The 72,089-nt window shown below is 33.9% G+C and overlaps 1 protein-coding gene across 9 annotated transcripts; it reads right to left on the reverse strand.

Moving 5' to 3' along the window:
* Positions 1-36,109: 36,109 nt before the first annotated feature.
* LOC112276996 (1-deoxy-D-xylulose 5-phosphate reductoisomerase, chloroplastic) lies at positions 36,110-42,107 on the reverse strand. 9 transcript variants are annotated; one of them, XM_024508902.3, is made up of 14 exons: positions 42,035-42,107; positions 40,782-40,885; positions 40,175-40,229; positions 39,846-40,021; positions 39,474-39,560; positions 39,226-39,351; positions 38,928-38,990; positions 38,502-38,651; positions 38,094-38,161; positions 37,751-37,862; positions 37,466-37,570; positions 37,190-37,311; positions 36,823-36,969; positions 36,110-36,556 (listed from the first exon to the last, which is right to left on the reverse strand). In XM_024508902.3, exons 2-14 carry the CDS (start codon positions 40,851-40,853, stop codon positions 36,385-36,387), a joined length of 1,455 nt encoding a protein of 484 aa, XP_024364670.1. In that variant the 5' UTR covers positions 40,854-40,885; positions 42,035-42,107; the 3' UTR covers positions 36,110-36,384. The 9 variants fall into 9 exon arrangements, with proteins under 9 accessions (XP_024364670.1, XP_024364663.1, XP_024364667.1 ...); XM_024508895.3 differs by having other exon boundaries at positions 40,175-40,232; XM_024508899.3 differs by having other exon boundaries at positions 42,019-42,107.
* Positions 42,108-72,089: the final 29,982 nt, after the last annotated feature.

The raw sequence follows: 72,089 nt of genomic DNA on the forward strand, positions 1-72,089 counted from the left end.
CAAAATTTTTTATGCCCAATGATTTGGTACTGCTTTATGACAGTCGTTTTACAAATTTTCCAAGAAAATTTCATATTCGGTGGCATGGGCCGTACAGAGTCATTGAGGGTTTTCCCAATGGCTCTATCCAATTGGAAGACTTTATGGGTGCTAAATTTACCACGCGTATAAATGGGAATCGGCTATGTCTGTATACTACATAAGCCCGGGACAGGTTTTATATCAGTGGGGGGGGGGGGGGAGAAAGAAAGCCAATTTAGTATTGAAGTGACAGCGCAAGAGTTGTGATGGGAAGAGCGTGTGATGATGAGATTATGGACGGATTGAGTGAAGGTGAGCCGTCAGGAAGACACTAATAGGATAGGTTGTTATAGGCCTGTTAGGTTAAGTCATATCAGGAGGAGAACCAAGGTAGAAGTCTTGGCTGACATTGTTTATATTGCAATTTCTTGATTCACGTTGTTAAGCACAGATTTTAGAGGATTATCGTGAGTAGCAAAGATGGTGATTGAGCGTAAGAAGAGGACAACTACGAGAAAGGAGTAACAGCATAATGTCAAGACGAAGGGAGCATTGCCACCAATGGAGTGCGTGATAGTGACCAGTATGGAGCCGGTCGCTATGGACATTTTTTGGTCGCTAAGGAGACAGAGAGAGTTTCGCACGGCGCAGATGTATGGATTTCTGAAGTTTTCGCAGAGGCTACCACCAATAGATATAGCATTGTTAACGGAATATGTGACGAATTATGATCCGAAAGATGGGTCCAGTATGGTTCATGGGAGAATTATTGGTATAGATGAGGTGACGTTGAACAAGATTCTATATCTTCCCATGGGTGAGCTATCGGTATCGGAAGACTTGGAGTCTGATTTTGTTCCAAGCAAGTACTTCAAGTCGGGAAACGAAGCATTTGAGAAAAATCAAGGGTGGAAGACAGCGGATGCGCTTATGTCGGAGCTGGGAGAATGGATGCGGTTTGTGCAGAAGCGATTAGGGCTGAACCGACATTTGACGTATATGGCAAGGAGGTTATTGTTTTCAGCAATTGCGACGCTGGAAGGGATGGTCTTCAACTGGGCAGCGTATGTTGCGACCAGAATCCATGCGGAATTGGATGTGAAAAGAAGAATAGGGAAGGTTACCACAATATTATGTTCCAACTACGTGTGTGAAGCAATTAGATATCAACTGAAGCAACCTTCAATGGTGGAAAGACTAGACGCTGTAACAACAGAGACAAGAGTAGAGTCAACGCCATTGCCATCAAAACAAGTCGAGGAAGCGGCGATAGCAGAGTGCAGCCAAGCTAGAAATTACGAACAGACCAATGTCAGCTCGTCATCTAGAGAATTGGGTCGTCCCAGGTACAATATGGCCGTCACTCCACTAGTACTGGTAGAGTATTATCAACGGGTGGGTTTATCAGGAGCTGGCCAACAGGCAAGAGAACTCAAGGAGTTAATCTCGACACAAATTACTCAATTACAGATGGCCGTTGAGAAAATGGACAATGAGTTTAGCCTTAGACAGGTACTGGAGGAGAAGGACAAGATCATTGAGGATCAAAAGAAGAAGATTGGGGATTTACAACGTGCTTCAATAACGGACGCTCTCAAATATTCAAGATTAGAGCACCAATTCAAGGAGATCCAAGCGGAATGGGCCAACGAGAACAAGTTGGCAAAGAGTTTGATGGAGCTTACCAAGCAGGAGTGTATGGAGTTGCGGAACCAATACCAGGAGGAGAAGAATAGGGTGGCGGAATTGGAAGCCGGAAGTTCGAAATTGGAGGACGATTTTCGGAGACAATCGGAGAGCTCGAAGATGGAGAACGAGCAATTGAAGAGAAGGATTGCCGAATTGGAGGCAGAAATGATTACAATTACCACGCAGCAAGGAGAGGTCAATCCAGCAAGTACATCTTTACGGGAATTAGAGAAACAGGTGCATGCCCTAGAAGAGCATCTGAAAGAGCGAGACACCCAAATTGTGCTTTTGGAGTCTCAGGTTCGGGAATTGGGAGCACTTAACGAGGACTTGACAGCTTTATTGAACGGAGAGCAGGTGGGAGAGGGAGTTGGAGAAGAAACTCAAGAAGTCGAAACCAATCTCACTTATGGAAATGATGAAACGAACCAAGGCGGACCAGAGGTTCAGACATTGGAGGAAGCCAATGATGTGGTGATATTGTAAAACGTAGTACGAGGTGGTTTGCGAGGACTCTGCATAGTAAGGAGTGGGGCTATGTAGAATGTATAAATGACTTTTTTGGTTCGTTATCGGTTAAATAGTAGTAATATTGGGATTTAGATGAATAGTTAGTTCGATTAGTTATTAATAGTAGGAAGTTAGGAACATATGCGGTTAAGAAGCCAAAGTTTCACAACCTGTGGAATCTGCTGAATGACGATTCATATTTTGGTAGGATAAAGAGGTTGAAGAAGAAGGAATGGGGGCCAGACTGTGATAGTCGTGAGCTAGGGTAAAGCTTGGAGCTACCCTTTTGTTTTCTTTGCTTTTGTGTTTTTCTTTAGTATTGGATTTAAAAAAAAGATTGCTGAAACTGTGATTGAGATATTGAAAATTATGAATTCAAATTAATTAATTTGGAGAAAGAAAGTGTGATTGTGATAATAGAGATTATTGCATTGTGTTAGTAATACTGGAAGATTGAGTAAAAGTAAAGGAATTGAGAATTGAAGTACTGTGGAAAGAGATTAAGCATCCTGTAGATGTCAGGAATGTCAATGATATTTAGTAGTTGCAGGGCAATGAACGATTGTAGAGATTGTGAAGGGATTGAATTGAGATGAGGAAGAGAACTTTCGAAGTTTTAGATAATTAATACATAATCAATTGTGACATAACATATCCAATTCATACAACGAGTCTTTTCCCGAGATCGAACCCACCTATACTGATCAAATATCTTGGTGTTTTGAGTCTAAGTCAAATGACGATTACACTTCCGAAAATCCTATGAAGAAAAAAAATCCAATTCTCTGTCTTCTTTCTCCGTCCAAAGCATAAAGCTAGCTCTCTTGATCCTTCAAAAAAACCCCCCCTCCAAAACTTATTCTCCCCCCTAACCTTATCCTGATAATTTCTTCAATCTTTCGTCTTGGATCCAAAATTGGCTCCCACCGACAGAGCTTGGATCCAAAATTGGCTCTCGCCGTCAGAGCTTTCTCCCCCGTTTTTACCTTTAAGAGATCTTTTTACCGAAAATAACGTTCCCTGAAACGGCACAAAGAACAGGACAGCCTGAAATAGAATCGAAACCCCGTAATCGGGACCACATTGAGTCGCCCGACCAGTTCAGGTCTCATATTGGCTAAGAGTCCAGTAGTAAGACCCGGATGTTCCTGAAATTGGATTAAATTAGTCCTTCACGTCAGATTGGCTGAGGCCCGTAGTAAGACCTGGATTTTCTCGTAATTACACTACATTGGGTTGCCCGACCAATTCAGGTCTCATATTGGGTAAGAGAACCCGGATTGGATTCTTGAAATTGGATCCAATTGGCTCTTCGAACCAGGCTCACCCGTCGTGTGAATTGGTCCTTTCCTTTCCTGCTGACTCCCATTATTGGAATCGAACGAAGTATTTCAGTATGCCCCGGTTGACTGTAATGGGGTGACTGAACTTGACCACTCAGTATTTGCACTGGAGTTGGTCGTTGCTCCTAATATTCGAGGTAACTAAACATTAATAAAAGTCCCTTTTCTTTATATTTTCACGATATACTCGTGTTACAACATGGCATCCACCCCCTTTGAACGTGTGCATCTTCCGGTATGCACCAATTTACCCAATTGCTGTTTGATTCAGAATATATCCTCTACGTCTTTGTCCAGTTTGTCTTCGTCACCTTCATTATCCATATCACTTTCATCTTCTTGCTGCGGAATCTCTATACCTTCATTAAGGTCTTCCATATTCATCTCCGCATGTCTTCATTTAAATATTTTTACTTGCTTCCCTGAAATTGGTATTTTTAATTTTGTACCATCTAACTCCCGTAATGAGTAAGTCGCATTATCATGAACAATTATTACTACATATGGTCCAAACCAACGTTTTGAAAATTTCAGCAAAGTACTATGTTGATTATCCAGACTATTATCATAAACAAGTACCCAGTCACCTTCCTCAATTGCTTTTGGTCTCAATCGATGTTGCTTATCGAATCGCGCCTTGTTTTGTAACCTTGTTCTTTTTAACCTTCCCAATGCTATCTGGACATCTTCCGTTCTTTGCTCCAATTGTCGAATCCTAATAGCCAGAAGTTCTTCTCTTGTCAATCCATCTTCCCATGGTAGCATACTCCAAGTAAGTACCTTTTCTTCAATCGGCATAATTTGTTTTTGACCTGTCATAAGTTCTACTGGCATATATCCTGTCACCGAACTATGTGTTGTTCGATCAGCCCATAATGCAAATGACAAAAGCCGTGGCCACTCTTTAACTTTCCCATTACAAGCTTTAACTAATGCTTTTACAATCAGTGGGTGACCGCGTTCTCTTTTTGCATTCCCTTCCGGATTATAAGCAGTAGTCAGTGATAGTTTAACTCCACAACTTTCAAAGAACTTACGAGCTTCTTGTGCATTTAATTCTCCATGATCTGCAGTGATTTTCCTACGCATCCGTAGCGGCAAATGACATCATCAAACAAAAACCTACAAATCCCCTCTGTAGATTTTGTCCTCAATGCTCTTCCTTCTACTTGATTTGATAAATCTTCACGAGCTAAAACCAAATATCTCATCTGCCATAACCCAACCAGCATAATAACCAAATCAACAACCCATTTAAAATGAATAGCCAGAGGATACGTAGGATGAAGACCATCTCGATGTCAGATATTAGAATACGATTGACAGATTTCACATGACTCTACAAATGAGAGCACATCTCGATACATATTTTTCCACCAATATCGTTCCTTGAGTTTAGCAAAAGTAGCCCAGATTCCTCTATGCCCTGCCCAAAAACTATCATGAAACTCCTTTAATAATTTTAGTTTTTCTTCCCTTTTGCCTATCACTCGTCGTGGCATCCCAATTCCTTTCTTTGGTCTCTTCCATAAGAATCCATCTCGAAGTAAAAATCCATATGCTTTTTTTCTTATTTGTTTGAATTTTTCTGTAGACCAATTCCCTTGCTTAGACAAGGTATTCAAATAATGACCAATATCCAATAATTCTTCTTTATAAGATTCTTCAAGAAATAGCTTGTCTTCTCTGTTGAGATTTGATATTGAATAGAATTTTGATCCAACGTCATCAATGTCTTCAACCATTTCGTCCTCCCTCTCGTATCTTGCTCGAGATAGCATGTCTGCTACTAAATTGTCCTTTCCAGTGATATGCTTAAATTCGGGATTTAGTGACTTAATATAAGCAATCCATCTCAACATTGCAATATCTGGCGTTGAACAGTTAGTAATCATTCCAAGTAATGGCAAGCAATCTGTTTCAATTACTACTACTGCCCCAATCAAATAGTCCTTTTTAACTTTCACAGCCAAAACGACTCCCCAAAGTTCTCTTTTGACTTGCGAATATGCACAATGACGAATACTTAAAACTTTAGCCCTAAATCAAACTACAAATCTATTCCCATTTGAATCATCTTGACCCCCAGTCCATCCAATGGCAATTGGACTAGCGTCCAAAGTAAGAATCACTGGTCTATTACACTTATAATCAACCTTCCTCAATATTGGAGGTGACATCAATAATTTCTTCAATCCTTGCATTGTCTGAATATGCCTTTCTTCCCATTCAAATCGATAACTCTTACGTAACAGTTCATATAATGGATCCGCTATGTGAGCATAATGAGGGATCCAGATTCGATAAAATACACATGCACCCAAAAACCTGCGAACCTCTGTTAAAGAATCACAATCCTCTTTCATCCTTCCAATTGCATCAACTTTAGTCGGATCTGGTTTTCTTCCGTAAGATCCACATAAATGTCCAACAATCACAACCTCTCATACTCCAAATACGGACTTCATACCCGATAATGTAAGATGAACTTCTCGAAGCCGAATTAAAATCTTTTCACAGTCTTGTATATGATCAACAACATATCTGCGACACCCCCTCGTATCTAAAGTTTCATCCTTGTCTCCTTCTCTGCACCCTTTTATAGGAACATCATCCAGAAAAGGCATAGTCTGTTCCAGAATAAAATCTCTCAATACCTTATTCATCCCATTCATTATATGCGCAACTGAGTTGGTCGCGCCTTGAAGAAGTGTGCACATTCTAACGAATCCAAGTGGTGTCCTCATTGTTGTCATATCTCTACTTCCTTCGGCAAGTTGAAATTGATCATAACCTGAATATAAGTCATCCATTGAATAGATCGCCCTTCCAGCAAATGCCTCAGCAAATTCATCTACAATAGGTCCAATTCCTACATTTCTGACAGTTACTGCATTCATTGGTTGCATATCTTGAATAAACCGTAGTGATCCATTCTTCTTAGGTACCGTAAACCATCGACTAGAATACAGTGCAAACGAGGGTTCCAATATTTTCATCTTTTTCTTTTCTTTTAATAGTTCAACTAATTTAGGTAAATGTGCCTTCGACCCAAGAATCGGTCTTAGATTCCAAGGTACATGCGGTACAGTGAAGATAACCATAGGTGTTATAATATTTGGATCCACACACCCAATTTCATGAGATTCGAAAACAAACGATCTACCTTGTTTAGCCAACATTTTTTTGAAGCAAGTAATTTCCTCCGGTAATAAAGAACCATCAGAACTAATCTTCAATTCTTTAAAAGTCTCTTTTGTAAACTGATGTCCAATACTCATTGGATCTCTTAAACTTGCTTCTTTTGATGCTTCTCTCATTTGTTCTTTAGAATCTTCTGGTAATGGTCCGGCAACAGGCTTTACCTTCTTATCTGCCGTTTTATATCTCGTCTCTATAGTGACTTCTGGTGCTTGAAAAGATTCAAGTATGGTATAAACCTCTCTTAAATGAATCTCAACAATCTTATCATTATCCCCTAACCCAATAAAGGTAATCAATTCCAATGAATCTTCCAGTCCATTTTCTTCATAAACACCTAAAATCCTCTCATCATCTTGCAATGTACCTAACTTGCGTAATTGTCCTTCAATATCATATAATCTTTTTCTTTCTTTTCTTTTAAAATCATCAACTTTCTTATACATAATATTTCCATTTTCTAATATACCAATAAAACTCGCATCAAAGGCACCTTCATCTCGCGAGAGTACCTCTTCTTTTGTACCTCCATAATCTCGCTTTACAGTGGTACCTCCCCAAAATCCTTAAATCCTTCAACAATCTTTGGCAATGGTTTCTCCTTCAACCTATCTTGGTTCCGTTCATGGTTAGGAGGTACTGTTAGAAATTATACAGCTTTCTTCCCATCTTCGCTCCGTACCTTTGCATAAGCAGAACCATCGCCAAGTACTTTTATTTCCATCCGTGTTGTCGTGATATAAGGTTGTCCTAAAATCAACGGATAAGACGTTGTATCTTGAACAAAGAAATGTTGCTCCGTCGCTACATCCCCAATCCGAATTTTGACATCTGGACAAGCTCCATATAATTCGCCCTGTGTGTTATTAGCTGCTCGAATTGCCCATCCATGTTCCCTATCAATTGGCCATTTTTGCTTCTTATAAAGATCTTTAGACATGAGATTTATTTCAGAACCATGATCGACTAAAGCAACTATTGGTTCTTCTATATCTCCTACTTTCACCAATACCTCAGTAGTTGCCCTTGCCCAATGCTTTCGAGTATAATGGCTCAAAGTTTCCATTTTCTTGTCACTAAAATCTTCGAAACGTACTCGTTGATTATACCCATTCTTTTCATTTGTTGGTTGCTTGTAACCAATATCAACCTCTTCTTCATCTCTATATATTCTTGCATCAATAGCATGACTCATTCCAATTTCGTCCATTAATTGCCTCTTTCACTTAATGTTGTCAATGATAACATCATGAAACTCCTTCTTTGCAATTCCCAAGACTTCTTTCAATGTGAATTCCACCTTAGCGTTTAATATACGTTCTTCCAACACCCCTTTCAAATTTGTTGCTGCTTCAATGTCAGAAAGTAGCTTATAAGCAATTGATTTGCCTTTATCTTTTGTCTCCTTTGCTTTTTCTTCCAATGATGCTGAGATATCCTTTACAAGTAATTCTTGTGAAGCTGCCTCCCGAGCCTTGTCTCCTCGAGTTTGCCTCTTAAAAGAATTTTCTTCTCTAGTATCATCAAAATTTCCTCGTCTCTTTTCTTCCATCAAAGCTTCATGTTGGCTCTTAGCAATATATGCATGAACTGAAAGAGACTCAACAGGATCCTCCCAACCTGTTCTACCTTGTATTGTAGCTGCAGTCCTCAATAATGCTTCGCGAGGTAATTTCCCTTCTTGCATTGTAGAAATGGCAGAAGCCCAAAACTCACTAGTTTCTGTACTTCCACCAATTTCATCATCTACTCTAGCACCATAACTTGCACTTTCTCGTGCTCTTGTTTCATGCTCTTTTAGGTAATCTTGAACCAATGCTTTCATTCCTCCCTTGCCAAAATTGGTTTGAAGAAGATCATTCCTATCTTTTAATGCTATCTTTCCATCTTTCCAGCAAATAATTCCCTGCCGTATCATATTATTAAATTCATTGCAATCTTTTCTAGTGTGTGAAGCGTCATCACAGCAAATGCATCTTTGTACATATCCTTGTTTTGAAACATTCTTCGAATTGTTTATAGAAGTATTCTCTTCAAGTCTTTCCAATTTGATTTGAAGATCTTGCATTCCTCGTATAATTTCTTCCATCTCCATATCTGCTTTCTTTGATAAGGATGTCGAAGGTTGAACTGTAGGCATTGTTGGTGGTGTTGTACATACTGGAGCTTTGGATGCTTGTACTATTTTCAGAATATTACTCCTATTCTTTCTCCTTTCTTTTTTTGTAAGCAACCCCACTGCATCTTTAACGTTCTTCCACTTCATTGTCATTCCTTCATCTTCTTCTTTGTCTTCAAGAAGGAGTTCTAATTTTTCTTGCAATTCTCCATCAGCAGCTTGAAAAAATAGATCAACTTTGTTCGGCTCCAATGTCAATTTTTCTACCTTCGACAATTGGGAGTACTGCCTCTCAAATTTCCTTAGTAGCTCTGTTGCTTACAAATTCTTATTGGGCCGTTCAATCCATTCCAGAAATAGCTTATTAGTAACGCGATCAGCATCTTCCAAGAAATATTCGTCTTTCAATGCATGTGAAAAAACCTCTCATGAATTCCCATAACGATCCGTAATCGATGTAATGTGGTTTCTTTTCTTCGATATCGTGGCAAGTCCAAATAATTCAACCATTTTCTTCTCAGAAACCCAATTTAATTCCATTTCACGAACATAACATCTTAAATACCTTCAAATATTCCTTCTATCAAATTGGTCAATTTTATTGACCATTGCTTGCAATGCTTTGGTTGCCAAAGCTTCCTTTCGATCATTGCTTTGCTGTTGCTGCATTGACAATGAGAAGGCTTGAAACAAACTAGTAATAGACGGATCCATATGCATACCTTGTCCTTTAGAAGACTCCTCACCAGAAACTCCTCCCAAAAATCCTTCAAAATTTTTATTTTTGTTTTCCATAAAAATAAAGATAAAATCAAACGAAATCCAATACCTTCCACCTCAAGCTTTCATGTCTGGTTTACCACTTTTGTCATCTTACGTGCTTTTCTGCTCGAGAATGCGCCGGGTGTCTGGCTGTAGAAGGTAGTATGGAGATTCGCCAATATTCAAGCAGTTTATCGGTTTTTGACTGCTGGAATACAAACAACTACAAGAATACACCGTAAATCTATACGGATGCCCTTCGACTGCTTGTCGAAGTCCTTTTTGTCCCAGCCAATAAGTCTCTAGATGTTACAGAGAACCCCGAACAACCCAAACTACTAATCTTCGATACAGTTTTATACTCACGATCTTGTATCCATTGAGTGTCTTGTTAGATTAACCCAATAAATTTCATTCACGCTGCATACTCAATCCTATAGACACCCTTTTAACTCTTTATCATAGATGTTACTCGATTTCACAAAACAGTCAAGAGTAATCAAACCCACTTCATTAAAAATCTCGATTCACCAGTACAACACTGACTTCAGCAACGATTGCCTCAGTCTTTCCAAAACCCTATGAAGAAAAAAAATCCAATTCTCTGTCTTCTTTCCCTGGCCGAAGCATGAAGCTAGCTCTCTCGATCCTTCAAAAAATCCCCCCCCCCTCCAAAACTTATTCTCCCCCTTAACCTTATCCTCTGAATTTCTTCAATCTTCCGTCTTGGATCCGGAATTGGCTCCCACCGTCAGAGCTTTCTCCCCTGTTTTTACGTTTAAGAGATCTTTTTATCGAAAACAACGTTCCCTGAAATGGCACAGAGAAAAGGATAGCCTGAAATAGAATCGAAACCCCATAATTGGGACCACATTGAGTCGCTCGACCAATTCAGGTCTCATATTGGCTAAGAGTCCAATAGTAAGACCCGGATGTTCTCGAAATTGGATCAAATTAGTCCTTCACGTCAGATTGGCTGAGGCCCGTAGTAAGACCTAGATTTTCCCGTAATTAGAGTGCATTGGGTTGCCCGACCAATTGAGGTCTCATATTGGGTAAGAGGACCCGGATTGGATTCTTGAAATTGGATCCAATTGGCTCTTCGAACCAGGCTCACTCGTCGTGGGAATTGGTCCTTTCCCTTCCTGCTGACTCCCATTATTGGAATCGAATGAAGCATTTCAGTATGCTCCGGTTGACTGTAACGAGATGACTGAACTGTCACGGACATACATATAATTACCTATATGAATAGATAAAAGTATGTAAAAGTAGGTTAATTGTGTAATATCTTCTAGAGAAGCTTCTTAGAAGCTTCATAGACGCTGCTTTGACTTTATAGGAGTCTATAGTTGACTTTTAGGTTAGAAACTTGGTCAACAAGTTAGCCATGTGCCACGCATGTTGGAAGCTTAAAGAACAAGCTAACTACGTGGTCTATCCATAGAAAACTTGCCTTGCAAGCAAAGGCATGTGGCCTAGAAAGTCAACATATATTGGAGGTCTTATAGAACATCGCCACGTGGCTTCTAGTTAGATAGTATATATAGAGGCAAGAGTGAAGCCCTCTTCACTCTTGTCAACTCCTTTCTTGCTTCTAGTCTAGTTTCAAGGGTCTCTAGTTTTCTTGTATAGTGGAACTTATTACCTACTTCTATTTGTGATAAAATACCATCTATAGTAAAGTTTGATGCATCTGTTTCCATAAAGAATGCCTTAAAAAAATCATTATTGTTATGATATAATACAACTATATAGTAAAAATATAATTTAATTTATAGATTTTTAACTTAATAACACAAATTTATAGAGTTTATCAGTAATTGAATATATATAAACTGCAAAGAGAGCAAGTGGGAGATGAATTAATAAGAATATGGAAGTATTATTGAATTGATAGTCATAGAATGGATTATGTATTGAATTAAGATAGAAGTAATAAGCCTTGGTGTTTTATAGTTTGATAATTGATTTCAAATAGCTAGAGTACAGTCAATTGTGATACTAATAGATCCAATTCATGTAACCAGTCTTTCTCCGTATTCGAACTCATCTCTATTAGTTCAATTACTTTGGTATATTGAAGCTTAAACACAACGAGAACAATATTTTGGCACTGCTGCTAGGAAAATGATAACAATATGAAATGTTAGAAATTGATTGTATGGAAGATGGAATTATATGTTGAATGAGAACACAAAAAGAATTAGTTTCAGGATTACAAATATGTGAGTTATAATTCAAGATAATATTGATTCTATAAAGAAGAATAAAAGATTATGAATAATAATCATAAAGGAGATGATTATCAAAGAATTAATCGACAAGCAAAAGAAAGACAAGAGCAATTACGCATAAGAAATCTCCTACGGAAACGACAAAAAGGAATTATAGGTCCAAGTAAAACCAAAGGAAGAAAAATTCAAATTCAAATAGCAAGGAGACCAGTGATAACACCAATGGCCGCGGAAGTGTCAGAAGTACCAATTGCGATACGAATGGGAGCAGTAGGAGACTGTACTACAAGTGTAGCACCATTACCTAATTTTAGTGGTTGGCCAGGCTCTGATCTCGATTACCATATATCTCAATTCTTTATAGCATGTATGGCTAATAATGGTAGAATTGAAGACATTTGGTTGAGATGGTTGCTAATAACTTTAAAAGATACGGCTTTTGAATAGTATAATCAGCAACCAGTGGATAGATTTTTCAATTAGAAGGCCTTGAAGAATGCCTTCCTAACCCATTTTAGACCAATTTGATTTGAAGATCGGCTTAGAGTAAGTTTTATGAATAGCAGGATGTTTACGGGGGAATCAATAGAGTCCTATTATGGCCGGGTCATGGATATACTTCATAAATGGCCAAATAATCAAATACCAAATGTATTTATATTGTCAATATTAATCAATGGTTTGTATCCACCAGAATTAAAAATGTTTGTAAAAGAGGCTCGACCAACTACGATAGAGGCATGGTTGGCACGAGCAAAGGTATAGGAAGAATGTCATTATGATCAATTGTTAATAGTAGGGGCAACAATGATTCCAAGTTCAAGAAGCCAAGAAATATAATCGGAAAATGTGTCGATGGGTAATTATCGACAAATGGCTGATTCCAACATGAAGAATGTTATATTACAAAAATCAATTAATGTTATCCCACTTCAAGTAATAGCGTTAATAATAATAATACCTTATTTTATATTACCAACCTATCAACAACTAGAATTGTTCACAAATGTGACTGTTAAAGATCCAAATGAAGCCTTGTTATTAAATCTAACAAAGAAGATGGAAGAATTGGCCGTGAATTTGGCTAAAGATAAGGAGAAAAAGCCTTAAGCCTTCTAATGTGAGACCTAATTTATGGTGTAATAATTGTAAGAAATAAGGTTATTTTGATACGGAATGTCCATCATCCAGACAAACGAATGTTCAATGTATATTTTATAGAGGAAAGCACCCTATCCAAAATTATTGGCATTTACAAAGGCAATAAGAGTTCAATAACCAGACGTTAATATGGCCAACTATTGAGATGTTAATCAAGTACAAACTGGAAATATGGGTGGTTGGAATAGTAATCGCCTAAATTGACCTAATCGTGGCTTTGGAAATTTTTAAAATACTAATTATAATCCAGTTTATGGAATAAATATGCAAAATGGTGGAAATAATCAAGGGAGTAATCTCCAAACTATATCAATTTAATAGTCTAATTCTCGACCAGTAGCAACTGATCAACCAAGACCATTTACTATGTCTACTTAGAATCGGCCTAGTAGATATATTTTAGTAGAGACTCCAAGTGTACTTGATGGTATGGGCAAAAAACCACTACATTGCTATCAATGTCGATAAATTGGTCATTATGTCAGTGAATGCCGTAATCCAAGGTTTATAGACAAATATGCTCTAATATGTGGAAATTACAATCAATCGGGTCATTTTCATTATCAATACAATATTCTATTTAATCCTAATAATCATGATCAAAAGATACAATCAATTGTACAAATTATAGAGGAAAAAAATAACAAGATACAAGAATCACCAGTTCATCGGATAGAAGTAGTCCAAGCTGTCCTTACAAGAAGTCAGCAAAAGGAGAAAGGACCAATTCAACATTTAAGTGATCTTGAAGCGAAGGGCCAATTGGACCCAATTAGGGGGCTATCCAATCCAAGTCCTAAGATGGGCCCCTTACTTAATATAAGCCCTCAATCGGTTGTGCATCCTAATGAGGTACCAATTACGGAGGCTTCGGTTCTATTTCAAGTTGTTTTGTTCTCTACACAATTTTGAGAAACGTCCTTTCCATTGAAAGATCCTCTCAAAGGCGTGAATTCCAAGGAACCAATATCAGCCCAATTGGGAGAATAATCTTATTCATTGAAAGAACCAATTTTATAGGCTCCGTCAAATTTAGTTCTAGTAGCTTTACCAATTTCTAATATAGAAAAAACTAATTTACATGCGTCAGTGTCTAGGACTGGGAAGAAGAAACGGACTTTGTGAATTACCACTAATACAGAACTATATGATATTCTAAAAGATTTGGGTACCATACAGCCCACAATCTCTATGAAGCAACTATTGGTGGTAGCACCTGAGTGCCGAACTATCTTCAATTCTTCATTAATTCGTCGCAAATCTTGAAATAAAGAAATCTGAGAAGTAAGTTTGAATCCCAATCTGGGTGCACCAACGATTGATATTTCAATTGATGGAGTATTAATATTAGGAGTGCAAGTAGTCAAAGGATCTAGTGTAAATCTTATGAATGCCACTACAATAGAGGAGTTGGATTTGGATCACTTATTGCCTACTACAGTAGTTGTGAGAATGGTTGATTTCAGTCGAGTTAAATCTATGGATATTTTATGAAGTATTGATACAATAATTGTAGAAATTACCTACAAAATTGATTATATTGTTTTTCAATTGCGAAGCTCTATATTGTCATATCTAATTTTATTGGGAGAACCGTGGTTGTTTCAAGCTAAAGCTCAAAATGACTGGAGCCATGGTACATTGACAATTGAAAAAGGTAATGATAAAATTGTGCTTCAAATATACCCTGTCCAAAATTATGGAGAAACTCAATTTGTCAATTCAGAATTCACATCGGATTATGAAGATGAGTCTACAGATGAAGAAATTGGTACACCTGACCCAATTTATGCTGATACACGGCAAGTTATCGAGCACACTAGAATGAACTACTAGTGTAGGGGACTAGAAGAGTACTTAGTTCCTCCAGATGTTATTGACAATTTTGATCATATGATTGCATATTGGATGAATAGACAGGATGTTAATCACGTTAGTACTATGGAACTAAAGTTAGAAAGTTTTAATTTGTCAGATTTTATGAAAGATTCTAAAATTGAGCAGAGTATTATTCCAAAGACTCTTGAAATTCTATGATGTCAATCAATTAATTTAGGTACAGAAGAGGCTTCCTAAATCATTCAAATTTATGATGGTATAAAAGGCAAAGAGAAAGAAATTTAGGTGGATTACTTCTTAATGCATAAAACTACTTTTGCATAGTCGTATGCGGATTTGAAAGGAATTTTAGCTTAAATTTGTGAACATTGAATTATATTGGAGGAAAACGCTACACTAGTATGCCAAAGACAACATCGACTTAATCCAAAATACTTACTTATGGTAAAAGAAAGACTAGATAAACTCTTGGAGGTTGGATTTATCTATCGAGTTCCTTTCAGCAAATGGATTTCACGAATTGTTATCATATCAAAAAAGAATGGAAAACTTTGCATCTGTCAAGATTTTTGCAAATTAAATGCGGCTACCAAGAAGGATTATTTTCCTTTACCATTTACAGATAGTATATTGGATGCTGTCGCTTGACATGAATATTATTCATTTCTTGATGGATTCTCCAGTTATAATTAAGTTAAAATTACAAAAGAAGACTAGTTAAAAACTACTTTTATTATGGATTAGGGGACCTTTGCCTATAAGGTTATGCCATTTGGGCTTTGTAATGCACCAGCTACATTTCAAAGGGTAATGATGCAAGCGTTCTAAGATTATCTATAAATTTCAATGGAAATATTTCTAGATGATTTCTATACATTTCGTATGAGAGTCAGGTATTTTGAATGTCTAGGTCAATGTTTGAATCAATGTGCCAAATATAGAATTTCTTTAAATTTAAAAAAGTACCAATTTGATGTGCCTTCTAGTAAATTATTGCATCATATAGTTTTGATGGCAAGCATTGCTACAAATTTGGATAAAATAAAGATTATAGTGTCACGGCCATAATCATGTAAGCTAATAATTACATATAGAAATAGGTAGAAGTAAATAAAAGTAGATAAAAGTAAGTTAATTCTATAATATTTAATATAGAAGCTTCCTAGAAACTTCCTAGACACTGCTTTGACTTCATAGGTGTCTTTAATTGACTTTTTGGATTAGAAACGTGGTCAACAAGTTGGCCATGTGCCACACATGTTGTTAGCTTGAAGATCAAGCTAACTATGTGGCCCTTACGTAGAAAAACTTGCCTTGTAAGTCAAGGCATGTGTCCTACAAAGTCAACACATATTGGAGGTCCTATAGAATGTTGCCACGTAGCCCCTAGTTAGATAGTATATATAGAGACAAGAGTGAAGGCTTCTTCACTCTTGTCAACTCCTTTCTTACTTCTAGTCTAGTTTCAAGGGTCTCTAGTTTTCTTGTCTTTTGGCAATAGCCATTCTAGTTTCTCTTTTCAATATGCATACTTATTATTCATATTTTGTTACTTTTCTTTCAGTGAAGGCTTACTTGTCTGAACTATTTTTTCATCGAGTTCTTGTCCTTGACAGATTGACAAGAGTACATTTACAATATCAGAGCTTTGTTTTTTCTTGAGTAAGAGTGGATTACCCCTTTCTCTTGACAAAGCATAAGCGTATTAGAAGTTTGCGGATTACCCACTTCTAAACTGATATTGTTCTTAGTATCTTCTTTGTTATCAAGTCTTTCTTTTCTTTTGTCTTGAGCAGTATCAAACAAATTTTTCTTTTTAGTGTCATTATGACAGAGCTTATTGAAATGAAGAGTGCAATGGCACAAATGCAAGAGTAAATGAGGGAGTTAATGCTTGCGATGCATCAACTCAATTCACCAACTCAGGAAAGAACAAGAATAGCAGAAAGTGGGGATATAGAGATGATCGGAGCTGCTTCAACATCTACAACAAATTACATTCCTTCTCCAATTGTACATCACCCTATAAGCACTAGAGAACCAAGAATTGCCTTACCCGAGAAATTTGATGGTACGAGATCAAAGTTTCGAGGGTTCATCAATCAAGTACAATTGGCAATTGAACTTCAACCGCAAAGCTATCCAACTCCAGGATCACAAGTCAGGTTTATTGGCACTCTACTTTTTGGTTCTGCATTATCGTGGTTTTCGTCTTTTCTTGAACAACGAAATCCAATATTGGACAATTTGGAAGCTTTTTTGGTGGAGTTTCGATCTATGTATGGTGAACACAATGTAACTCGTGTTGCAACAAATAAGATCTGAATTCTGCGACAAGAAAATCGCTCAGTAACAGTGTATGCTTCACAATTTCGACAACTTGCAATTGACATCAAGTGGGATGATGCTGCACTCATTAGTCAATTTCTTTATGGATTGCAATATGAAGTAAAGAAATTGATGCTCAACTTACCTGATCCTCAAACTTTGAATCAAGCAATCGATTTTGCGGTAAAATGTGATAATCGACTTTTTGAATTTCGATCTGAGAATCATTCACGGGAACCTCAACGTTATTACTCAATGGCAACATCAACATCTTTGCCAAACGTACATTCGGAAGTAGAAGACATGCAAATTGACGCGGTACGTTTTAAACCCCTAACTGAGCAAGAAAAGATTCGTCGTCGTCAAGAAGGATTATGTTTATATTGCGGAGAACCTAAGCACACTGCTCAACATTGTCCAAAGAAACGACGCAACTATAAAATGAAGGGTACGACGGTCAAAGAAGACAACATGTCGGAAAACGGATTCGTCCAGCTACAATAGGGACCGTGCAGCTGGAACCTTGTACAATTCCTAATGAAGGTCCTATCCTCTCCTCAGAACCCTTTCTTTATTTTATAATAGACTTATATTTAGGACCTAAGAATTACAAAGCCTCTGCTTTATTAGATTCGGGAGCCTCAGCATGTTTTTTAGATGAACAATTTGTTAAAAGTCGTAAAATACCCTTTGTACAGAAACCTAAACCAGTACATGTAGAAGTCATAGATGGTCGTCCCTTGTCTTCTGGAGATGTCACTCATGAAACTCATCCTATAAAAGTAACAATAGACGGTCATGATAGCTACATAGCTTTTAACATAATTAAATCCCCGTCCAATCCAGTTATTTTAGGTTTATCCTGGCTAGAAAAATATAACCCTCGAATAGATTGGAATTTGCGTAAATTTGACTTTTTCCAGAGCGTTATTAATAGTTCTACCAACCAAATAAAAAATTATAAGTCTAGTATAGTAAAACCCGTACTTATAGGTACAAAAGCATTTATACACGCAGCAAAAGAAGGATCAACTTTTGCTATTTATGTTGCACCTATTTCTGAAAACGTAAAGACTTCAAGTGGCATTCCAAGTCAATATCAGGAGTATCAAGACGTTTTTGAGAAAAAGAATGCAGATATTCTTCCTGAGCATCGCCCATATGATTGTTCAATCGACCTCAAGGAAGGAACTCAGCCACCATTTGGACCAATTTACAGTTTATCGTAAGATGAGATGGTTGAACTCAAGACATATATTGACGAGAATTTAGCGAAGAATTTCATACGCCATTCAAAATCTCCAGCAGGAGCTCCAATTCTATTCGTAAAGAAAAAAGATGGATCTTTATGAATGTGTGTTGATTATCGAGGACTCAAGAAGATCACAATCAAGAACAAGTATCCATTACCTTTGATATCAGGACTCCTTGACCAGTTGAATCAAGCTAAGATCTATACAAAAATAGATCTAAGAGGAGCATATAATCTAGTACGGATCAAAGAAGGAGTTGAATGGAAGACTGCGTTTCGAACCAGGTATGGACATTTCGAATATAATGTCATGCCTTTTGGACTCACGAATGCACAAGCTGCTTTTCAACATCTCATGAATGATGTATTTCATGAATTCTTAGACAATTTTGTCGTCTGCTATCTAGACGATATCTTGATCTATTCTAAGAACGTCGAAGAACATGAAATACATGTTCGTCAAGTATTACAAAAACTTAGAGATGCAGGATTGTATGCCAAGATGGAAAAGTGTGTATTTCACACTACTCAAGTTGACTTTTTAGGATACATCATTTCAAATGATGGTCTCATGATGGATTCTAAGAAAGTCCAAACAATCATGGATTGGAAGATTCCAAGGACAGTAAGAGATGTCCAATGTTTCTTAGGATTTGCCAATTACTATCGGATCTTCATCAAAGATTTCTCACGAGTTGCAGCTCCACTTACGCGCTTGACTAGTAAAGATAAATTCCAATGGAATCAAGAAGCGGAAGCAACATTTGAAGCCTTGAAGACATCGTTTGTCTCTGCACCAGTCTTATGTCATGTTGACTTTTTCAAGGCATTTTTTATGGAAATAGATGCATCAGATTTTGCCTTAGGTGCAATTTTATCACAAATGGGAACAGATGACAAACTTCATCTGATAGCTTTTCATTCAAGAAAATTCTCAGCAGTCCAGATCAATTATGACATCCACGATAAAGAACTTCTTGCGATCGTGGATTCCTTTCAAGAATGGCGTCATTATCTAGAAGGCGCTTCTAGTCCAGTCACTGTGTATACAGATCACAAGAACCTCGAGTATTTCATGTCAGTACGCGTGTTGAATCGTCGTCAAGCTCGTTGGAGTATGTCTTTGTCAAGATTCGAGTTCATTATCACTTATCGACCAGGAAAACAACAAGGTTTGTCTGATGCCCTATCTAGACGTTCTTATTTTGCACCAAAAGAAGGAGATGCAGCTTTTGAGCAATAAAGAACGGTCCTCTTGAAACCGGAGCAATTTCATCTTCGAGCAATGAAATCAACATTGACTGTTGATTCAACTTTTCTCAAGCAAATCCAGTCCAGTATGTCCTCAGACCCTCTTGTTTATGATATCGAGAATAATTCTTCCAAGTCTCATGATTCTTCTAAGTTCGAGTTCAAGAATAACCTATTATATTTTGAAGGACGCCTATATGTTCCAGAAGGAGAAGCACGTTTACGTATTCTTCAAGCACGTCATGACTTTCCAGCAGCAGGGCACTTTGGATATAATAAGACTTTGGAACTCATATCAAGAGATTTTTGGTGGCCACAAATGTGGAAGTCAGTCAAAGACTTTGTACAATCATGTGATATTTGTTCAAGATCAAAAATTCCTCGTCATCGACCTTATGGACTTCTTCAGCCATTACCTATACCAGAACAACCATGGTCTTCTGTTTCTATGGATTTCATCACAGATCTTCCAAGCTCAAGATCTTATGATTCTATATTTGTGATAGTAGATCGTTTCACCAAGATGGCACATTTTGTGCCATGTACAAAATCTATCACAAGTGAAGAAACAGCTAAGCTTTTCATTGATAATATCTATCGCTATCATGGATTACCTAAAGATATCATATCAGATAGGGGAACTCAATTTGTGTCAAGATTTTGGAGGACTCTTTTCAAGATTTTAAAAGTGGACATAAAGCTATCTTCGGCTTTCCATCCTCAAACTGATGGACAAACAGAGCGCGTAAACCAAGTCTTGGAGCAATATTTAAGGTGTACTATCAACTACCAACAAGATGATTGGACAACCCTTCTGCCATTGGCAGAGTTTGCTTATAATAATACGGTACATTCTTCCACGCAACAAACACCTTTCTTTGCCAATTATGGCTATCATCCACGACTTGATACTTTTGATTTTTTAAAAGTTGATAATCCTGCAGCAGAAGATATGGCAAATCGGTTGTCAGAGTTACATGTAATAATGAAGACACAATTGAAGGAAGCTCAAGAACGACAAAAGATAAACGCAGATCTATATCGTAAGGAGCAACCACAACTCAATGTGGGTGATAAGATATGGCTACTTCGTCGCAATATCAAGACTACTCGACCTTGTGACAAGTTGGACTATCGTAGGCTTGGCCCCTTTTCTGTTTCTGAACAGATCAACCCAGTTGCATATCGGTTACATCTACCGGAGTCAATGAAGATCCATCCTGTATTCCACGTGTCTCTTCTTGAACCATATAAGATAGTGGATATACAAGGAAGAAGACAAATGCCACCGCCTCCTATAGAAGTAGATGATAATGAAGAATTTGAGGTGGAAGAGATATTAGACTGAAGGCGGCGCCGAAATAAGCTGGAATATCTTGTTCATTGGCACGGATATGATATTAGTGAACGCACATGGGAGCCATCCAGGAATCTAGCAAATGCATCAGCTAAAGTCAAAGTTTTTCATCAACAACATCTATCAAAACCAAGATGAAAATCTCTCTTATAAAAGAGACAAGATTGAGGCAAGATAACATTCAATTTCCTATCCTTGTTTGTAACTTCTTTGCATTTGTGACGCTAATTAGATGGAGAGCCAACAACTAGCGGATTCAACTCAAGAACCTTCGTTTGCTGACCTGCCTGTGTCGTATTACGTGCTTTCCTGCTCGAGAACGCGCCGGGCGTCTGACTGTAGAAGGTAGTATGGAGATTCACCGATAGTCAAGCAGTCTATCAGTTTTTGACTGCTGGAATATAAACGACTGCAACAATGTACCGTAAATCTATACAGATGCTCTTCGACTGCTTGTCGAAGTCTTTTTTTTTTGCCCCAGCCGGTAGGTCTCTAGACGTTACAGAGAACCCCAAATAATCCAAACTGTTAATCTTCAATACCCCTTTGTACTTACGATCTTGTATCCACTGACTGTCCTGTTAGATTAACCCAATAAATTTCATTCACTCCGCATACTCAATCCTATAGACACCCTTTTAATCCTTCAATCACAGACGTAACTCGATTTTACAAAACAGTCAAGAGTATTCAAACCCACTTCATTTAAAAATCCCGATTCACCATTACAACACTGACTTCAGCAGCGATTGTCTCAGTCTTCCCAAAACTCTACGAAGAAGAAAAATCCAAATTCTATGTCTTTCCTTCCTCGACCCGAAGCATGAAGCTCCTCTCTCTCATTCCCTTGATCTTCAAAAACCTCCTATAAAAACTGAACTAGTAACCTTGGAAAAGCTTGAAAATTCGCTCCCCCCCAATTCCACTAACCTTATCCTCTGAATTTCTTCAATCTTCCATCTTAGATCCAGAATTGGCTCCCGCCATCAGAGCTTAGATCCGAAATTGGCTCACGTCATCAAGGCCTTCTCCTCCGTTTTTACCTTTAAGAGATCCATTTACCGTAAACAACGTTCCCTGAAATAGCACAGAGAACAGGACAGCCCAAAACAGAATCGAAATCCCGTAATCAGGACCACATTGAGTCGCGCGACCAATTCAGGTCCCATATTGGGTAAGATGCCCATAGTAACCTGGATGCTCGCATAATTGGGTCAAATTGGTCTTCGTGTCAGACTGGCTGAGGCTCGTAGTAAGACCTGGATTTTCCCGTAACTAGACTGCATTGGGTTGCTCCACCAATTCAGGTGTCATATTGGGTAAGAGGATCCGGATTGGATTCTCGAAATTCGATCCAATTGGCTCTTCAAACCCATCTTGTGAATTGGTCCTTCTCATCTTGCTAACTCCCGTTATTAGAATCGAACGGAGCATTTCAGTATGCACCCGGCTGACTGTAAGGGGGTGACTGAACCTGACCACTCAGTATTTGCGTTGGAGTTGGTCGTTGCTCCCAATATTCGAGGTAACTCAATATTAATAAAATTCCCCTTTTTTTTTATTTTCACTATATACTCGTGTTACAACACGACATCCACCCCCTCTGAACCTGTGCATCCTCCGATATGCACCAATTTACCCAATTGCTGTTTGATTCAGAATATATCCCCTACGTCTTTGTTCAGTTCGTCTTCGTCACCTTCATTATCCAAATCACTTTCATCTTCTTGCTGCGGAATCTCTGTACCTTCATTAAGGTCTTCCATATTCATCTCTATGTGTCTTCGTTTAAATATTTTTACTAGCTTCCCTGCAATTGGTATTTTCAATTTTGTACCATCTAACTCCCGTAATGAGTAAGTCGCATTATCATGAACAGTTGTTACAACATATGGTCCAAACCAACGTTTTGAAAATTTCCGCAAAGTACTATGTTGATTATCCAGACTATTGTCATAAACAAGTACCTAATCACCTTTCTCGATTACTTTTGGTCTCAATCCATGTTGCTTATCGAATCGCGCCTTGTTTTGTAACCTAGCTCTTTTTAACCTTTCCAATGCTATCTGGACATCTTCCGTTCTTTGCTCCAATTGTCGAATCCTAATAGCCAGAAGTTCTTCTCATGTCAATCCATCTTCCCATGGTAGCATACTCCAAGTAAGTACCTTTTCTTCAATCGGCATAATTGGTTTTTGACCTGTCATAAGATCTACTGGCATATATCCTGTCACCGAACTATGTGTTGTTCGATCAGCCCATAATGCAAATGACAAAAGCCGTGGCCACTCTTTAACTTTTCCATTACAAGCTTTAACTAATGCTTTCACAATCGGCGGGTGACCGCGTTCGCTTTTTGCATTCCCTTCCGGATTATAAGCAATAGTCAGTGATAGTTTAACTCCACATTTTTCAAAGAACTTACGAGCTTCTTGTACATTTAATTCTCCACGATCTGCAGTGATTTTTCCTACGCACCAGTAATGGCAAATGACATCTTCAAGCAAAAACCTACAAATCCCCTCTGTAGATTTTGTCCTCAATGCTCTTCCTTCTACTTGATTTGATAAATCTTCACGAGCTAAAACCAAATATCTCATCTGCCATAACCCAACCGGCATAATAACCAAATCAACAACCCATTTAAAATGAATAGCCAAAGGATATGTAGGATGAAGACCATCTCGATGTCGGATATTAGAATACGATTGACAGATTTCACATGACTCTACAAATGAGAGCACATCTCGATACATATTTTTCTACCAATATCGTTCCTTGAGTTTAGCAAAAGTAGCTCAGATTCCTCTATGCCCTGCCCATAAACTATCATAAAACTACCCTTTAATAATTTTAGTTTTTCTTCCCTTTTGTCTATCACTCATCGTGGCATCCCAATTCCTTTCTTCGGTCTCTTCTATAAGAATCCATCTCGAAGTAAAAATCCATATGCTTTTTTTCTTATTTGTTTGAATTTTTCTGTAGACCAATTCCCCTGCTTAGACAAGATATTCAAATAATGACCAATATCCAATAATTCTCCTTCATAAGATTCTTCAAGAAATAGCTTATCTTCTCTGTTGAGATTTGATATTGAATAGAATTTCAATCCGACATCATCAATGTCTTCAACCATTTCGTCCTCCCTCTCGTATCTTGCTCGAGATAGCATGTCTGCTACTAAATTGTCCTTTCCAGTGATATGCTTAAATTCGGGATTTAGTGACTTAATATAAGCAATCCATCTCAACATTGCAATATCTGGCGTTGAACAGTTAATAATCATTCCAAGCAATGGCAAGCAATCTGTTTCAATTACTACTACTGCCCCAATCAAATAGTCCTTTTCAGCTTTCATAGCCGAAACGACTCCCCAAAGTTCTCTTTTGACTTGCGAATATGCACGCTGACGAATACTTAAAACTTTAGCCTCAAATCGAACTGCAAATCTACTCCCATTCGAATCATCTTGACCCACAGCCCATCCAACGGCAATTAGACTAGCGTCTACAGTAAGAATCATTGGTCTATTGCACTTATAATCAACCTTCCTCAATATTGGAGGTGACATCAATAATTTCTTCAATCTTTCCATTGCCTGAATATGCCTTTTTTCCCATTCAAATCGGTAACCCTTGCGTAACAATTCATATAATGGATCCGCTATGTGAGCAAAATGAGGGATCCAAATTCGATAAAATACACATGCACCCAAAAACCTGCGAACCTCTGTTAAAGAATCACAATCCTCTTTCATCCTTCCAATTGCATCAACTTTAGTCGGATCTGGTTTTCTTCCGTAAGATCCGCATAAATGTCCAACAATTACAACCTCTCGCACTCCAAATACGGACTTCATACCCGATAATGTAAGATGAACTTCTCCAAGCCGAGTTAAAATCTTTTCACAATCTTGTATATGATCAACAACATATCTGCGACACCCCCTCGTATCTAAAGTTTCATCCTTGTCTCCTTCTCTGCACCCTTTTATAGGAACATCATCCAGAAAAGGCATAGTCTTTTCCGGAATAAAATCTCTCAATACCTTATTCATCCCATTCATCATATGCGCAACTGAGTTGGTCGCGCCTTGAGAAAGAGTGCACATTCTAACCAATCCAAGCGGTGTCCTCATCGTTGTCATATCTCTACTTCCTTCGGCAAGTTGAAATTGATCATAACCTGAATACAAATCACCCATCGAATAGATCGCCCTTTCAGCAAACGCCTCAGTAAATTCATCCACAATAGGTCCAATTCCTGCATTCCTGACAGTTACTGCATTCACCGATTGCATATCTTGAATAAACCGTAGTGACCCATTCTTCTTAGGTACCGTAAACCATTGACTAGAATACGGTGCAAACGAGGGTTCTAATATTTTTATCTTTATTTTTTCTTTTAATAGTTCAATCAATTTAGGTAAATGTGCCTTCGACCCATGAATCGGTCTTAGATTCCAAGGTACATGCGGTACAGTGAAGATAACCATAGGTGTTATAATATTTGGATCCACACACCCAATTTCATGAGATTCGAAGGCATATAATCTACCTTGTTTAGCCAACATCTTTTTGAAGCAAGTAATTTCCTCCTGCAATAAAGAACCATCAGAACCAATCTTCAATTCTTCAAAAGTCTCTTTAGTAAACTGATGTGCAATACTCATTAGATCTCTTAAACTTGCTTCTTTTGATGCTTCTCCCATTTGTTCTTTAGAATCTTCTGGTAATGGTCTAGCAACAGGCTTTACCTTCTTATCTGCCGTTTTATATCTCGTCTCTATAGTGACTTCTGGTGCTTGAAAAGATTCAAGTATGGTATAAACCTCTCTTGAATGAATCTCAACAATCTTATCATTATCTTCTAACCCAAAAGATGTAATCAATTCCAATGAATCTTCCAATCCATTTTCTTCATAAACACCTAAAATTCTCTCATCATCTTGCAATATACCTAACTTGCGTAATTGTCCTTCAATATCATATAATCTTTTTCTTTCTTTTCTTTTACAATCATCAACTTTCTTATACATAATATTTCCATTCTCCAATATACCAATAAAACTCGCATCAAAGGCACCTTCATCTCGCGAGAGTACCTCCTCTTTTGTACCTCCATAATCTCGCTTTACAGTGGTATCTCCCCAAAATCCTTAAATCCTTCAACAATCTTTGGCAATGGTTTTTCCTTCAACCCATCTTGGTTCCGTTCATGGTTAGGAGGTACTGTTAGAAATTGTACAGCTTTCCTCCCATCTTCGCTCCGTACCCTTGCATAAGCTGAACCATCGTCAAGTACCTTTGTTTCCATCCGTGTTGCCGTGATATAAGGTTGTCCTAAAATCAACGGATAAGACGTTGTATCTTGGACGAAGAAATGTTGCTCCGTCGCAACATCCCCAATCCGAATTTTGACATGTAGACAAGCTCCATATAATTCGCCTCGTGTGTTATTAGCTGCTCGTATTACCCATCCATATTCCATATCAATTGGCCATTTTTGCTTCTTATAAAGATCTTTAGACATGAGTTTTATTTCAGAACCATGGTCCACCAAAGCAACTATTGGTTCTTCTATATCTCCTACTTTCACCAATACCTCAGTAGTTGTCCTTGCCCAATGCTTTCGAGTATAATGGCTCAAAGTTTCCATTTCCTTGTCACTAGAATCTTCGAAACGTACTCGCTAATTATACCCATTCTTTTCATTTGTTGGTTGCTTGTAACCAATATCAACCTCTTCTTCATCTCTATATATTCTTGCATCAATAGCATGACTCATTCCAGTTTCGCTCATTAATTGCCTCTTTCGCTTAATGGTGTCAATGATAACATCATGAAACTCCTTCTTTGTAATTCTCAAGACTTCTTTCAATGTGAATTCCACCTTAGTATTTAATATACGTTCTTCCAACACCCCTTTCAAATTTGTTGCCGCTTCAATGTCAGAAAGTAGCTTATAAGCAATTGATTTGCCCTTATCTTTTGTCTCCATTGTTTTTTCTCCCAATGATGCTGAGGTATCCTTTACAGGCAATTCTTGTGAAGCTGCCTCCCGAGCCTTGTCTCCTCGAGTTTGCCTCTTAAAAGAATTTCCTTCTCTAGTATCATCAAAATTTCCTCGTCTTTTTTCTTCCATCAAAGCTTCATGTTGGCTCTTAGCAATATATGCATGAACTGAAAGAGACTCAACAGGATCCTCCCAACCTGTTCTACCTCGTATTGTAGCTACAGTTGTCAATAACGCTTCTCGAGGTAATTTCCCTTCTTGCATTATAGAAACGGCAGAAGCCCAAAACTCACTAGTTTCTGTACTTCCACCAATTTCATCATCTACTCTAGCACCATAACTTGCACTTTCTCGTACTACTGTTTCATGCTCTTTTAAGTAATCTTGAACCAATGCTCTCATTCCTCCCTTGCCAAAATTGGTTTGAAGAAGATCCTCCCTATCTTTCAATGCTATCTTCCCATCTTTCCAACAAATAATTCCCTGCCGTATCATATTATTAAATTCATTGCAATCTTTTCTAGTGTGTGAAGCATGATCACACCAAATGCATCTTTGTACATATCCTTGTTTTGAAACATTCTTCGAATTATTTATAGAAGTATTCTCTTCAAGTCTTGCCAATTTGATTTGAAGATCTCGCATTCCTCGTATAATTTCTTCCATCTCCATATCTGCTTTCTTCGATAAGGATGTCGAAGGTTGAACTGTAGGCATTGTTGGTGGTGTTGTACGTATTGGAGCTTTGGGTGCTTGTACTGTTTTCGGAATATTGCTCCTATCCTTCCTACTTTCTTTTTTTGTAAGCAATCCCACCGCATCTTCAACGTTCTTTCACTTGGTTGTCCATCCTTCATCTTCTTCTTTGTCTTCAAGAAGGAGTTCTAATTTCCCTTGCAATTCTCCATCAACAGCTTGAAGAAATAGATCAACTTTGTTCAGCTCCAATGTCAATTTTTCTACCTTCGATAATTGAGAGTACTGCCTCTCAAATTCCCTTAGTAGCTCTGTTGCTTGCAAATTCTTATTAGGCCGTTCAATCCATTCCAGAAACAGCTTCTTAGTAAGGCAATCAGCATCTTCCAAGAAATATTCGTCTTTCAATGCATGTGAAAAAACCTCCCATGAATTCCCATAACGATCAGTAATCAATGTAATATGGTCTCTTATCTCTGGTATAGTGGCAAGTCCAAATAGTTCAACCATTTTCTTCTCAGAAACCCGATTTAATTCCATTTCACGAATATAACATCTTAAATACCTTGAAATATTCCTTCCATCAAATTGATCTATTTTATTGACCACTGCTTGCAATGCTTTGGTTGCCAAAGCTTCCTTTCGATCATTGCTTTGCTGTTGCTGCATTGACAATGAGAAGGCTTGAAACATACTAGCAATAGACGGATCCATGTGCATACCTTGTCCTTTAGAAGAATCTCCACCAGAAACTCCTCCCAAAAATCCTTCAAAATTTTTATTTTTGTTTTCCATAAAAATAAAGATAAAATCAACCAAAATCCAATACCTTCTACCTCAAGCTTTCACGTTGGGTTCACCACTTATGTCGTATTACGTGCTTTCCTGCTCGAGAACGTGCCGGGCGTCTGGCTGTAGAAGGTAGTATGGAGATTCGCCAATAGTCAAGCAATCTATCAGTTTTTGACTGCTGGAATATAAACGACTGTAAGAATATATCGTAAATCTATACAGATGCCCTTCGACTGCTTATCGAAGTCCTTTTTTGCCCCAGCCGGTAGGTCTGTAGACGTTACAGAGAACCCCGAACAACTCAAACTGTTAATCTCCAATACCGCTTTGTACTTACGATCTTGTATCCACTGACTGTCTTTTTAGATTAATCCAATAAATTTCATTCACTCCGCATACTCAATCCTATAGACACCCTTTTAACTCTTCATCACAGAGGTAACTCGATCTCACAAAACAGTCAAGAGTAATCAAACCCATTTCATTAAAAATCTCGATTCACCATTACAACACTGACTTCAGCAACGATTGCCTCAGTCTTCCCAAAACCATATGAAGAAGAAAAATCCAATTCTCTGTCTTTTCTTCCCTGACCTCGAAGCATGAAGCTAGCTCTCTCCTATCTTCAAAAAAAACCTCTCCAAAAACTTCTTCTCCCCCTAACCTTATCCTCTGAATTTCTTCAATCTTCCGTCTTGGATCCGAAATTAGCTCCCACCGTCAGAGCTTAGATCCGAAATTGGCTCCTGCCGTCAGAGCTTTCTCCTCCATTTTTACCTTTAAGAGATCCATTTACCCAAAACAACGTTCCTTGAAATGGCACAGAGAATAGGACAGCCTGAAACAGAATCGAAATCCCGTACTCGGGTCTACATTGAGTCGCCCGACTAATTCAAGTCTCATATTGGGTAAGATGCCCATAGTAACCTGGATGTTCACGTAATTGGATCCAATTGGTCTTCGCATCAGATTGGCTAAGGCCCGTAGTAAGACCTGGATTTTCCCGTAATTAGACTGCATTGGGTTGCCCGGCCAATTCAGGTCTCATATTGGATAAGATGCCCATAGTAATCTGGATTTCCCCGTAATTAGACTGCATTGGGTTGCCCGACCAATTCAGGTCTCATATTGGATAAGAGTCCTGTAGTAAGACCCGGATTTCCCCGTAATTAGACTGCATTGGGTTGCATGACCAATTCAGGTCTCATATTGAGTAAGAGGACCCGGATTGGATTCTCGAAATTGGATCCAATTGGCTCTTCAAACCAGGCTCACCCGTCGCGTGAATTGGTCCTTTCCCTTTCTGCTGACTCTCGTTATTGGAATCGAACGGAGCATTTCAGTATGCCCCGGCTGACTGTAACGGGGTGACTGAACCTGACCACTCAGTATTTGCACTGAAGTTGGTCGTTGCTTCCAATATTCGAGGTAATTGAACATTAATAAAAGTCCCCTTTCTTTATATTTTCACAGTATACTCGTGTTACAACACGACACCGTATGTGGTAACAACTATTCATGATAATGCAACTTACTCATTGCAGGAGTTAGATGGAACAAGGTTAAAAATACCAATTGCAAGGAAGCGAGTAAAAATATTTAAACAAAGATACACAAAAATAAATATAGAAGACCTTGGTGAAGAAATAGATATTCCTCAATATGAAGATGAATTTGACATGGATAGCAAAAATAATGAAGAAGATTTAGACGAAGACTTTGAGAACGTATTATGAATCAAACAACAACTAGATTATTTGGTGCATACCAGAAGATGCACAGGTTCAAAGAAGGTGGATGTTGTATTGTAACATGACTATATGATAAAAATATAAATAGAAAAAATATTATTAATATTTAGTCATCTTGGAGGTTAAAAACAGTGGCCAATTTTAGTGCCAATATTCACGATCAATTAATGTCACCCACCAGCGTCATTGAACCAAGTACCCTCCGTACCAACGGACAATTAGGATCATTTTCCAACCCTACATAGAACAAACCTAGTAGGTATATATCGGTGGAGACACCCAATATGTATGATGGAGGTGCAGGAAGACCACTTCGTCGTTTTCATTGCAAACAGGTTGGTCATTATGCTAGTGAATGTTCCAATCCCAAAGCCAGTGATGATTATGCGCCAATGTGTAGGAATTGCAAGTAGTCGAGGCATACTTATCAGCAATGTAATGCTCCATCTAATTTCAATAAACAGGATCAGCAGATCCAAAACCAAGGAAAAATTGAGGAGATAAATCAAGGTCCTCAAGATTTTTCGGTAAATCAAGTAGAATGAGTCCAAGCCGTTCTTACCAGGAATCGGAAAAAGAAGAAACGACCAATTCAATATTTGGGTGAGTTTGATGTGAAGGATCAATTTGACTCAATTACGGGGACATCCAATCCATGTCTTGATATGGGCCTCTTACCCAATATAAGACCTGACTTGGTTGGGCAACCCAATGAGGTCCCAAATACAAAGGCTTCGGTTCTATTTCAAGTTCTTCTATTCTCTATGCTATTTTGGAAGAAATGTCCTTTTCGTAGAAAGATCCTCTTAAAAATAGGAATTCTGGGGAGGCACCATCGGTTGTTCCAATTCAAAGTCCAAGGCAAGAGAAAATGGGGCCACACGGAGTTAAAAAGGAGGAGAGGATAAGAAAAAGGGCATTCAGAGATCAAGATTTTGGGATCAGAGAGCTAGCTTCAAGTTCCTCCGAAAGGTGTAGAATTGGATTTTCATAGGATTTGGAAAGACTTTTGCAATCATTGCTGAAAGTCAGTGTTTATATTGGTGATTTGGATTTTTTTTTTGCAATAAAGTTAAGGTTGATAGTCTTGATTGTTTTGTGAAATTGGAGAAACTTTTGCGGTTGAAATTTAGAGGTATCTAGAAGGTTGAGTATGTCGAGTACATACAAAAGTTTGTATTAATCTGACGGAACAAATAGAGGTTATTTGACCATTAGCATAAAAAAATATCGGAAGTTAATAGATTGGGATTGTTTAGGATTTCTGTAATATCTGAAGATCTACTAACTAGAATAAGGTGACTTTTGGCGTAGTAAGTCGAAGACTTCTAGGCGATAGTCAAGATATATCAATATGGATTTACGACATTTTCTTGCAATCTGTAAGTTAGATTGGATTGAAACTTCTTAAGCATTTAGAAGGCTTGCAAAGATATTAGTAGTAGAAGTTTACAACAATTGGACAATTAGATTGAGAATTACAGCTTGCCGAAGCTCGCTGTCTAGTGTTAGGATTTAAAAAAATAAAATAAAATAAAAATAAATAAAATAATAAAATAATAAAATAAAATAAAATAAAAAAATAAAACTAACAAATAACAAAAGACTTTGTGCTTATAATATCTTGAAGTTATTGAAAATAATATTTCTAAGCATTTTGTATTGGGATTAAGCTTTTACATTGAAATCCAAAATAGTTTGTATTTAGATGGTTGAAATCCTTTAGCCTATCTAGATACTTGCAAAACATTTTTTTATCTTCCACAGCCAAATGTCGCGTATGTTCTCAAGCAAGATAGTACATAATACGACAACATTGGGTGCTTTGTTACATTGACATGACTTGCAAGAGTATAAAAAGGCTCAAATATCACAATCCAACCTTATCCAAAATCATGTATTTGAGATCCATTCTAAAGTCTTCTATCATCATAAATGTCTAGATATTGGATTGTTGTATCTCTCTTAAAGTAAGCGCATGTAGAGTTTAATATTATTGGGTACATAAATTTGTTACTTGAAATAGAATAAGCCATTACTAAGAATATAATCCTAATATTGTATATCATCTATCTTTAGTTCATCGCTAACCATCTTGAAATAACTATCTTTTTATATAGCTTCTTTCTATTTTATCTCTTTGATTAGATCCAAAATAATACTATTAATAGTAGTGACTTCTTTCTTATCTTTTGATTTGACTTTTAAGTCTAGTCTTTATGATAAGTTGTTTGACACAATATGTTGTTACCCTTACTTGTACTTAAGCTGGATATCAAAAAGCTACAATTATTCTTCCTAACAATGATGCCACAATTTTATATTTTCTAAATCCAAATCATGTAGCAATAGTCGATGGTTAATCCAAATGACCACTAGCTTTCCTAATATATAGTATTGCTACACCTTTGTGGTATGTACAATCGCTAATTGTTCTTCATGATGTGCAAAATAATTGTGCTCTGCCCTTCTAAGCTTACGTGATTCATACACCACATCTTGAAGGTCTCTACGAAAGTCTTGTTGAAGAACCACTCCAATAGCAAAGTTGAAAGCATCAATATCAAGTGTACAAAAGAGATTAAGATCATACAATTGCAATATTAAAGCAATAATGAGTGCCTTTTTTTAACTTATCAAAGGCATTTTGTTGCTCGAGTTTTCATTCAAATGTGACACCTTTCTCCAATATGCTTATCAATGAGGCAACAATGTGAGCAAATCAACAAATAAAATGGCAATCGTATCTAACAAAGCTTTAAAATGAATAAACTTCAGAAGCATTATTAGAAGTTGGCCAATCTTTGACTGCTTTTATGTTATCTTGCTCCATATGCATGCCTTTGGATGACACCACATGTCCCAAAAAGATGACTTCTGACTTCCAAAGTTCACATTTTGATTGCTTGCAATAGAAGTGACTATCTTACATCTGATGTTGCATCTCTTATAGGTATTACTCATGTTCTTTAAAGGTTTTATTATATATGAGGATATCATCAATGAAGATAAATACATACTTATCCAAAAGGTCTCAAAATAATTTGTTCATTTGACACATGAAAGAAGTTGGAGCATTGGTGAGGCTAAAGGGTAAAACCAGCCATTCAAAATATCTATAGCGGGTACAAAATACCATCTTTTCTACATCTTCTCTTGTAATAGGTATTTGCCAATAACCGCTCCAAAGATCTAATTTATTAAAGATTGTTGCACCTTGAAGTTGATCAAAAAGATCATCCACATGTAAAAGTGGATATGTATTTTTAACAGTCTGCTTATTGAAACCTCAATAATCGATGCAAAGGCAAAGTCCACCATCCTTCTTAGGTGCAAAGAATATAGGTGCTCTCCATCGTGATGTGCTTTCTTGAATGAAGCCTTTCTCTAAGAGTTCATCTAATGTCTTCCGTAGCTCCTCAAGTTCTTTCAGTGTTAGGCAATAAATTAGTCGACTTCTTAGTTTGGCTATAAGTAATAGTTCTATTTGAAAGGAGGTACCTTGATCAAGATGTATGCTACTAGGTAGGTCAGTTGGAAAGACATTTTGATATTCTTATATGAATTGTTCTGCTCGTTCTATGCCTTTTATTGTCTTTCCCATCATTGACACAAGATTTGGAACCACCATACATATTGGTTGCTAATACTATATTTTTTTCTTTATAAAGGCTATTCCTATAAGTAAGTCTTTACTTACAGATTGTCTTTTTTCTTCACTTGATATAGACATGTGAAGAGTCACCTTGCGTCTTTCATCTTAAAAGAAAAATTCTTTGCTATCTAATCAACTTGATTATTTTCCATCTATAGCCATTACACACCAATCATAATATCATACCTTAACTTTGTCACCTTGAATGTCTTTCTTATGACGTAAGTATTCGTCAATCTCAAGGTTTCTTTTTCACACATCTCATTCAATACATTCTCTCAGTCATATGCAAGGTATATACTTCTTTCCTTGATTTCCTTGGTTTTAATTCTAAACTGATTGGTGATTTCAATTGAAATGTTATTTTCCATATAGCCACAATCTATAAGCACTTGACATGGTTGTCCTTTTAGTAATCCCATTAGATGCACCAATCGATTTTTTTTATAGTTGTCCAAGGCTATGCCATTTGTCTCTGAGAGACAATGGCTATCCCTAGTATTGGCTCCCGGTGCCTTTATTAGGGAGCCCTGTTTTCCTGCTTTGATTCATTATCAACTTTGTGAGTTTCAAGACTGTGAATTTGCCTTGTCTTGTTGGTACTTGTACTTTGATGTTTTGGACAACCTCCGATCTGATGGCCTAGCTCTTGACAATAGAAACATAATCCTTTTTGTACCAACATTTGTCATCTTTGTAGTGTTAATGATCTTTGTAAGGCATCAATCTCCATTAGCGTTGGTTGTTGTGCCGTAATATTAGATAGCGGTATAAGACTTTGTGCTATAGGTCATACTCCACGACTTTTGAAATCTATAGCATTGACCCTCTCTGTAATCTAAATTGCCTCTTCAAATGTTTGTGGATCCCTTAATTCACCTCTCCTTGGACTTCAGATTTCAAACCTTATAGGAATTGATCCATCATCTTTATCTCTAAAACATTGCCAATTTGGAGACATAGGGACTTGAATTCGAGGACATAATCTTGCATAGACCTAGTTTTTGTAAGATTTGCCAACTGATTGCGTGATATTTTCTTTGTATTAATGGGCCAAAATTGATTCCTAAACTCGGTCTCAAACTCCTCCTAGTTACAAAATCCACCTTAAGCTCCATAACTTTGAACTTGATATCACCACCAAATGGCTGCCATATCTCTCAAATAATTAGCTGCATATATGATTCCTTCAGTGGTATTTGCCCTAGATAATTGAACATATTGTCACATGTTGAAGAGCCATTGATATACATCTTCTTGTCTTAAAGTTCCAGAGTATGTATTAGACTTACTGAATTTCAACCTAGCAAATATTGACTTTCTTATCTTCGAAGCTTCTATTTGTCCTTGCAAAGTAGCTATCCACCCTAAGAGGTGACGTATTTGATCTTTTATCTGGACTTGCTCTGCTATATCTCCCATATTGTAATTTCTCTATTGGACTCTACTATTGTAGTATCTTTTCACCTCTCTATTGACTTTTTAAGAATAGCTTATGGTAGCCTCAACATAATATCCAATGTGATGACAACTAACCTTGGACTAAATGATGATTATTAATATGCTACCAAAGGTAAACAATATAACACTTGCTTTGATACCAATAAAACATGACTAGACTATCTCAAAAGTCGAAGATCCTTCTAATCCTTAATAACATAAGGTTTCATCACAAAATAGGACAAAACAGACTAGAACAAACTAAACGAAACTAAACAAAATAGGACATGAAAGACAAAACTAAGCAAATCCAAATAGAAGAGAACAAATCTAAACAAAAAGATGCAAAATCAAATTTTACTGAGAAAAAAGGTCTAAAGCCATACCTAGAGGTGCCCTTCGGATTATGCAATGTGCTTTCAGTATTAGCAACTTTCAAAAGTATATTTTTTCAGTACATAAGTACTAAAGAAATTGAATGGCTTTCAATTTACTTATATTATGTACTTAGATGACAACTTTGTGCTATAGAAGGCTGCAAAGGAACATGTGGGATACCTTAGAAAAGTGCTCAAGGAAAAGAAAGAATTTGCACAACTTGAGATTGAGTTTTTGGGCACTTAGTGAACTCGGATGAAATCAAGTAGGACATAAAAGGATGAAAGCAATCCTAGAGTGGAAGCAGCCATCTACACAAAAGGGTGTTAGGTCATTTATAAGTCTAGCGAATTACTATCGCCGCTTCATTCGTGATTTTGCCAAGATTGCCAGACCTTTGTCCGACTTGTTGAAAAACGGTCCCACTCAAGAATCTATGTGAATCTAACAATACATAATAACATTCTGGAATCTAAACTACAAAATACTGAACTGTTCTAGACCACTGTTCAGAGCAATGGTCATAACAGGTCATTGTCTACCAGGAGTTCAGTTTCTGAAAATCTAAGAATGTTGCAATCTACATACTACACAATGACTGCTGCCAGGAACGAGCCAGATTCTACCAACTCGGCTGTGTAGTCTCGTGCCCATCCATCGAAATGAAGAATTTCCTCCAATGAAGGACTTTCAACCAGTTCCTCTCTGTGCTTTGCACATGTTTTTTCGATCAATTTCACGATGTCCAAGTAGCCAATCCTACATTGGGAGAGATGGAACTGTTAGAGATAAATACATATCTACAGACTAGATCGTCAAGGTCAACTGCACCCATACCCGTTAAATGTGTTTCATGATGATATCAAAAAGATTCTAAAATGGTGATATCCAGAATTAAGCAACGTCAAATAATCTAAGTTTAGAATCCCTATGATAAGATCTGTTTTGTTAAGTTCTTTTTTAATTTAGTTTAAGTTTGCTTACGATTATAATTAGCAGAAAATTGAGTTTTTCTTTGTACGTACCTCTCCTCAAGGAAAAGCTCAACAGCCTTTTCATTTGCGGCACTTAGCACACCGGTCATCGTCCCACCAGCCCGACCGGCACTGTAAGAGAGTGCCATGGAGGGGTATTTGGCGTGGTCTGGCTTCATGAAAGTAAGATTTCCCATTCTGCTCACAATCACATCAAATTGTGAGTTGGGCTGAACCAACTAAACGACGCGGACACCTGACTCTGAGATTTAGTGTAACCTTGATGTTCAGGCATACAATTTCTGATAGTAATCAACATGAACACTTGGCAGGTGATTAAATAAGAGAGAAAGTCATGTGGTATTTAATCAATGGATATTGGACTATACGAATACAATATGAAACAAAAGTAACTCACTTGAAAAAGTCCAAACGAGGCCATGTCTTCTCTGAACAGGGAATACGCTCTGGCCACGACATGGTGTAAAGAATGGGTAGCCGCATGTCTGGCCAGCCTAATTGGGCAATGACTGAGGAGTCCTATCAGACAAGTCACATCCATCATCTCAAAAGTCAGAAACCATTTGACCAAATCGAAAAATGTTAAAGGTTACTCCAGTCTGTAATCAAATAACAACTCTTTCAAACATGGTTTGATTGGAAAGAATTTCTCTGCGGTGATTATGAGATAAACCTGCGTCTCCACCATGGAATGAATAATTGATTGGGGATGAACAACAATATCAATATCATCGTAATCAGCTCCGAAGAGATAATGGGCTTCAATCACTTCCAGACCCTGAATAGCAATCGATGCAATGTCATTCCGAAGCATCGAGTGATCCGACAGAAAAAACTTCCCTCATGAAAAATCCAACGAAGATACCACCAAGACTAGGTAGCTGAAACAAAATCCTGTTAACAAAATTGTTCATGTAAAGTCGTGCCAGCCATCAAAATGCAATTCAGGAAGACCCACCTTGTTCATGAGCGTAGCAGAATCAACCGTAATTTTGCGGCCCATGCTCCAGTTGGGATGCTTCAAAGCATCTGCTACTTTAACATCTTTTAACTTCTCCACTGGCCAATCTCTAAAAGGACAGTGCATATCAACTATTACAACTGCCATATCCTAATTTTAAATGTCCGAAACAAATGTTGCGTTCAGAAAACACGCATTCCTAAACTCCAAGTCGAAACCATCCATTCTTCAGAATTCTTTTGTGTGAACACTCTTGATCAACACTAAGGATTCTACAGATTACATCCATCTTTGAAATGAGGACTTGGAAATCACAGAATATATAACATTGTTCAAATACCTGAATGCACCTCCGGACGCCGTAAGTATAATACGCCTCAATCCACTTTCAGGAAGACCTTGGATACACTGCCACAAAAAACAGACGATGCTCAGCGGTCAAAACTCAACAACCCAGTACCGTTGTCTGGCCAAGTACAGAAATACTATGGATTGCGATTTCCCAGACTCTGTTACAAATGAATAACTACTCTAACAAGAAAAATGACGTAGTCTCATTTTCCAATGAACACTCAAGTCATTTGTCAAATGTCTGAAAAGCCAGACTCTTGAAGATCAAAGAAAATGTAACCAACCGCGGTTGAATAGTACGAACACTCCCTCAATGTTCGTATTGTTCAAGTTCCAAACTAAAAAACCTGTTAATGATACTACAGATCTTCTGTATACAAATGACACTGGGAAAAACCTGAAAGATGGCCGAGTGCTCAGAATCAGCTGGCAAGATTTTAATGCCATGCTTCTTAGCCAGAGGTAACACATATGGACCTCCAGCAATCAAAGTCTCTTTGTTGGCCAAGGCAATATCTTTACCAGCTTCAATAGCAGCAACTGTGGGCTGCAACAAACAAACCTTCAATTAAAAAACCTCGTCCAAACGTTATCACCTACTGATAATATTTGTCGATTTAGATGTAGACCTGTACTTAGAAATAGACCGAATAAATCAATTGAAACAATACGATACCCCTAGAAGGCACACAACGACGTGTAAGGTATTTGACGCAAGTTGGAGGTTACAAGGATTATAAGGACGATTAAGCTTCCAGCCTGCAGGAGACGGCTTCGAACCTTTGGTCACAGAACATCAGATGTATCTAGGACAGGAACGTACCTTCAATCCTGCGCAACCAACAATTCCTGTAACAACAGTAACGGCTTCTGGATGTCTCGCCACCTGATCGGAAGAAACAGACTTCGAATTATGAATCTTTAAAGAGGTTATGACCAGTGGCTTTGAAGAGGAATGTCGAAAGGCATTAAATTTTGCAGACCAAACAGATGAGATTTAGACAATTCATGATGATAATAGTTAAAGCACGAACACATAAATCAGAAACTATGTCAAGACAACGGGAACTAAAGAAGTTCCTTCGTGGGTGCAGTATAAATGCAGCAAGACAAAGACTAACCTCCACAATGCCTTCATCGCCAACCATGATCTCTGGAAGCTTTTCCAAGCCAGCAAGAGCTTCTCTTAGTGCAGGCACTGATGAGGCCTCCTTGACTGCCACAAGGCTGGGTTTGAACACCTTAATCTGAAATAGATTGCTCAAATATGCAAAGATTTAATAAACACCACAAAAAAATAAGAGTTCCACCATAGGAAAATGATAATATTGGATACTAAATGGTGTAAATTCGGTAGTGAGGCAATGACCTGTTCAGCCAAAAGAGTGATATTGGAGCCAGCAGCCAAAGCCACGACCTTGAATCTGTCCGGATTCTCGGCAACAATGTCCAGCGTCTACAATCCGAAATAAAAATTAAGCGATCAGATCCTACACCGATAAGTCAACACCATGATGAAGTTTGTATCTCAATCAGCAGCAAACTCTAAGTGGTTCCTCTTTCGAACTCATCATTCGCAAAATTTCATAATTAACAAAATTAAAAACCTGATAAAAGCTCAACAACGATGGCCAGATGCCATAACAATTGACTCCTAATGCACCCTCGTAGAATGATCTCATCCACGGATCGAGAATTCGGTTGGGTAAAAACTATTTTTTGCCAGGCGAACATATCCCACCTGTGTGCCAATAGAACCGGTCGATCCAATGAGGGAAATAGGTTTGGGGCCATTTCTGATCTTGACTTCCTCCGCGACAGCCCTCCCAGGCCAAGCTGGAGGCACTTCTGCTCCCATACACCTCACACCTGGAGTAGCCTTGACCGCCGGGAAAGATGATTTCTTGCTGCCCTTAACTGCAGACATGCGATGAAATCTTCAACATAAGGGAGCACTAAAAAATGGATGCAAGACTTCGGTACAATTTCTTTGCTTCAATTGTGGTTGAGGGTCAATCATGGTTGCCAATAGAAGCTGAATATTAGAAACAAATACAGGGCAAAATGAACCTTGAAGACTGCAGCCTGATAAGGAAGACATATCCATGGCAGACATTCTCGCGTCCTTCTGCACCAAAAGATACACAAGACGTTGCTCGTCAATCAATTGTCACCAAAGACGACTATTCGACAGTTAGATGGCAGCTCGCTAGAATAATAATCAGAATAACGATAGTACTAAGAAAAAGAAAAAAAATCAAGTAAAACTAAGAATAAATAATAAAAAGCCATTCTGGTCCGTACAAAACATGCGGCGCTGAAACTCTCACAGGAGTCCTTTTCAAGGATCCTCGAAAGAGGTCAAACCCATGTAAACTAATTCCAAAAGCTAATTACGAGAGATAAAGAAAAATCGCTAGGAAATATAGTTCGCATCCTGAAATGCTCTAATCACTAGCTGATAAAATCTGGAACTTGAATTATGTCACAATCAAAAAATGCTGAGGGATCAAGCAAGGAAACTATAAAAAACGACATGAATTTCAGCATTTTGAGTTACATGAATGTGATGTAATATGTCACAAAATGGAAACAATGGACTCAAATTGAACACCCATAATCATTCCTGGGTGTACACATATAAGCACTCTAGAATTTTGATGCAGCCCACACTTACTAAGGCTCTAGCACCGACTTCGAAAGACACGGCCCCAGAAAGTCCTGCCATGGATACCGCCATCAAAGCCATATATTTCAGGACGATGATGTTCTTCACTTACTCTGCATTAGAACAAATCTGTTAGAATATAATTTCTGTATCATCTGTAAACGCAGTCTCCACACCGATCCATCCAGAAGTTTCCAAAAACAACAGTCGTCCGGCAAAGTTTCGTTCTCCAACAATGGCTACACTGTCAACAAATCAGCGTTGAAAACAAATTGACGACTACGCAGAATAGAGGAAAAACCCCGACATCAGTCATGAGCACATTAACATGCGCGCTAATCACACTAATGCAAACTTGGTAGAAGATAGTCTATAAATGAAGACACAGAATACCTACCAGGCAATTCATTAATGCTCTCAAACTTTACTAGGACATATACAGCCACTTACATATATATAAATAAATAAATAAATAAATAAAACAGAAATGGAAGACACAATGAAAACTAACAATGCGAGTATGTTGCCTGCGAGTCATCAACACAAGAGTTGCTCTATATCTTTTCGCAGAAATTTATCTAACGTGCCAAACCTGGACAATCAAGAGTGTCCAGCACTGTCTCTCAATCACAACCAACTGGTATCCGTTCACATGTATTAATCACAAATCTACAAATGCAGAAAAGTCTGGAACTGAAAGATGACAAGAAAACTACAAACCCATACAATTAGCTCACCATCGCTGAGAGCAAAACGAATAGAATTCGCACACAATGAAAAGACAATACACAACCATCACAGAGAAGTCCATGACGGGAAACCCAAAGTCTTATAGTTTGCAAGTTCGTATTGCTGATGGATTGTACCCAATAAAACTGACATTCACATTCTAAAACGTACATAATCAAATTTTCCGTCAAATCTACATGCAGTAAGTAGAAGCCCAATTACAAAAACATCCAAAAACTACAAAAAGGATCATTCACGCAATGCGAAACCGAAACCGAGAAAGTGCGCGCGACCACCTCGACCGTATCCAAACAACGACAGTAAAAAAAATTCTTCGCAAAGGACGGAGACAAATTTAACCACAACCAAAACTTCGAGAGCGAACTAACGAGATTAATTCAGAGTTCCAAGCACCCCCACAATTACCAAACACCACTACCACAACAAATTCCACCCGTGGCAATCCGGCGATTCCAAACCCGGCGGGAAAAGTCCGAGCTTGATATGAATAACTCACTGCAACGCCGACTCACAGCGACAAGTTGTGCGCGACAGAGGTGAACATGAAAGCTCGTTGGGCAGCAAAAATGCGCAAAGTGGGGAGCTGGCGAAGAGGATAGTAGCGCGCAGGCTACACTTGGCTTATCACCACCACATGCTCCTCCTGGTGGTGCTGCTGCAACGCTGCCGAGACGCCGTGACGCAGCGACGCCCCACGGCAAGCGTGTCACGGGTTCATCACGGGCTGGGCCGGGGACGGGTTGGGTCGGGTCGGGGGAAGGGGGAGGTCATCGGGGGACGTGGCGTTCTTGCCATGTAAGCAGCCAGCTCGGATGAGGATTGGTTGTTGTGATTGAAAAGTACATACGTGGAATCAGCCCCTTGTGTTGTTTTGTGCATCGACTTGCTGTCGTTTTGTCCACGTCGGTATCTTGGGGGTCCGTCCCTCTGGCAATCTGCAGTCGCACATGCTTTTATATTAGAACTCATATATAGTTCCTAAAATTTCATTCATTATCTTAACCACATTTACTATGAAATTATGTCTTGGGATATATTTAATCATGTCATTCTCTAAATTAAAAAAACTTTAAGTTACATGTGTGTGTGTATGTATATTCATTCTGTTTCTCTTGAATTAGTTCGAGACTTTTTTGAAATACATCCAATAAGCTCCTAATGTATCTAGTTATTCTGTAACTATTCCTCTCCTCCCTTTCACTTTTCCTTCCTGTTTTATCATATCTGATTTAGTTTAATGTAATATATATATATGTATATATATATATATATATATATATATAGATAGTTTTATTTCTAAATAAAAAACGAACCACATTTCTATAATTTTTTTTGTTGACAATTTACTATTTTCTACATCTTTTATTTGGCTACTTTGAAAATAAATTTTTTTTACTGAAATTAAATTGATTTTTTGTTGAAAAAAAACCTTAGTACTTTTCTAACAGCTTCCAACCTATTTGTGATTACAGTAATTTTGTTGTACAATGCATTGGTAGTTAAGTTATTAAATGCTTAAAAATTAGATAATCTATCTTCATAAACCTAAGAAATAAATTTTGCAATAGTTAAATTTAAATTTGATTGTCTTTGCTTAAGGTTACAATAAATGTTTAAAGAGACTTAAAGAATTCAAGATGCAAACAAAGAATAGTACTAAGGTGCTTCATTTCATCACTGGTAGGGAATAGATATATACATTAATGCAATTCTAGGAATATTTAAAATACAAAGTAATATACATCAAATTTCACTTTTAAAGTTACTACAACAAAAAAAATTGGAAAAAAAAATAATGATACTATTTAAAAATATTAAAAAACTTAATATATATCCAAAAATTTAAGTTAAAATATTAAGCTAAAATAATATCTATTGTAATAAATATTTGTGATAAAATCCAAATGCACTTAATTCATTAAGCTTATAGTAATTTAGTAATAATTGTAAGATAATATGAACCATCAAAGACAATTTTTTTTAAATATATTTATTAATAACTTAAAGAGTTTGAATTTAAAAAATAAAAAATAATATTTTTAAAGCATATATATAATACTTTATTTTTTTATTATATACTTTTTAAATTTTATATTTTTTTATGATTATTTAGATTTGAATAAACATCCAATTATTTGATAATTGTTAATGCCTTCATAATTACCATCAAATAATATATTTTGTTAACCATAAAATGTTATCATGTTGTAACATGACTATATGGTGATAATATGGATCTTATTATAGAAGAGCCAAGTTAAAAGAAAAGGTAGAAAAATATGGATAAACGATAGGAAGGTAGTAAAACTTTTAGTAGTAATGCTGCCATATTAGAAAAAATAGCTTCTACTTACTTTGTAGGGCCAAAAACAAGGCAAAATAGGGTAGATTGGAAAAATAAATGATATAGACATCTTTAGGAGGAAGTTAAGAGTCAATTCTAGTAAAAATTACTTAAAAAAAAATACTAGATGTTGATACTCGGAGAGGGCCGGTTATGAACCAGGGTCGAAATTAGACTGTGAGGCACAAAACCGAGTCTCGACGACGACTCCGAGACTCTTTGGCAGATCGGAGAGTGGGATTTGATAGCAAATTGAATAAGGTTTCTATAGGTGTTGATTTTGGGTGATTTGGAGTTGTTATGACTTTGTAAGAGCTTTGCAAAGTCAAGGTTTGTTTCGGATGACTTGGGTTTTATGAAATAAAATAGGATTTACGTTTTGGATGATTTCAAGAGTTTTATAGCGGATCTATAGTTGAAATTCTGTGGATTTATGGTTATAGTTGTGTTCAACATGTGTTGTAAATTTGAGCTCGATCTAACAGTTGAATTAAAGTATATTGAGGTTTAAGTGGGTCAAGGTCTCATAAAGTAGAATTTTAGGTCCATTGAGGGTTTTAAGATTTCTTGCAATCTACTGCTTGGATTGGAGTGAAACTTATGTGAAAGGATATTAGACTTATTTTTCTATGTGCATGAAAATTTAGAGATCAATCGAACGGTGCAAAGGAGAGATATCGGCTTTGGAAGATTGGCATCAAGATTAGAGAAGGAGGCTGGCCAATACCCGAGCACATTTTTGAAGTTATTATCAATTTGGTAACTCCGATCCTTTTCAATTTTTTGATGCTTATTTTTAACTTATTTTTTAGAAGTGTGAAAAATTTGAATTAAGATCGACGATTTATTCATTAGTTATTGAGGTTTAAATCTGTTGCAAGAATTACTAGGATTTGGTTTAGGATTTGGTTAGGGTTTGATTTAGGGTTTAGGATTTTTTTAGGGTTTGGTTTAGGGTTTAGGGTTTAGATTTTGGATTAGAATTTAGTTTAGGGTTTGATTAGGGTTTTATTTAGGATTTAGGATTTGGTTAGGATTTGATTTAGGGTTTAGGATTTAGTTAGAGTTTGGTTTAGGATTTAGGATTTAGATTAGGATTTGATTTAGGATTTAGGATTTGAATTAGAATTTGATTAGGGTTTGATTTAGGATTTAGGATTTGGTTGTGATTTGGTTTAAGGTTTGTTTAGGGTTTGATTTAGGATTTAAGATTTTATTAGGATTTAAGATTCAATTAGTTTTGGCCTAAATTTTGAATGAAGTTTAATAGGATTTTAAGTAGAATTAAATTAAGATTGAATTGAAATGTATTTGAGTGATATTTGTGATTCTTCTAATATTTCTTTAAGAATTCTTATTGTTTGTTTGAAATTTCTCTAAGGTTTCTTTGAATTTGATTAAGCTTGCTTACCATTATTATGGTCTAATTAGAGTATTATTAGTATTCTATTAGAAATAAGATTTTATTATTACAATTTCCATTCTTTCTTCCATAGTCAGATGCCCGGAGTATTCTCAAGCGAGACTTCACGTATTACTACAACATAGTATTTATATCTAATTATATTATTAAGAATTAAAAATCACTTTTAATATAGTGTTACTATCTATAATGAATTTTCTACATATTTAAGAGGTAATCTTTTTTAAATTATGTTTCTTTTATAAGAAAGGTTTGCCATGCTTTATCTTAGTTTTAATAGATGTCATTGATGAAAAGTTTTGACCTTTTCTCCTACATTTGTACAAAAAATTACTAGCTTCCATATATATATGCTAATATTATATTTGTGCCAATAAATAAGATATTTCAATCTAAGTTGGCATTGCCTTAAATTTAAATCTTCTTCTACTTCGAATTCTTGATTGTTATCCACTTCTATAGGAGGTGGTGGTATTTTCTTTTTCTTGGAATATTTATTGTCTTATATGGCTTCAAAATAGACATAAAAAATATAGGATGGATTTTCATAGACTCTAGTAGATGTAATCAATAAGCAACTAGATTGACTTATTTATAAATAAAAAATTATATAAATCTATATTAATCCAACTTGTGACAAGTGCAAATAATTTTATTATTACAACAAAATAATTATATCTTATCACAAATGTAGAAATACGATTGGTGCTTGCAATATGCATCTGCATTTTTTTTTTTTTTTCTATTATTCTTGAGCTTCTTTTAGTTGCACCTTAATTGTTGTATGTAATTCGGATAAATGATTTGCCAAATCTTCTGCTATAGGATTATTAACTTTTAAAAAGTCAAAAGCATCAAGTTATAGATGATAACCATAATTAATAATAATAAAAAAATATTGCATAGAAGAATATATTGTGTTATTATAAATAAACTTTGCCAATGGCAAAAGAGTTGTCCAATTATTTTTATTGGTAGTTGATAGTACACTTCAAATATTGCTCTAAAACTTGATTTATATATTAACATGATATAATACAACTAATGAATGAAAGATAGAAGAAAATATTATATTATAGAAGATCTTACTTTAAAATATTATAGCAAATTAACTTAGAAATTAGGTAATAGTCAAAAAGATAGTAAAATTAAAAAATATTATTGTTTCTTTTTAAAAAATATGCTTCTATTTATTTTGTAGGACCATAAATAATGTAAAAAAAATAGATTAGAAAATAAAATGATATAGGCATGTTTAAGATGGAATTAAGAATAGATTTTAGTAAAATTTATCTCAAGAAGCGAAAAATTGATATCCAAAGAAGACTAATTATGAACTTAGATCAAAATTAGACCCCAAGGCACAAAATCATGTACCAATAGTGACTGAGGAGTTCTTTGATAGATTGAAAAGTGGAATTTGATAGCAGACTTTATAAGGTTTTTATAAGCATTAGTTTTGTATAATTTGGATTTGTAATGACATTATAATAGCTTTACAAAGTCAAGGTTGTTTTGGATGACTAGGGATTATATGAAATAAAACATGGTTGACAATTTGAGCAATTTCAAAAGTTTTGTAGGAGATCTACAAGTGAAATTTTGTAGATTAATGAATATAGTTGTGCATAATATATGTTATAAATTTAAGGTCAATCAAATAGTTAGATTAAAGTGTATAAATTTTTTATAGATTAAAATCTCAAAAATTATAGTTTGAGAGTTAATGAATATTTTTAATATCTATAGCAATTTATTAATTGGATTGAAGTGAATTTTTTTTATGGAGATTAGATTTGATTTACAAAAATTTAAATAAATTTTGTAAGAAATTCAATAATTCAAATGAAAGATATTGGTACTAGAAGTTCAACATTCAGATTGGAGTAGAAGGCTAGCTAATATTCGAGTGGATTTTAGGATTTTTCTTCTATTTGGTATGTAAAATTATCTTCAAATTTTTTATATTTATTTTTAACTAAGAGATTGAAAGATGAGTAAATTTTTAAGAAAGATCAAAAATTTAATTGATAGATATTGGAATTCTAATCTACTTTAGAATTGATCAAGTTTTTATTAGGATTTGATTTAGGATTTAGGATTTGTCTAGGATTTATTTAAGGTTTGATTTAGAATTTAGGATTTATCTAGAGTTTGATTTAAGATTTAGGATTTTATTAAGATTTGATTTAAGGTTTAAGATTTATTTAGGATTTAATTTAGGATTTAAGATTTGTTTAGGATTTTATTTATGATTTAAAATTTATCTAGGATTTGGTTTAGGATTTAGGATTTATTTAAGGTTTGATTTAGAATTTAAAATTTGTCTAAGATTTGGTTTAGGATTTAGGATTTGTCTTGGACTTGATTTAAGATTTAAAATTTATCTAGGATTTAATTTAGGATTTAATTAGGATTTAATCTAGAATTTAGTTAAGATTCATTAGAATTTTAATTAAGATTAAAATAGGATTTGATTAAGATTTATTTAAGATTTATTTAAGTTTTTTCTAATATTTTTTTAGAATTTCTTTTGAATTTGATTAAATCTTAATTAGTATTACTAAGTTTTAATTAGAATTTATTTAAGAATCTATTAGAATTGTTAAGATCTTGTTGTTGCAATTTTTTTTCTACCTTCCACAACTAGGTACTTGGTGCATTGTTGAGCAAGACTTCACATAATACAACAACGCTCTATTTATCCATCAATATGAAGATGGAAAGTCAAAGATAGTTTTATATCTACGTTTATAATCTTAAAAAATATTGTTATATTATAATTATTTATAATATATAAAAATTAACTAAAACCTTCCAATCCTTACGTCTAAGTCTTGAATACTCTTCTTGAAGTCACCAAAATCTTTGTTAAGATCGCAAACAACCTCTTAAAGGCCTATTGGACATGATTTTTGATCAATAGGATGAAAATCTTTGCTTCTTGCCTTCATCCATTTATACCTTGCTTTCATCCTTCTAAAAAAGTTTCTTAAAGGTTTGGATCTTTATCTTTGAGTCTCAATCTTTTCTTTAAATTTTGTACTAAATATCTAAATCCTATATAATTTAAATACTATAATAAAAATAAATAAATATAAAAATAAATTTTCTTATATCAATTGTCTTTAAATTAACCTACTAACCACTTTAATGCATATCAATATTTATAAATATATTGAAGATAGCACATGTAATTCAAAAGTAGTAAGTAAGTTGTTTTGTTAATAGTAATGATTGGAGCCATATCTTAAGTTTCTAAACAAAATTTTGGCTCCAAATTTTGAAAATTATATGTTATTAGATTAAAAAGCTATATATAAAAATTTTATAGTATTTAAATATCTAATTTATAAGATTTAAAGAAAATTATACATAAGTGTATGTAAGTAAGGATTTGAAGCTACTATTAGGATTTTAGAAATATCTCAAGATCTTTGATGAATTTGCAATTAAAATTTGTTGTAGTAGTTTTTAAAAATACATTAGTACTTTATGTAAAATTTTAATTTGTTTGAATAGCCTGATTGAGAGATATAACCTATTGAAATTCAAGAAGATTTCACCTTAAGGATATATAAGGTTTTAAAATATTTTTATCCTATTTTAGATGATCTTTAGTACTTAGGACTTATATATTGATGTAATTGCCTCTATATAGATAATTTTATATATGAATCTGGTACTTTTTTATCTTGTGACTTGATTGAGGAATTAGTGATAGCTAGAAGTCCAATGCTTTCTTAAGGCAAATTATTTTTACCTCGATACATTGGTGCTTCTACTAAAAGAATCTTAAGGTACTAAATTTTTCAAAAAATTAGGATAAGAGATCAAATTCCAAGGTTTGCATTATAACGATATTTGAGAGTGGTTTTACTAATAATTAGAGGTTAGTAAAGAAGATAGTAGGACTATTAGCTAAACAACAAAAGATTAAGACTCGTGGTTTAATATCAAGGTATCATGGCTATACGCATGTAAGCTAGTAATTACACGTATAAATAGGTAAAAGTGAGTTAATTCTATAATATTTGCTATGGAAGCTTCTTAGAAGCTTTATAGAAGCTGCTTTGACTTTATAAGTGTCTTTAATTGACTTTTTGGATTAGAAACGTGGTCAATAAGTTGGCCATGTGCCACACGTGTTGTTAGCTTGAAGATCAAGCTAATTATGTAGCCCACACGTAGAAAAACTTGCCTTGTAAGTCAAGGCATGTATTCCACAAAGTCAACACATATTGGAGGTCCTATAGAACATCACTACATAGCCCTTAGTTAGATAGTATATATAGAGATAAGAGTGAAGCCTTCTTCACTCTTGTCAACTCATTTCTTGCTTCCAATCTAATTTCAAGGATCTCTAGTTTTCTTGGCTTTTGGCAATAGCCATTCAAGTTTCTTTCTTAATATACATATCAAATTATTTCTATTTTGTCATCTTTCTTTGAGAGAAGTCTCACTTGTTTATTTATTTTTATCATATTCTTGTCCTTGATAGATTGACAAGAATGCACTTACAATATCAAAGCTTTGTCTAATCTTGATTAAAAGTGAATTATCCTTTTTTCTTGATAAGACATAAGCATATTAGAAGTTGTAGATTACCCTCTTCTAAATTGATATTGTTCTTAGTATTTTCTTTATTCTCAAGTCCTCTCTTCTATTTGTCTTAAGTGATATTAAACATCTTCTCTTTTTTAAGTGTTATCATAGCAGAACTTGTTGAAATGAAGAGTACAATGGCACAAATATAAGAGCAATTGAAGGAGTTAATGCTTGCAATGCATCAACTCAATTTACCACCACAAAGAGCAACAAGATTGGTAAGAAGTGAAGATATAGAAATGATTGGAGCTGCTTCAATATTTGCACCAAATCATGTCCCTTTTCTTGTAGTAGAATGCTCTTTCATTGTTAGAGAACCAAAAATTGCCCTACTCGAGAAGTTTGATGGTACCAGATCAAAGTTTAGAGGATTTTTTAATCAAGTACAACTTGTGATTGAACTTCAACTCCAAAGCTATCCAACTCTAGAATTGCAAGTTAGATTCATTGGTAAGCTTCTTTTAAGTTCAGCATTATCATAGTTTTCATCTTTTCTTAAACAATGACATCCAATATTAGATAATCTAGAAGATTTTTTGGTAGAGTTTTAATCCATGTATGGAGAACATGATGCAATTTGTGTTACAATTAATAAGATCCATACTTTGCAACAAGGTAATCGATCAATAATGTTGTATGCTTCAGAATTTCAACAACTTACAACTGATATCAACTAGGATGATGCTCCACTTATTAGCCAATTTCTTTACGGATTACAATATGAGGTATAGAAATTAATGCTCAACTTACTTGATCTTCAAACATTGAGTCAAGCAATTGACTTTGTTGTAAAATGTGACAATTGTCTTTTTGAATTCTGATCTAAGAACCATATAAGTGGACTTCAATGTTACTATAATTCAATGGCAACACCAATATCTCTTCAACACATACATTCAAAAGTAGACGATATGCAAATTGATGCGGTATGTTTCAAACCTCTTATTAAGTAAGAAAAGACTCGTCATCGTCAAGAAGGATTGTGCTTATTTTGAGGAGAACCTAAGTACACTACACAACATTGCCCAAAGAAGTGACACAATCATAAAATAAGGAGTACGGCGATCAAAGAAGATAGTATGTCGGAAAACAAATTTGTCCAATTGCAATAGAGATTGTGCAGCTGAAACCTTGTACAATGCTTAGTGAAGGTCCTATCTTCTCTTTAGAATCATCTCCATGTTTTACGATAAATATTATTCTAGGACTTAAACATCACAAAGCCCCTGTCTTGCTAGATTCAAGAGCCTCAACATGTTTTTTAAATGAAGAATTTGCTAAAAGACATAGCATATTTTTAGTGAAGAAAACTAAACGTGTTCATGTAGAAGTCATAGATGGTCATCCGTTGTCTTCAGGAGATGTCACTCATGAAACCCTTCCTATAGAAATAACAACTAATGGTCATAGTAGCTTTGTAATATTTAATATCATTAGATCTCCTTCTAATCTAGTCATTTTAGATTTATCATGGCTAAAAAAATATAATCCTAAAATAGATTAGACTTCTCATAGTCTTGATTTTTTTGAAAGTATAACTAAGAGCATAATTAATCAAGTAAAAAGTCATAAGTCTAGTATAAATAAACTTATATTTGTAGGTGCAAGAGCTTTCTTGCATGTTGCAAAAGAAGGATCACCTTGTGTCATTTATGCCACACCTGTTTCTATTGGTGGAAAGACTTTAAGTGGCATTCCAAGCCAATAACAAGATTTTTAAGATATATTTGAGAAGATAAATGTAGATATTCTTCCAAAACATCGTTCCTATGATTGCTTAATTGACCTTCAAGAAAGAGCACAACCGCCATTTGGATCAATCTACAATTTATCTCAAAATGAGTTGGCTAAATTCAAGGAGTATATTGAAGAGAATTTGGTCAAAAACTTCATACGCCATTTCAAATCTTCAGCAGGAGCTCTAATTTTATTTGTGATGAAAAAAGACAGATGTGTGTCAATTATTGAGGACTCAACAAAATCACTATTAAAAACAAGTACTTGCTACCTTTGATATCTGGACTCTTTGATCAGTTGAATCAAGTTAAGATTTATACAAAAATAGATCTACAAGGAGCATACAATCTGGTACGAATCAAAGAAGGAGATGAATAGAAGACTGTGTTTCGAACAAGGTATGGACATTTCGAATATAACGTCATGCCTTTTGGACTTACAAATGCACCAACAATATTCTAACATCTAATGAATGATGTCTTTCGGGAGTTTTTAGATGATTTTGTTGTCTATTACCTAGATGACATCTTAATCTATTCTAAGAACTCAAAAGAACATGAACTTCATGTTCGTCATATATTACAAAAACTAAGAGATGAGGGACTCTATGCCAAGATAAAAAAGTATGAATTTCACACTACTCAAGTCGACTTCTTAGGATACACCATTTCAAATGATGGACTTATGATGGATCCTAAGAAAATTTAAACTATTATAGATTAGAAGATTCCAAAAACGGTAAGAGATGCCGAATGCTTTTTGGGATTTGACAACTACTATTAGATCTTCATCAAAGACTTCTCTCAAGTTGGAGCTCTACTTACATGTTTGACTTGTAAAGACAAACTTCAATGAAATGAAGAAGCAAAAGTAGTATTTGAAGCTTTGAAAACAACCTTTGTTTCTTCACCAATCTTGTATTGCGTCGATTTTTTAAGCCATTTTTTATGGAAACAGATGCATCAAACTTTTCTTTGGATATCGTATTATCACAAATGGGAATAGATAATAAAATTCATCTAATAACTTTTCGTTCTAGAAAATTTTTAGCAAGCGAGATCAATTACGAGATCCACGACAAAGAACTTCTTGCAATCATGGATTCATTTCAAGAATGGTGCCATTATCTAGAAGGTGCTTCTAACCTAATCACAATATATACAAATCTCAAGAACCTTGAATATTATATATCAGCACGTGTTTTGAATCATCGCCAAGCCTAATGGAGTATGTCTTTGTCAAGATTTGAATTCAAGATCACTTTTCGACTAGAAAAACAACAAGGTTTGTCATATGTACTCTCTAGACGATCTTACCTTGCACCAAAGGAAGGAGATACTAATTTTGATTAACAATAGATAATTCTCTTGAAGCTAGAGTATCTTCATCTTCAAGTAATAAAATCAACACTAACTGTTGATTCAACTTTCATTAAGTAAGTTTAGTTAAGTATGTCTTTTGATACTCTTATTCATGATATTAAGAAAAATCCTTCAAATTCTCATGATACTTCTAAGTTTGAATTCAAGAAGAATCTACTATATTTTGAGGGACACCTATATGTTCCAAAAGGTGAAGTTCAATTACATGTTCTTCAAGTTTATCATGACTTTCTAGTAGTAGAACATTATTGATACAATAAAACTTTGAAACTAATATCTAGGAACTTTTGGTGGCCCCAAATATAGAAAGCAGTAAAAGATTTTGTACAATCTTGTGATATTTACTCAAGATCAAAAACTCCTTGTCATTGACCTTACAGACTTCTTCAGCCATTATCCACTCCATGGTCTTCTATTTCTATAGGATTAATCACGAATCTTCCAATCTCAGGTTCTTATGACTCTATATGCATGATAATAGATCGTTTTATGAACATGGTACATTTTGTACCATGTACAAAATCTATCACAAGTGAAGAAATAGCTAACCTTTTTCTTGATAATATCTATCGCTATCATGGATTATTCAAGGATATTATATCAGATAAGAGAACTCAATTTGTATTAAGATTTTGGCGGACTCTTTTCAAGATTCTAAAAGTGGATATATAACTATCTATGGCATTCCATCCTCAAACTGATGGACAAATGAAGCGTGTTAATGAAGTTTTGGAGTAATATTTAAGATGTATCATTAACTATTAACAAGTCGATTGAACAACTCTTTTGCCATTAGCAGAGTTTGCTTACAATAATACGGTACATTCTTCTACAAAACAAATATCTTTCTTTGCCAATTATGGTTATCATCCATGACTTGATGCTTTTAACTTTTCAAAAGTTGATAAGCCAATTATGATTATCATCCATGACTTGATTTGGCAATTCATTTGTCAGAGCTACATGCAACAATGAAGGCATAGTTAAAAGAAGCTCAAGAACAACAAAAAGTCAATGCAGATGTCTATTGAAAAGAACAACCACTATTCCACATAGGTGATAAGGAATGGTTATTTTGTCACAATATCAAGACCACTCATCTTTGTTACAAGTTGGACTATCAAAGGCTTGGACCATTTTTTATTTCTACACAAATCAATCTAGTTGCATATTATTTACACCTATCGGAATCAATAAAAATCCATCCAATATTCCACATGTTTTTTTTTGAACCATATAAGACAATGGACATACCAAGAAGAAGACAAGTTTCACCTCTTTCTATAGAAGTGGACAATAATGAAGAATTTAAAGTAAAAGAAGTCTTATATTTAAGGTAGCACTAAAATAAATTGAAATATCTTGTCCATTGGTGCAGATATGATATTAGTGAATGCACATAGGAGCCAGTAAAGAATCTTGTAAATGCATCAAAGGTAGTGGAGGCTTTTTATTAATGACATTCATCAAAATGAAGATAAAAACCTTCTTTATAAAAGAAACAAGATCTAAACAAGATAACATTCTACTTTCAATCCTTGTTTGTAGCTTCTTTGTAGTTGTAACGCTGAGGAGATGGAGAACCAATAACCAGCAGATTCGACTCAAGAACCTTCGTATACTGACCTATGAGATAAGACATTACGATTGTCACAACCTTCAAGATGATGCAATCGAGATGAAGATCTTCAAGAATGACATGTTCTTCCACAAATAGATGGCGAGATACAACGCATTTGGTATCACGACCTTGGAAGGGACTCCCGATGTTTGGTGATTTTACTAGAGATAGGAACAACTTCTGATGGTGTTCCAAATATTTTATTCAAAAGAAGTTATGAAGGCCTCAACAATGATCAAATAACTAGGTGGTCTTCCCGCCCTAATATGAGACACTATTGATGGTTGAGAGGCCCTATTAATCATCTTTGAAGAAAACAAAGATCAGAGTATGTGGCGAATACAATTCGTCGCATCATAGATTTTCTCAACATATGATGACCACTCCTCGTGGAACTCATCCTTAGAAGGGAGGATAATGTCACGAACATACGCATGTAAGCCAATAATTACATAGATAAATAGGTAGAAGTAAGTAAAAATAGGTAAAAGTAAGTTAATTCTATAATTTTTGCTATAAAAGCTTTTTAGAAGCTTAATAGATGCTGCTTTGATTTTATAGGTGTCTTTAATTTACTTTTTGGATTAGAAACGTGGTCAACAAGTTGGTCCAATTTCTTTTTTAATATACATATTAAGTTATTTCTATTTTTTCATCTTTCTTTGAGAGAAGTCTCACTTGTTTATTTATTTTTATCATGTTCTTGTCCTTGACATAAGGCTAGAACTGGTATTTCTATCTCAAAATCTAATGCCACCTTAAAGATTGAGCAAGACTATTAAGGTTGATACTCTTCAAGAATTAATTAAAGGCATACATGATTTAAATGGTAGAAATGACTAAATTAAAGAAATCCCACATGGCAAGTTCATCAAGGACAATTGAAGGCTCAAAGGAATTTGTAGAAAGATGTATGTGGTATGACAATCTGAATTAGAAGTGCAATAAATGTGATAGTTATAAGATTGCAATTTAAGGATAATATTGTATATTTCAAGAAGAGTAGGATAAGACTCACTTAGTGAAATGAGCCTTTAAAGAATAATTTTGAAAAAGGTGGTATAAAAAAATTAGTGGAAGAGTAAACAGTATAGAATAATGCCATACTAAAAAAAAAAGCTGAGTCTTATTGAGTTATAGTTGAACAAGAAGTAGATAAGGCCAATTCCTTATCAAATACAAAAGCTATAATCAAAGAAGCTAAAGCTATCAAAAAAATAACTAGATAGAATAATCCAATTGATGCTATTAACATCAAAGTATTTTTATATAAGAACAAGTACAATGATGATTTGTATGATGCTATGGTTGAGATAAAAAGAAGTAGAACTATTTATGAAGAGAATGTTGTTGAACTTAAAAGCAAAACGAAGTCTCTAAGGAACAAAGAAGCTTTTAAAGAGAAAAAATTAGAAAAGATGCCCTCTTCTACTCATCCTAATAGTGCATCATTAACAAAAGAGTGATGGGAGAAATACAAAGAAAAGGAGAAAGCTGACTCAAGCAAAATTAAAGATAAGAATCTTGCTTATAAGCTTCAATTTGACATTGAAACATCTATAGATATAAAAAGTATTTTAGAAGAAAAAATCTTGGATGTCAAAATTGAATTCACTTTAAAAAAAAATTCTTGATATAGCTAAGAAGGATTATCATGAATTGATTATCAATGTGATAAAGAAGAAGAGAAATGATAGTTGGGACTATTATGGTAGAAGCATTAGATATAGGGATAACTATGGATGAGGAAGAAGAAATAGAGTAAGTATTTGCAATGTTTGTAATATTAGAAACTAGAATTAAGGCTAATATAGGAGATGAAGCTTCATTTAAATATGTTGAGGTTATATAAAAACATCAAATAGAATGGATATCTTTGGGATCTGTAAAAATAAAGAAGATTGTATAAAAATATATATATAAATATTTTCTCTAAATATAATAATGATGGAATAAAAAGTAATAGCTATTCAACTTCTTATCTCTGAAAAGCTACTATAGAGACATATGTGAGGTTGGAGGACTTTAAAGATCTAATTTTGGCATTAATTGATCATGGATCTGAAATCAACATCATGTCAAGGCAGATATATGAAAAGAATAAGTAGCTAATTGGTATCAACCATGGTTGGATAATTAGAGCTTCAAACGACCAATAAGGTGATTTATATGGACTTGTCAAGCTATAAAGACTAGAATTGGAGATGTCAAAGTAAAGTAAAATTTCTTTGTGTAAAATTCTACTATATATCTAATAATACATAGTCAATCCGATATTATAGTTGCTAGAATGGAGACTAAAGTCTTATGTGATGGTTTATATTATGCCATTATTTGTAATTGGGATGAAAGAAAAGCTGTGCAATTTATTACTCTGAAACCTATCTATAAGAGGCATAAAGAATAATTAAGAGAAATGCATTTGGATCCAAGAAATAACTTTGTAGATTTTTAGAAAGCATTCTTATAGAATAGAAATACATGGATGCAAATGAATCATCTACAAACTCATATAGATAGTATAAGTTTTGAATTTTTAAACTTGACTAGTAATAGATTTGTGAGTATTCAAAAGATTAAAGATTTAAGTTTTATAAATAGAAGAAGGATAAAGAAATAAGAAAAAAACTTAAAAAAATAGGATTTAGTTTCAAATAATGAAGCCAAAGTTGAAGTAATAGAAGAAGTAGGTATAGAAGATGATTTAATAAAAATTCTAGAAAATTTAGCTATAAGCATGGATAGAGATGCTATAATAGAAATACATTCAAAAAGGACTTATGAAGAATTAAAAGAGATGATAGAAAATGGTGGATTTTCTACAAGCTATGGGTTGAAACATGAGGCCAAAGTTCAAACTAACTATAAAACTATAATAAAAAAGGTAAAATCTATAGCTATCCAGTTATCAATTGATACTATAGAACATATCTAGTAGGCACTTAAAGAGCCAAGTTTAAGAGAGAAGCACAGAATTGGATATCAATTTACTGAAGAATCATTATCTAAGTTGAAGATTGAAGGGGATAATTTTTTGACATTAATGGAAGAAAAGGTATTTTAAAAAATACTTATTGAATATGATAAGGCATTTGTCTTGATTCTTAATGCAATTAGATGTATATATCCTAATATTGTAATACCTATGATAATCTTTATTCTGCTACATGTTCCATAAAATTTAAAGTCTATATCTATACCTAGAGCTTTACTTCCAAAATTGATAGAATTATTTAAAGAGAAGGTGAAGATGGATATTTTGGAACCTTCAATTGTTTCTTATTCTAATAGATGATTCACAATATGCAAGAAATCAAAGACATTAAGGTTCATTCAAGATATGCAACTAGCAAGCAAAGTGACTATTTGAAATATGGGATTAGGTCGTATTGTACATGAAGTGGCTAAGCAATTTGTAGATAATGCCATTTATTCTATTAAAGATTTGTATTTTGGATGTAATCAATTTTAATTAGCTAAAGAGAGTAGGAATTTAACTACTATGAAGATTCTTTTAGGTTTAATAAGAATATATACCTAACCTCAAGGTGCAACCAACTTAGTGGCTCATATATAAAATGTATAAGCCAAATATTATAAGAGTTTGTGCCTTAAAAAACTATTTTATTTTTAGATGATATATCTATAAAGGAAGATAGAAAAAATGACAAAGATGAGATATGAAAGTTGAAGGTTGCAAAAAATTATTAAGAGGCATATTAAAGATATGGCTAAGATATTAGAAATATTAGAGTTAGTTAATCTTAAATTATCTTTGGAAAAAACAAGCTTTGGAATTGATGAGATTTTAGTGATAGAATACATGCATAATAGATATGGCAAAAAAATCAAATCTTGATAAAATTGATGCTATATCTAAAATAAAGACTTGTAAAAGTATTATAAAAGCCAAAAAGTTTTTAGGGGCATGTGTATTCTATTAAATTTCGGTGCCTTACTTTGTCCATATGTCAAAGCCTTTTTGTAAGTTATTAAAGAAAGATAAGAGATTTTTTTGGAAAGAAGAACAAAAAATAGTTATGAATAATCTAAAAAAGATGTTGAATTCACCACTTGTGCTTAAAAAAATAGATTATCAATGTGGAAGACAAGTAGTAGTAATTGGATAGGCTATTTCATAAGATAATATAGAAGGGAAAAGTTTTGTTATATGATTTGAAGTCAAGGTTTTTACAAAGAAGCAAAGTACTTATCCACAAGTTAAAAGAGAGCTTTAAAAAGTATTCACTACCTTAAAGGTTGAGAAGAATTATATGATTGGAACAAGTATGGTTTTAAAAACATATTGTTATCATTACTTATAATAATAATTAATTACACTATTCTAGACATTGCCATATTAAGATAAATAGTCTATATAAAAATATTAAATCCTATTTTAATACATACTATTAATAAAGAGAATTTGGTGGTAGATATATTATCCAAAGCTAGGTATATCTTTAAAGAAGAGATAATAGTATATGAAAGATGTGAAGATTAAGAAGAAAAGGGCTATAAAAATTTATTTATTATTGGTAGAATGGATTTTAGTGATGAGATTCAATATTTATTTAAAGATTTATATGAAGGCAAATAAAACAATATTGGAATTTATTTGAATACATTCAAGGAGCAAGAAGTATGGATAGATTTGTTTCTATAAAAAATAGTTTAAAAAATTTGACACAATATAAGATTGGTGCAAAAACAAATACTTTTTTTAAAGCTTCAAATATTACTTTTGCTTCTTGATTCCATTCAAGTTTGTGTTCATAAGTCAAATTTATAAAGGAGCTTCAATTTGAGAGAAGTCTTTGATGAAGATTCAATAGTAGTTTATAATTTTCAAAAAGCATTGGACATCTCTTATTATTTTTGAGATCTTTCAATCCATAATAGTTTGAATTTTTTAAGATCCATCATAAGTCTATCATTTGAAATGATATATCCTAAAAAATCAACCTAAGTAATATAAAATACATACTTTTCTATCTTGACATAAAATCTTTCATCTTTTAGTTTTTGTAATACATGATGAATATAAATTTTAAATTTATTTATATTTTTAGAATAGATTAAAATATCATTTAAATAAAAGATAATAAAATTATCAAAAAACTTTCAAAAGATATCATTCATTAGATGATGAAAAGCTACTGGTATATTTGTAATCCAAAAGGCATGATATTATATTCAAAATGTCCATACATGGTTTGAAATATAGTCTTCTATTTATCTCTCTCTTTGATGTGTATTAGATTTTATGTCCCTTGTAAATCTATTTTTATATAGATCTTAGCTTGATTCATCTAATCAAGAAGTTTAAATATCAAAAGTAGTGGGTAGCTATTTTTGATGGTGATCTTATTGACTCTTTGATAACTGATATACATCTACAATGATCTATCTTTTCCTTCACAAATAAAATTAGAGATTTTGTTAGAGATTTTTAATAGTATATAAAGTTTTTAGCTAGATTTTCTTCAATATATTCTTTGAATTCAGCAAATTCATTTTATGATAAATTATAAAATAGTCCAAATAGTAATTAAGTTCTTTCTCAAAGGTCAATTGAACAATCTTAAGGACAATATTTTGAAAGAATATTTGTATTTTTTTTCTCAAATACATCTTAAAAATCTTAATATTGGTTAAGAATAGCATTTGAAGTCTTTCCACCATTAGAAACAAGTGTAGTATAAACAATCCTTCTTTTGCAATATACAAAAAAAATCTTGTATCTACAAATATAAATTTGGTTGTATTAGATATATGAATTTTTACTTGATTAATTACACTCTTAGTTATATTTTTAGAAAATTCAAGACTATAAGAAATCCAATCTATTTAAGAATTATATTTTTTTAACCATGATGAACATAAAATGACTAGATTAAAAAGAGATCTAATGATATTAAATACTACAAAGGTACTATGACTATTAGTTACTACTTCTAAAGGAAATGTTTCATAAATAATGTCTCTAGAAAAAAATGGATGACCATCTATGAAATCTTCATAAACAAATTTTGTTTTTTTTATTAAAGATATGATATGCCTTTTAATAAATTCTTCATCTAAAAAATAAGCTGAAAGGTAAAGGCTTTGTCACATTTAGATCTTAAACTAACATCCTTTTTAAAACAAGGAGAGGATTCCAAAGAAAGAATAGGATCTTTATTAGGTATTGTACAAAGTTTCAACCACATTGTCCCTATTGTAGCTGAACAAATTCGTTTTTTGACATATTGTCTTTTTTGACAATTATATTTGTCATTTTATAGTTGTATTGCCTCTTTAAATAATTCTGAATAATATGTTTTAATTCTACAATATATAAATACAATCCTTCTTGATAATAACAAGTCTTTTCTTGTTCAGTAAGAGATTTGAAACATATCAAATCAATTTGCATATCCTCTACTTTCAAAGATATGTATTGAGAAGATGTTCATTTTGCCATTGAATTATAATTATATTGAGGCCCACTTATGCAATTTTTAGACCAAAATTCAAAAAGATGATTTTTATATTTTATATCAAAATCAATTTCTTAATTCAATGTTTGAAGATCATATAAACTGAGCATCAATTTTTTTACTTCATATTATAATCCATAAATAAATTAGCTAATAAATTCCGCAATATCCTACTTGATATTAATTATAATTTTTCTAAATTATAAAGCACTATTTACTTAAGAACTATGTGAAAATATTCTATTGGACCTCTAAAATGTGTTGACTTTATACAACACTTTGTCATAGTAGAGAGAGTTGTCTCAAGAAAGTGCTAAGCCTTTAGTTGTTATTAATTACTCAAACAAATTATAAAATTGTAAAATACAAATATAATTTATATCTTATCTTTAAGAAGATAATTACATCGAAAATATAAGTCTAGGATATACAAGAGTATCCAAGATGTGACTAGATATCCAAAAAATCGCTTCTACTCTTATAGAAATCTCGTCCATGTATGTATCACTCAAAAAATTCCAATCTAACTATCTAATTTGGTTCAATTTTTTTTACAATATAACTTATAACCTTGACTATGTCTATACAAAAATTCAAATATAAATTCATTATAAGTCTTTGGATATTGCCTAATTTCTAGTAGATACTAAACATGTTAATTTTTAAGCATCTATGCACTAATTCCATCATATCTCAAAAATTTAATGCTTAAATACTATGAATTTTTTATGTAAAACTTTTTAATATAGTCATCTATATTTATAGAAATTTTGAGTAAAAAATTCATCCAAAAACTCAAGATATGATCCAAAACCAAAACCTCCATTAAAAATAACTTATTTCAAATCCCAATTTTAAATACAAATTTTTAACAACTCTTTCTTTTTTATTTTAGAATAGAATGCATTAATCTTTTTTACACAAAATGTATCTTTTTAATTCCACTTTTAAATCTTATTTTTGGATTCTTCAAAGCTTTCTTATTACTTTTTATATGCTTAAAAGAATAATAGTAGATACTAAAATCACATCCTAACTTAAAACAACCATAACTCTCTTATTACAACTTTAAATTAAATATTTTTTTAATCCAAATTCTTGCCAAAATAAAAGCTATTCAAATCCAACCTTCAAAATTTGAATAGGTCGTCTTACCTTGAATGGTCTACCTTAACTCAAATGGGTCATCTTAAAGTAATTCGAGACTTTAATATGGTCCATGATAACATCCCAAAGCCCATTGGGCATGACTTTTTATCAATAGAAATAAAGTCCTCTATCACTTATCCAACTATATGAGATGATCTAAGAGTCAAAATATTATACTTTTGATACCAAAACCTTTCTAAATTTCTTACTAATAAATCCTACAACTTTTATTTTTAATTACAAAACTTAAATTATAAATTTAAATAGATTATTAATATATTTATATTTATATTTATTTTTAATCTATTTTAATTTTTATTATAATCTAAAATTTCATAATATTTTATATTATTTTTATATATTATATTATTTTCTAGCACAATAATGCATCTTAACTTGGAAGGCAAGTTTTCTATATAGGTACCACATAGTTAACTTTTTTTGCAAGCTACCAACATATGTAGCATGTGGTTAACTTGTTGACTAAGTTTCTAACCTACTAATCAATTATAAATACATTTGAAGTCAAAGCAACTACTATGAAGCTTCTAGAAATTTTTTCTAAAAGGTATTATAAAATTAATCTACTTTTACCTAATTCTATCTAATTCTATTATCTAGATAATAATTATAATAAATATATGTCTATGATAACATCCTACTTATCCATTTTTATTGATAGTACTATTAAAAATAGATTTTTGAATTATTTAGATATCAATATATTAAGATTAAAAATATATATATTAATTTAAATATATATTAATTTAAATATATATTAATTTAAATATATATATTAATTTAAATATTTATTAGAATTTAAGATGGCTTAAAAGTTATATGAGTCTTATCAATAAAAAATCATAAATTTAAAGTCTTAATAAGTCTTTGAGCTAATTATCTTAAGTAAATTAGTATTTTTTTTAATATTGAAAATTAGTATTTAGTTATTCAAATAAATATCTTAATTTATTTTTAATTTATATATATCATTCATTAAAAAACCTATAAATATTAATTAGTAAGTAGAAAATGTATGAAAAAGAACCTCATATCTTTTTAATTATTTATATCAAATATAAGATTTTTGATTGATTTGAATTGATTCTATTATTATTTAACATGAATAAGGTAGAAAAATTTAGTCTAAATTAATATTATAATTATAAAAATATTATGAATATTTTTAAAATTAACCTATAATTTATTTAGAATTTTTTTAAAATATTTTAGGAATTTTTAGAACATATTTTCAAAAATTTTGTAGAAATGATTTTATTACTTTGGAAGATCATTATGAATAATTTGAGCAAGATTTGAAGGCCTCTTGAATTTTTTTTTTTATCTTAATGAGATATTTTTAAATATCATAGAGAAGTAAAAATAAAAAAATAAGTAGTTTTAATAATATAAAATAAAATCTGTAATTAGTATATTAGTTTTAGGAAGAAAGACATACATGTTTCATATGGATTATAGCACCTTGGATGTAAGTAGGAGGATAAGATTATGGCCTTGTGGCCTCCCTAAAACATCCATATATACTACTTGCAAGCCTTGGTGGAGCTCAAATCTTTGGTTTCTTAAGCAAGTTATTATTGATATAAAATATGTTTATATATTTATTTTTAAAAATTATTCTAATTTCTTCATAAGAACTTAAAGTTACATAGTATTTATATCATTAAAAGGATAAAAATAAAACCTACTTCATTATTAATTTACTCATTAATTTTTATTAGATAAAAATCTAATGAATGAATTGTAATTATTTTTTTGAACGTGTGAATGTTTAATTACATTTCTTTCACTTATTTTTTTCTTTTTTTTCTTTATTTTTTTCTAATTTTATTTTTTATTTTATACTATTAATTATAAGTAACTTTAAATTGAAACTATCTTATATTTTGGACTGATGCATGAATATCACCATAAAATGATTGATTGAAAGAAATTTTAATAAGATAAAAATAAAATTAATGAAAAGAATTGGTTTCTTTTGAGTTTATTGTATATTTATATTATTTTTAATTAATTATAGCAGCTAGTCATTTTTGGCTGAAGAAAATATTTTAATACTCTATTTTTATTTAATTTATTCTATTCTAAGGATTTAGTTTTTAAATAGATCAGATATATCTGATTATCATGGACATACATATTGATTCTAATATTTACTTGTATAATTAAGTAGAAGTAGGTTAAAGTAGATTTATTTCAAAATATTTTTTAAAGAAGCTTCATAGATATTGTTTTGATTTTACATGTATTTGTAGTTGATTGATAGATTAGAAACATGATCAATAAGTTAACCATGTGTTAGTAGCTTATAAAACAAGTTAACTATGTAGTATATATATAAAAAAACTTACCTTGATAGTTAAGATACATATCTTGTAAAATCAACTTGTTTGGAGGTAATATAGGACATAGCCATGTAGTTCCTACTTAAGAATATATATATATATATATATATGGAGGCAAAAGTAAAGCCTTCTTCACTCTTGTCAATGCCTTTCTTGTCTTTAGTCTTGTTTCAAGACTTTTTTCTTATCTTTAGCAATAGCCATTTTAATTTAATACCATATCATCTTTAAGTGACTTTTTAGTTCTTTTGAATAATACAAGAATGTATTAAAGATTTTATTTTTTAAGATTCATATCTTTGATAGTTTGATAAGAGTGTTAACTTATTGTTTCTATCTTTTTTTAGAAATAAGTGGATTATTTCACTTCTATTGTTATATTTTGAAGGTTGCAAACTATCCACCTTTAAATAAACAATCATATTTTTTAACATTGATTTTTTTCTTAAAGAGAGTAGATTATCTCTCTTTGTAGAAATTTTCATATGATATTAGAAGTTGAGGATTACCATCTTCTAATTTAACTTTTAAATTTATTTGACTTGTCTATAAAAAGAAAGATTATGGATGCTACTGTCAATAGAAATGATAATAAATTTGCAACTATTGCAGATCTTCATAAGTTTGTCAATACTCTAAGAATAAAAATCTCATATATTTCTAACATGAATCATGGAAGTAATATTCCTATGCTTATGAAAGAAGTTCAAAGCCTGCATCAAGAAGTTATACAATTGAAAGAAGTAAGTAGATCAACTTTACAACCAAATTAAAGAAGTTTTATTTTTACGAGTATAACAAGAATAAGGATTAGTATGCTTGTAAATTTTGATGGAATAATATCAAAATTTCAAAAACTTTTGCAACAAGTCAAGCTCTATCTAAAATTATATTTCTTTCAATACCCTAAAAATCAATAAATGATAATTATATTAAAGGTAGAATCTTTGAAAAGATTTATTACTCAAGCCATTACATACAATAATTGATTATTTGAAAGATGTCAAGAATAAGACTTGATTAGAGAAGAACAAATCAAATAATGATGGCAACTTTCAAATTTTTAACTACTTATTCATTAAAGCCAAAATCAATAAAAATTAATATAATATGTTTTAAATTCTTCATGGAGTAAGAAAAGACTCAACAACGTCAAAAGGGCTTATATTTATATTATAGAGAAGCTAAATATACTATTCAACATTATTCAAAAAAACAACATAATCATGAAATGAGAAGTATGGTTGCCAATGAAGACAATGTATTAAAAAATAAGTTTTTTCAACTATAATAGGGACTATGTGGCTAGAATCTTATATAATTCTTAATAAAGGTTCTATTTTTTCCTTAGATCCTTCATTTTGTTTTACAATAGAAATTTATTTAGCACTAAAAAATCACAAAGACTTAGCTTTGTTAGATTCAGGAGCCTCAAAATGTTTTATAGACAAAGATTTTATAAAAAAAAAGAGATATTATTAGTCAAAAAAACTAAATCCATATATGTAGAAGTTATAGATGGTCGTTTGCTATCTTTTAGAGATGTTACTCATGAAACTATTTCCTTAGATGTAGTAATTAAAGATCATAATAGCATAGTAATATTTAATCCTAAAATAATTCAATTAAGATTATTTTCATTAAAAAAGGATAATTCTTAGATAGATTGGACTTTTCATAATTTTAATTTTTTTAATAGTTTAATCCAAAATCCTATTTATTGAGTAGAAATATATAAGTCTAGTACATCCAAACTCTTATTGATAAATGTGAGAGCTTTCATGTATGCTATAAAAGAAGGATCATCTTTTGTTATATATGTCACACCCATTTTTGATAGTAGAAAAATGTCAACTAATATTTCTAATCAATATCAAGTTTTTTAGAAAATTTTTGAAAAAAAAAATACAAATATTCTTCCTAATCATTATTCTTATGATTTTTCCATCAATCTTTAAGAAAAGGCTCAACCACCATTTAGACCAATGTGTAGCCTATTGCAAAACAAGTTGGCTACACTCAAAGAATATATTCATGAGACTTTGGCTAAGAATTTTAGATGCCATTCTAAATCTCTAATCAGGGCTCTTATCTTAATTGTGAAGAAAAAAGATGAATCTTTACAAATATGTATGAACTATCAAAGATTCAATAAGTTTACCATCAAGAATAGGTATCTTCTATCTTTGATTTGAAGACTTTTTGATCAATTCAATTAAGCAAAGATCTATACAAAAATAGGTCTACAAGGAGCATATAATTTGGTATGCATGAAAAAAAGATGAATGAAAAACTACATTTTGAACTAGGTATGGACATTTTGAATATAATGTCATATCTTTTGGACTAACAAATAGACCAATTATTTTTCAATATCTAATGAATGATGTCTTTCATGACTTTCTTGATGATTTTGTCATCTATTATTTAAATGATATCTTAATCTCTTCTAAGAACATAGAAGAACATGAAATTCATATTTGTTGTGTATTACAAAAACTTAAAGATGTAGGATTATAAGCCAAGTTAAAAAAAGTGTATATTCTATACTACTCAAGTTAACTTCCTAGGATACATCATTTCTAATAAAGAGCTAATGATAGATCCAAAGAAAGTCCAGATTATCATAGATTAGAAGATTTTATAAATAATAAGAGATATGCAATATTTTTTGAGCTTTTTTAATTACTATTGGATCTTCTTTAAGAATTTTTTCAAGTTGCAACTTCCCTTATATGTTTGATTTATAAAAAAAAATTAAGTATAATAAAGAAGCTGAAGCATTGTTTGATGCTTTAAAAAATAAATTTCTTTTTGCATCAATTTTACATCTTGTTGATTTCTCCGAGGCATATTTCATGAAAAAAAATGCAACAGACTTTACCTTCGATGTACTCTTATCACATATGAGAACAGATATTAAATCCCATTTAATAACTTTTCATTTCAAAAAATTTCAATACTCAAGATAAATTATAAGATCCATAACAAAGAGCTCTTTGCAATCATGGATTCATTTCAAGAATAGCATCATTATCTAGAAGGTGATTTGAGTCTAATTATATTATATATAAATCATAAGAACCTCAAGTACTTCATATTGATACATGTTTTGAATTATCTCTAAACTTATTATAGTATTTCTTTATCAAGTTTTGATTTCAAGATCACTTATTGATCCGAAAAATAATAAGGTTTGTTGGATGTTTTTTTTAGATATTTTAAACTTATACCAATTGTCACGGACACAGAAATACAGACTCGAGATCTAACAAGAAGTTCAATAAGAACTGGCAAGAACTAGATTAATCAGATGAATACAAGAACAACACCAGAGAGGTGAGCTAGAGCTCCAAGAGATGTATTGTCGAGACTGAAGAACTCTTCAGCCTCGATTCTAATATATACTCCTATTTAGGAAGCTTCTCAAGCAACTTTTACCAACTAGGAAGCTTCTAGAAGGTTCCAAAGACTTGCTTCTAAAAGGTTCTAGAAACTTATCTGTAGAAGGTTCTAAGGACTATGTCTCTAACATCTTCTACTAACTAAGAAGCTTCTAGAAGATTCTAGAGACTTGCTTCTAGAAGGTTCTAGAAACTTGTCTCTAAAAGGTTCTAAGGATTATGTCCCTAACATCACCCCTTCCTTTAGCTTTGAGGTCTTTGAGAAGCAATGTTGTTGTTAATCAGTACCAACACAAGAAAATGAAGATCTGTCACATAACGCTTGCTATGAACTCCAACTGTTGTTTACGAGGCAAATGGTTCATCGGCCCTTGAAGCCAACGGTAGTGGCCCACTCCTTCAACTTCTGACCAAGCATGAACTTTCGTGTCTTCATTGTGAAATTTTCGTACAAATACGCCTTTTGGCTGACTATCGTAAGCAGGCTTGAATTCAAATACAATCACCAGTGATCGATTACTTGGTATCCTCCGTCGTCGTCATGGTATAGGCAGTTCTTCATCTTCGGGTCGCCTTCGTGAGCTAGTCGGTTGAGATAATCTAACTGGCATAGTATCTATCTCTTGGCTATCCATATCAGAAGACCAAACTATGGCAACTAAAAAAATTCTATTTTATCTTGGAGAAAATAACTACATCAACTACGAATTTTGGTGGTGCTCTCCTCCTTTCTTATATTCTTGGGTGAGCAAGCTTCAGAAGGAAGCTATCGTCGAATCGGCTTAGGTTTATGAGGATGTTTTTGATGAAACTCCTGTACCTTTTGCGGTGCATTGGCGAGATTTTCAACTGGCTCCCACATTTGTTCATTAATGTCGTAGCCACACCAATGAATAAGATACTCCAACTTGTTCCACCTTCGTTGTGAATCCAATACCTTTTCAACCTAGTATTCCTCATGGTTCTCGATCTCAATATTAGGTGGCAGACATTGCACTCTTCCACGAAAAGATGACTCTCGATAAGGCTGCAACAGAGAAACATGAAAGACTGGATGTACCTTCATAGAAGCCGGTAATTCCAGACGGTACGCCACTGGATTGATTTGCTTCTGGATGATAAATGGTTCCAATCTTTGATAGTCTAACTTATCACATTGTCGCTTGGTCTTGATATTCCGTCGAAGAAGCCATGCTTTATCTCCAATTTTGAAAGAAGGTGCTTGATTCTGAAATCTATCTATAGACGTCTTGTAGGATTCTTGAGCGGATTATAATTGAAGCTTCAACGTATTTTGAAGCTCTGATAGTTGTTTTGCAAATCTTTCAGCTGCTGGATTGTTATTTGTTGAGGGACTCAATAAATCAAGCTTCGGATGATACCCATATTTGGAAAAGAATGGTATGTATTGAGTCGACGCATGGAGGGTGTTGTTATATGCAAACTTGACTAGCGACAAATATGTGGTCCAATCGTCTTGCTGATAGTTGATGCTGCATCGAAAGTATTGTTTCAAGACTTGGTTCACCCGTTCCGTGTGGCCATCAGTTTGAGGATGAAAAGCCGAAGAAAGCTTGATATCCACCTTCAGTATCTCAAAGAGAGATCTCCAAAACTTTGATACGAAATGGGTTCCTCGATCTGATACGATATCATCTAGTAGTCCATGATATTGAAACACATTATCGAGAAAGAGCCTTGCTATGACTTCACTGGACGATGTCATCTTGCAAGGGACAAAGTGTGCCATCTTTGTAAGCCGATCTACCATGACAAAGATGCTATCAAATGAGTTCAATGATGGCAGGTCCATAATGAAGTCCATAGAAATTGAAGACCATGGTCGACGTGGAATCGATAATGATTATAGGAGTCCATAAAAGTGATGTCAAGGATTCTTGGATGTTGAACAGATGTCGCAGGAGAGGACAAAATCTTTCACATCCTTCCACATTTGAGGCCACAAAAAATCTCGAGAAATAAGCTCCAAAGTCTTGTTGAATCCAAAATGTCTCGTAGCTGGAAAATCATGGCGAGATTAAAGAACTCGGAGTCGTGCTGGTCCTTTTGGGATATATAACCGCTCCTCAAAGTATAAAAGATCTCCCTCCACCTGTCACAGACATAATCATGTAAGCTAGTAATTACATATACAAATAGGTAGAAGTAAGTAAAAGTAGGTAAAAATAAGTTAATTCTATAGTATTTAATATGAAAGCTTCCTAGAAGCTTCATAGATGCTGCTTTGACTTCATAGGTGTCTTTAATTGACTTTTTGGATTAGAAACGTGGTCAACAAGTTGGCCATGTACCACACATGTTGTTAGCTTGAAGATCAAGCTAACTATATGGCCCACACATAGAAAAACTTGCCTCGTAAGTCAAGGCATGTGTCTTACAAAGTCAACACATATTGGAGGTCCTATAGAACGTCACCACGTAGTCACTAGATAGATAGTATATATAGAGACAAGAGTGAAGGCTTCTTCACTCTTGTCAACTCTTTTTTTGCTTCCAGTCTAGTTTCAAGGGTCTCTAGTTTCTTTTTCTTTTGGTAATAGCCATTCCAGTTTTTCTTTTAATATACATACTTGTTTATTTATATTTTGTTACCTTTCTTTGAGTGAAGGCTCACTTGTCTAAATTATTTTTTCATCGAGTTCTTGTCCTTCACAGATTGACAAGAGTATACCTACAATATCAGAGCTTTGTCTAATCTTGATTAAGAGTGGATTACCCCTTTTTCTTGATAAGATATAAGCATATTAGAAGTTGCGGATTACCCTCTTCTAAACTGATATTGTCCTTAGTATTTTCTTTGTTCTCAAGTCCTCTCTTCTATTTGTCTTGAGCAATATTAGACATCTTCTCTCTTCTAAGTGTTATCATGGCAGAACTTCTTGAAATGAAGAGTGCAATGGCACAAATGCAAGAGCAATTGAGGAAATTAATGCTTGCGATGCATCAACTGAATTTACCACCACAAGGAGCAACAAGATTCACAGGAAGTGAAGATATAGAAATGATTGGAGCTGCTTCAACATCTGCACCAAACCATGTCCTTTCTCCTATGGTAGAACATCCTTCAAATGTAAGAGAACCAAGAATTTCCCTACCCAAAAAGTTTGATGACACCAGATCCAAGTTTCGAGGATTTATCAATCAAGTGCAACTTGTCATTGAACTTCAACCCCAAAGCTATCCAACTCGAGGATCGCAAGTTAGATTCATTAGTACGCTTCTTTCAGGTTCAGCACTATCATGGTTTTCATCTTTTCTTGAACGACGAGATCTAATATTGGATAATCTAGAGGCTTTTTTGGCGGAGTTTCGATCCATGTATGCAGAACATGATGCAATTTGTATTGCAACCAATAAGATTCGTATTTTATGACAAGGCAATCGATCAGTAATGTTATACACTTGACAATTTTGACAACTTGCAACTGATATCAAATGGGATGATGCTGCACTTATTAGCCAATTTCTTTACGGATTACAATATGAGGTATAGAAATTAATGCTCAACTTACCTGATCTTCAAACATTGAGTCAAGCAATTGACTTTGCTGTGAAGTGCGACAATCACCTTTTTGAATTCCGATCTGAAAACCGTACAAGTGGACCTCAACATTACTATAATTCAATAGCAATACCAACACCTCTTCAACACATACATTTTGAAGTAGAAGATATGCAAATTGATGCAGTACGTTTCAAACTTCTTACTAAGCAAGAAAAGACTTATTGTCGTCAAAAAGGATTATATTTATATTGTGGAAAACCAAAGCACAAAGCTCAACATTGTCCAAAGAAATGACGCAATTACAAAATGAGGAGTATGGCTATGAAAGAAGATAATATGTCAGAAAACGAGTTTGTCTAGCTACAATAGGGACCGTGCAGCTGGAACCTTGTACAACATCTAGTAAAGGTCCTATTCTCTCCTCAGAGCCCTCTTCTTGTTTTACATTAAATGTTATTTTAGGACCTAAACATTACAAAGTCTCTGCCTTGTTAGATTCAGGAGCCTCAGCATATTTTTTAGATG

The sequence above is a fragment of the Physcomitrium patens genome, chromosome 24 (assembly GCF_059467195.1).
Source record: "Physcomitrium patens ecotype Gransden chromosome 24, ASM5946719v1, whole genome shotgun sequence".
NCBI lineage: Eukaryota > Viridiplantae > Streptophyta > Bryopsida > Funariales > Funariaceae > Physcomitrium > Physcomitrium patens.

What these genes read in the sequence shown, in the direction of transcription:
- LOC112276996 (XM_024508895.3), bottom strand. Translation starts at nt 40,853, where the DNA reads ATGGCTTTGATGGCGGTATCCATGGCAGGACTTTCTGGGGCCGTGTCT. An exon ending in ATTCCATGGTGGAGACGCAG is followed by an intron (nt 37,312 to 37,465) that starts GTTTATCTCATA and finishes CTTGTCTGATAG; the next exon opens with GACTCCTCAGTCATTGCCCA. An exon ending in GAGCTTTTCCTTGAGGAGAG is followed by an intron (nt 36,557 to 36,822) that starts GTACGTACAAAG and finishes CTCCCAATGTAG; the next exon opens with GATTGGCTACTTGGACATCG.